Source organism: Phalacrocorax aristotelis, chromosome 5 (genome assembly GCF_949628215.1).
Source record: "Phalacrocorax aristotelis chromosome 5, bGulAri2.1, whole genome shotgun sequence".
In the NCBI taxonomy this organism is placed as follows: domain Eukaryota; kingdom Metazoa; phylum Chordata; class Aves; order Suliformes; family Phalacrocoracidae; genus Phalacrocorax; species Phalacrocorax aristotelis.
The window spans coordinates 57,294,032-57,366,120 of record NC_134280.1 but is presented as its reverse complement, the minus strand read 5'-3'; the positions used below and the strand labels follow the sequence as shown (position 1 = coordinate 57,366,120).

Genomic DNA, 72,089 nt, shown 5'->3' with positions numbered 1-72,089 from the left:
CAAGCAGGCTGTGGTGGACAAATCCAACACAGGCAAAGCTGTGATTAAAGATCCTGAGGCCATCCTCCAAACCTTCTCAGCTTGGACTGCACAAGTCAGACGTATCATTGAAACATCCAGGCCACCGCTTTCCACAGGTTCCCTATCTGCCAAGGCACACTCTCCCAGCCAGTGCCTGTCCCCAGAGCAGCTGTGACTACTTAACCCACAAGGGCTACCACTCAGTTGTCAGTAAACCTCAGAGGACCCACAAACACAGATTTACAGACACCCTGGCAGGCTTCACTAGGAAGTCTCATGATATCTGTTTTCCTCTCCTCCAGCATCAGGTTTAAAGGGGATGCTGAAACTTCTTTCCAAGCAGGATCATTCACACCATATAGTGGAAGAGGCTGAAACCCCTCTGTGCTGTTGGGTGATGAAGCCATACCCACACAACAGTGGAGAACAGGGCCAGTTTAACCACATGCTATGAAATGCTATGAATAAGTGGAATGTGCTTTTTTCTTTGACTACAATATGGCAGGGCCTGATTGATAGACTAGACACAAACGTGCAAACTGCACAAGCTGCAGAAATCAGTGCAGCCCTGATGGCTGCTGTGTCCTACACAGCTTCTGCAGGGAATTGGCTGATCCTCTCCATCTGTACCAGGAGAACAATTTCTTCAGCAGCTTTATGCCCATCTTCTGTAGTCTGTGAGTAGCTGGAGAAACCAAATGACCCCCTGTGTCTGACCATGTCTCCATTAACGGGGTGAACTGAGCAGGTTAGGGTGGAGACCAATTAACCATACACTACTTTTCTATCCCATTCTGTTTCTTAGAGGAGGGGTTCAGGTTTGCTGCTCTACCCACTCACTCCCCAGGAGACCTCAATCTACACTTCTGGGCAAGCATGGTTACTCTGACTGTGTCTGTCCTGGCCCTCTATGCCTTTTTTGACCTTTTGAGCATTCTGGCACGTGGCTGTGACTGCTGCCTCCACAACCTTCAGGAAACATCATAGGATGAGGACTACGTGTTTTGCTGGAAAAAAACATGCGGCTGACAAGTGGCTGTGCCATGCAGTTCAGGAAAGGGGGCAGGGTGAGGAGAGATTTGCTTGCTGTCTGCTTCTTGGGAGGCAGTGGAGAGTGTGGCAGAGGAATAAGGCTGTGTAAGCAGCTCGTATGGGTGGGGGAGTAAGACTTGGCAAGGGCTAGAAAGGCAGGGGGTGGAACCAGCTGGCTGGATCCTGTAGAACAAAAAAAGCACCCTTTCACCAAGGAAACCTCTTTCCCCCTGTCCACAGTGACACAAGACCTTCTTTCCTGTCCTGTTCTCTCCTTTTTGTCTCTAGAGAAATTGGCCATTTCCCCATTTACCTAGGCTTTTGGCCAACCACTCTATTCCTGGAGTGGCCATGCTTTCCGAACCTCACGAAAGGCCACTTGCACCCTTGATGTTATTAAGCTGTCTGTTTTGTGGAGAAGAGATGCCCCAATGGTCACCATGTGGTATGGAGGCTATTGCCATTTTGCAACCTTTCAGCCTACACCCTTTAGGTCTCTGAAGAGAAGGGGACAGAGCAGATGTTACTTTTCCGTGTGCTCCATTAACTGGCCTACCTAGCACTTATTGCGAGCATAATTCTGTGGCTCTAGAGGGAGCCAGAAACTCTCCTGGCAGAAGCTGCAACTTGTACACCCCACCCCACCCTCCACCCCCCAGTTGCTCAAAAAAAGAAAAAGAAATTCATAGAAAAGAAGCCCACTTAACTCAGGCTGGAACAAGAAGTATTAGCACAGGGGATCGCTGATGCAGGCTGGGGCTAGAAGTGGGCTGAAGAGGTTTCCTGGTTTGTCTTCTCTGGGGGAATCTGTGGGGTCTAGAAATGGGATCCAAGGCATACCTTCTTGTGACTCTCCTGCATGGTCTGTCCAGAGCATGGATATCCAAAGGATTGTCTGATTTGGCAGTGTACTCTCACTGGAAGGTGTGTTCAAGGTGTCTATACGACATCATAACATGCAGAACAGCAGCCATGCCAGTTCTTTCCTCAGGTCTTCAAGGACATGGACACCTTGAACTTGTTCTCATTATCAGCTGGCAACCTCCTGATAGTCCTGCAATGCCATTTCCCTCAAGTTCTAGGTTGTTCTGCACTGGCTTTCCTGGAAGAAGAAAAGGATTGATGTTAACAAACAAACAAACAAAAAAGCCCAACAAAAAGAAAAAAAGAGAGATAAAAGAGGTGCTTCAGCAAAGGGGAAGAGAAACACAAGGTACAGCAAGAAAAGCAAGGAAAAGTTTAACCAGGGCAAGTCTTAGAGAAGGTGGAGTGAGCTGCACAGGTTAGAGAGCTAACAGTCTAACAGTCAGCTGGAAACATGAGGGGCCTGACATATTTGGAGCCTTTGTACATCCAGAAAAGCACCTCAGAGTGTCACAGGATCTCCAAGAGAACTTCAGTCTGCACTGGAGGATTTTGTGATGGTGTGGCCCACTTGCTTTGAACTTTAGGAGCAGGCACACAGTAAGTACCCACCTGAAAGTGGTTTTGTTTCTTCTAGAAAAGATGGAGTCTGCATGCACCAAAACTGCTTTGTGGTCCAAACCAACAGGCAGCACATGGGGACAACTGGGGGCATTTGCTCCAGAGCCACACCAGCACTCCAAGCCAAACTGCATATTTATCTGCAGCTGATGGCTGGCATGGCGCAAAACACAAACATAGCTGCTGCTGTAAGGAAATTACAAACCAAGGACAAGACAGTGATACAGCCCCGAGATCAGACAGAACAAGCAGACTCCTCATTACAGCTTGGCACCAGATCAGATCGCAAACACAGTCAAACCAAGTATTGCCAGGAGTGTTAGCCATCCCCAAAGGGTCTGGGAGCAGGCAAGTCTGTGGCTTCAGCCACAGCCCGCAGCAGTAAGGATTGCTGGCTGGCTGTGGCCAAGGAGCCTCCTCCACAGCAGCACTGTGCCCAAGGCAGGAGGAAGCAAGCTTGCTGCTCAAGAGGAACATGAGAATCACATCCCCAGAAGATATTAGATGATGCAGCCAAAAGGTGTGGTTTGTTCATTTTGTTTGGTCTTACCTGATGTTATTGAAATAAGAGAGATTCACATTAGTGCTAGCATTAAGCTTGTTACGCTTAGGCCCAAAATGATAGAGAGACTTTGGCTTCCAAATACTTTCATCAAGCTATGCCTTCACATTTGCTGAAAATGCTTCTTAGTTTGTTGAAAGCAAGATTTCACACTACGTGTTTGACCAAACTCCTTCATAATTCCTGCTCTCAGAAAAGTAAAGTAATTTCTGATTTCATTGTAGGAAGTCATAAAAACAAACCTGTCATTCATTCATGCCCTACAGGCTTTTTAGACTCTTCTGGCACTTGTCTTACTATTGGAGAACCTTTCTAGATAATTGGGCAATGAAGTGTTAATGCTTGCCCGGGCGGGGAGTGAGGAACAGACTTTTTTCCAGAATGAAACAGAACAATGCCTAATGTAGGCAAAACTTTGGTTTTGCTTTGTTGGTCTTTTAATGTGGCATATATCTGAGCAGATATTCATCCTCACCACTTCTTTCTTTCGTGTCAGTCTGGATTTAATAACGTGAGAGGCATAGTGCAAAGGCCATCTTTTCTCGCCATTTGGGAATGGATCGAACACAGTTGTAGTCATTACGTCCACAAGCAGCACGATTGTATTATTTCTGTGTTTCAGTATATAAAAAAAGCTGCCCTAGGGATAACAGGCAGGTCTAAGTAACATACACAAAACATATGGGCTCCTGATGCACATTTTTGACACTCCTTAACAGTGAGAATTAAGATCTATGGCTCTTTTCTTTTAGCTGATAACATAAAGACAGGCTGCAGTGACTACACAGAGCCTTCCTGAAACCAAATTGGTCTTTGAGCAAACACAGCAGTTCCTGTGAGAACTACTAAATAAGAACAATTTAGAATTGCAGCTTAAACTGCAGCATGTACAGAAACAAGCACTATTTATTGCAGTGATGAAGGTGAAGCTGATAGTTGTCTCTGACTTGGTTCTGTGATAAAGGGTCATGCTTTTATTAGAGATATGGACAGAAACTACCAACAGCAGCTCATAGCTATGCAAAGAGGTAATCTCGGGCGGAAAAAACCCCCAACCGTCACCAAATAATTAATCTTGCATTCCATTTGCAATCTCTCCCACACAAATGGGGGAAGGTGTGTCATGATACAGATCACTGCCAAAATAGCAGAGTGTGGCATTTCTTAGTTTAATTGTTTCAACAGACCATTTATTTTTTCTGTAAGAATGAGTTTGATTTGAGTTCTCGTCCTTGAAATACCAGGGTGAACTTCATTAAATGCAGTTTACTTTCACTGAAAGACTAATAAGACCCCAGTGCCAGAGGAAGTACAGCGGACTGCGCACTCTCCAGGCAGCTAAGCCAACACCATGCATTTCCAGGCACAGCCATGCCCTCCCATGTCTTTCAGCACGTGTTCGATATAGGACAGCAATGGTCTGTAGCAAGAAGTCTGTTAGCAAGACCCCTGAGAAGGCTAGATTTTGAGGGAGAAAGCCCAGCGAAACAGGGTGACCCCACTACTGGGAATCTGAATCAGACAGATTTCTACCATCTGCTTTTTAATCATGAGCCTTAAGAGACTGCCCTAGGAGTCTCATAAGAACATTGGCATGCAGCATTGAGAAGAAGCCCTTGCTTGCCTGCCACATGCTTTACTCACAAGCATAATCTACTAATTTCTTCAGTCAATGCTATTTTTTCCCTTAGAAATGTCAGGAGTGGCTTCTTATATTAGTAGTTTCGACTCAGCACTTACATAATAGGGACATAGTAAGTATTTTAAAATAGGTTCATAATAAGTTCATAAAGCCTTTGTAAAATCTCAATGCATTCAACATGTACTTGTCTTTTGTATGTCAGTCCGGCTTTCTCAACAGTAAAAATGAAGACAACGAATCCCATGTTAGACAATTACCTGCTTAAAACACTGGATACACATCCAAGGCCCTGAAGTGCTTTTTAGAGAAATACACGAGTGCACGCATGCGACTACTAACAAGCTATTGGGTTTTCTAACCATGCAATTACCATATTAAAAGAAAAATACATAGCAATACAAAGTCAGTTGTAGAAACAAATCTGAGTAATGGGCTACGGTTTTCCAGATTTTTCCCTACTGAATGATAAACATGTATTTATACCACTTACTGATACACTACACTGAGATTAAGATGAATTTCATTTGATCTCAATACTGGGTTCCGGAGCTCAGAGTATCCACAGCAAGCACAGTGAATGAGGAAGTTGGAAACCACAGTAAGGTATGCAAAGTACTCAGCAATTCACCCCAGTAGTGCCGTCTTATCTATTCCTTGTTAAGGGCTTAATGCAACACTGATTGAGGTTGGTGAGGATTTTACTGCAGAGTTAGTAAGAATTATGAGCTATAAATTAAGACAGAAAAAAGAGGTCCTACAGTCACTACGGAGGGCAGGTGAAGAAATAGGAAATAAATTTACTTTTCAAGTGTCCTAGTGTTTATCTGAAAGTAATCTGTAAGTTCACACAGAGTGCAATATTTGTCTCTAACTGATGAACAGAGATAATTCCCTTTCACCTTTACACCGAGATAGCCTTCCTCTGCACTTCAGTAGGGCAAACCACAGTTCACATGCAAAAGATTATTTCTTCAAGGCAAGTAATAATAATAAAATAACATAATAAATACAGGTACCCAAGACAGAAGGTATTCTGTGGTCCAGCAACCAATATCTATATTTATTTAACATTTTTAAAGGCCAAGCCTAGGACAAATGAAGCACAAGGACTGAGATTCAATCCATACATCCTTACAGGGCAAAGCCTCCTGAGTCTTTCAGTTCCAGACAGCACCTACTCAGAAAGTAGCTTATGCCAGTTACTAGTGATCCTGGACTTTGCCCTTCCTTAAATAACACTTATAACAAACATCAGCAACACAAATAACAACACCCTCCACCCCACCCCGCAGCAGCTGCTGGAACGGAAATCAGTAGAATGAGAAAAGCAAAGAATAAATCCACAGCACATGTGACAACACTGAACAAATGTGACAGCAGAACTGCAGTCTGGTTTGCAGTAGCCCTTCGCCTCCACTTGAAATCATGGAACAGACAGCCATGACTTAGCTAATATACATGTTAGGGATAAAGAATGGATTCACTTACACACTATTTGCAGTGACAGTAATTTATTCAATAAAAAGCAGCCCATGCCCACCCTGTCACAAATCTCTAGTAACTAGGTTCTATTTATCTCTCCACCTATTTCGTATTCCTGTCTTCCTTGCCACTCATTACGCTCTCCACAGTCAAGAGTCACAGCATCTGATGCATTGCACTCATTTCTTTGGTTAAAATCTCACCCAAGACATCCCTCACTGCAAAAGCTCAATCACCACTCAAGAGGATTATTGCTGACCTCCCTCCATGGGCCTCCAAATGCCTCACAGCTCTTCCTTACTTCACCCTAGGCTGCCCACAGCAGAGCTGTAATAGCAAGTCATCTTCCCCTTCACACTGTCTTGGAGTCTACTTTCAAGGAACTCCTTTGCTGGCCTCCTGCTGCCTTTGTGTTCATGTTTACCAGCTTCAGTGACTGATACAATCTCACTTCCACCATTGCTGCCATTTGTCCCTTTCTTTCCTTAAAGCTTTCCTAAGCATCTCTTCTTCTGAAACCCTGCGTCTTTGCCATCATCTCCTTTCCTCAGCTGCAACTTGCTAAAAATGAGATTTTGTTCAAGCACTTTGACGACAGAATTACAGTTAATGGAAGTTTTTTTAAGATCATAAATGTCTAAAATCAGAGACCATATATCAGTCTAATACAGTGTCTATTAAAATGTGTCCTCAAGCTATGTTTGATGCATCTGTAAAAAAGGAAATAGCAACAACACTAAGGAAAGGGGTAATTGCTGAGAACTTCCAAGAGCTGTAGCACAAGCCAGGGATAAAGGACAGAGATGACAGTAATCAAGGTTAGACTCGTCTGCCTGCCCCTTATAGTGAGAGTTTGCACTGAGCTCTCATGATGCTCCTCACCACCAAGACAACAGAATGGGAACCCATTATCCTGTAAGTTAAAGTGAATAGCTAGTAGGTGTGCTGGGAACATCATTTGCAGCTTGTAGTAGCTCATTTTGCCTAAGCAAAGAGGAAAAAATATATTGTACATCAGAAAAGTAAGAAAGTATCCTCAGGCTTCTCCTTGCACACTGTTATTCATGCACAGTCTGTACCCCAGGGTTCTTCTTTGGGCATTATCAAACCTAGAGAGGGAACAAGATTTAAAAGTTCAGGATGTCACTAAAAGCATGGGTAGGGGAGCAATGAAGGAGAGGACTGGAAGGTAGAAAACAGTGTCACAGGTTTAAGTCATTTTAAGTAAAAAAAACCAAACAACAAAAAACAGGGAGTGGGAAGCTAGTGAACGTGGATAAAAATAGAGTTGAAATGTAAAAAAATTAACCACGAACATCAAAATATTCCAATAACTAATATATGATCATTCCTATAACATACATACTGGGAACAAAGGAAAGACAGCGAAAGAAATAAAAGAGTGTAAAGGAGGCAAGAAAGTCTAAATAAAGTGTCCATTTCAATATCGAACCATTTCACAATTTTCCCGGTTTCACTGAAACAGGTCATTACAAGCAAGTAGCGTTTTGCAGAGGGAAGCTGGTTAATTTTTTTTTTTTTTTTTAAAAGAGTATTATCAGCTCTTGCTATAAACAATACTTGTCTCTGTGCCCAGATATTTTGCTTTTGGGAGCAAAGCAGGTTTTCTCCCCCCATCTGCTGTTCTTGGAGAGATTTTACAGTATTCCCTCATGGTGCCTCCCCACAGCTCCAGTGAAGAAGTTGGTGCAGTCTGGGACTATGGATATATCATGATCAATTTTATAGAGTGGAAAAAAAGATGACGAATCTGGTTCTAGAAAGTTAACTTTCAAGGTTATCTCCTGACAGGTTCCATACTATACTACTGCCAGATTACTGTTTTAATTAAGGTACTGCCTAGGAATATCAGACGGAAATTAGGAGTCTATTTCTGAACACAACATAGAGATAAATAACACAAATTTCACCACTTCTAATAAGAGAACAACAACAAAAAAATGCTAGCCAAATCCTGTGCCCAGCTCAGATAGTTTCATTGTGGAAGCTCATGTTCCAGGAGTCAGTTCTGAGGCAGTGGAGACACCAAAGAGAAAAGGACAAAAGGGGCAGGCAAGAAAACAGACAACAAAAAAGTGGATTAAATCTAACAGGAAACCAGGACTTGGAGGACACAGCTCCGTATTTGCTCATCCTCTGTCTTCTAAAAACTGTGATAATGGTCCCCACAGTACAGTTTGCCATAGGGCCTTTTCATTATTTCTGTCTGGTTTTATTCAGGGGGATTCACTCAAGAGTTAGATAATGGAAAGTAATATTAAAGGTTATGAAAAAAACTTGACAGAGTTCAAATTTTAAACAGATTTGCAAATGAGCCTTGCCCTTACCTCTCCACTGGAGGAGAAAGGTGGAAACTTGTATTGTACACCGCTCATAAATACTCACCTGATGTGATAAGACCTGTGCTAAATAAACTCTCAAGTCAACCACATTTAAGTAGTTCACTGGATTTTTCTGCTTTTCTGTTGAAGGGTCTTCTAACTAACTATTGCAGTTCATTCAGTATGAGGCCCTATAGATCTACAGGTATTACATAATCTTCCCTAATTACTATCAACCATTACTGCTTCACCATTCATCATTTTTTCATACTCTGGTAGATTGCTTGTCCTAATTTTAATCAGTCAACCCATCCCACGAGTCAGAATCTCTATAAATGTCAAGTCAATACTTAATTCTGTTAAGGTTGAAATTGAAAACCTTATCTCATAAACCAAACTACATTTTGCAGTCTGGGCTCTGAGTCAAAGTCAGGTGACATGAGGGAAAGCTCAGAGAATCAGAAGAAATTCCTGGAACATTTTGTGAGTGAGTGACAATAAATTGCGCATCCCCCAAATTCCACCTCAGGTAGATCCCTGCCACCCTTCACTAGAGCATACTGTCAAAGGCTTACCATTTCCAGTAAAAATTATTGTGTTTTAGTAGGGACTTAAGGGATATTCTGCATCCATTAGTGGCCTGCTTAGTGCTGAAAGACTTAATGAATTGCTTGAGATACCTAGAATAGTATATTATCACTCACTTACTGAAAAAGTACTAGGCAGATTATGACTTTTTTTTTAAAAAAAATTAGTAACTAAGGAGACACTGCTTTTAACTGCAGGAAATTTCAGAAATCATTAAATACATAGAGATCCCAAGCCATAGAGAAATTAAAAAGAAACATATGAAGGTGCCTTCAGACAATAGTAGGTCCTGAATCCACAAAGATTTTCTAATTTCAAAGCTTCAAGAGGACACCCTTTTTGTGATTTGACAGGAAGAGAAGACTGAAGACTTGCATTCCTGCTTAGACATTTGCTGGGAACTCAGTCTCCCAGCATGGTGACTTTTTTCTTGATGGTTTAGATAGATGTAAGATTGAATTTACAGCTAAATTAGCTTCATTATATTAGTAAATGAGACTGCTCTGCTCTATATTTATAGTCTTTTTGGAAATGTGAGATTTGTCTGACCTTTCTGAAACAGACATCAATGAACAGACTAAGAACTCCAAGCCAAACTTTTTCCAGAAAAAATAATTTTATCTCTTTTTTTAGGTTCATATTATTTTACTTGTTTTAAATCAAGTAGAGACACTAAAAACATGGGGGTTTGAGCTGCCAAGTACCCTGCATTTTCTGTTAAAGATATACTTAAATAAACCAGGCAACATGCATCCCTGGATGGGACCTGTTTAGCCTCCAAGAAGTAAGGAACATTTTATGACCTCTCACTACTCCCTAGGACTGCTCTACAGACACTAGTAAGGAAAATGCAAATAAACCAAGCCAAAACAAAAAAAAAAAGCTGAGCTAGGAAACATAATAATTTTGCATTTGAACAGCTCCTACAGCAGAACAAGTGCAACCTTTAGAAATGTCACCTCTCTGGAAAGTGTCCCTTCTTCTGGTGACTGCTGGGCCCCATAACTACTAACTCAGGTCATCAATATCTGAAAGGGGAAAGATTGCCATTTTAAAAAAATTGCTTGTTTTAAACTAAAAACTAAAATCTTAAGACAGATTCATAAACTTATAAAAACCATAAAAAATATTTCTCAGAAACAGGTCTTCAGGTTTTAGCATGGACTTCAATAACTGAATTCCCAAGTAGTCTTGAGGCAGGACCAGAACGACTTTGGCAAGATCTCCTGTCCTGAGCAATTGGGCATGAGTTTTTACTCCCTCAAACATCATTTTTGACTATTGACTAAAACCAAAACCAACTCCTCCCTCGTTTTTTTACACATCACTTACTCAGAGAAATAGGGTGGGGTTAAAGTGTCCTTGCAGTAAGGGAAGGGGGATGCAGAGCTACAACAGAAAGGGGACCAAAGTCATTATTTTGTTATCCTCCATGCTGGCAACCACTCCCCTGTTGCCCGCTATTCTGCCTTCAAACCCACATCCCGCTGTGGCGCTGCAGAGAACACCTCCAGCTCAGACCAACTTGTGCTGGGGGACTACAAGCACTCCTCTCGATCAGAGCATCATTAGACTATTTTTGGGTTTGGGAGAGGGCAGAGACTGTTTGAAATCACAGCTGTCACTCCTGAGCAGTGAGATTCAGAAGGGATTTTTTCCCCCTTAGTAGGGCACTTTATGAGGATTTATAAGACCTGTTTAGGAAAATGAAGAAGAGTCCTCACTGTTGTCCTTTATGTCTTGCTATCCAGCAAATGAAGTACAAATTAACCTTAATCTGTAGCTTCCAATTTACACCTGTTTCTTTGATGCGCTTCTCACTGAGGAAGATTAAGTCCAGGCCACCACCATGCTACAGCCAGTGAGAAGGTCAGACATGGAGCTCTTGCAAACCTGCGCTGCCATTCTGCCTGCTGCAAACCAGCCAGAGAACTTGGAGTTGCTGAGGGTTAAAGCACGCTCCTGGACACAGGCTCGGCTAACTGCTGCTATCCAAACAAGTTAGCAGCGACTCCCTTTTCCACTGAAAAGAAAGGCTCCTGTGTTAGGTTTGATAACTTCACCTTCCATTTAATATGTCTCCCAAGTATGAAATGAACTGAAATGAGAATCCTACATTATAGACTTAAAGCCACGCCACCAGCTTTTTCACTGATTTCAATGTTTTTTAAATTATACAACAGCGTAACTGGAAAGCACTGGGGTGCAGTACATTAGGCCTTAGGCAGCACCTGAGAGAGATGGGTTTTTAGTCAGGCTCTCATCTTAATATTCTTCCTGCTTTCAAGCTGCTACATTCACTGTCTCGGTTTTGTTTAGCCTTTGTTGTAGTGTCTCCTCAAACGGTGAATTCATCCACGCAGGCGTTGTCTCCCATGTGTATGTTCAGAAGCCAGGAAGATAAAGTTTCATCCAGGCCTTGCTGAAATACAAGTAATCGGCTAGTTTGATTGTAGCTGGGGATATACCTCACTAAAACAATGGGATATAAACTCTGAACTGAACACGTTTAAAATGACTTAAAGAAATAAGTAAATTCCTCTTTGAGAGCTGATACTTGAAATAATAATCTCCAAAATATAGCATGGAAACCCAAGTAGAAATGCAAGCCTAGCTAGAAACCTGAGTGGGGCAGGAGGTATTTGTCCGAGTCCTGCCTCGGGTAGGGTGGCGCGTCCCTGGGCACTCATGCACACATACGGAATGCAAAAGAGGGGCACAGAGCAATGAAAGAAGGAAGCTCACCCTGAACAAGCATGGCAGCGTAATCATTAAAAACACCCCAGTGAGAGAAGGAGGGTGTTGGCTGTAAGAGACTGACAGTTTCTGCTCCAGTGGTTCTCCTGTGCTCAAGGAAGGATGGCCGGCTTCTCAAATAAACAAGGTCTGTTTCTAGCAGTACCTCTCTCTTTCATCAGTTTCTCTTAAGGGAGACAATCAACAAGATCGTGATTTTTTGGCTAGACATGCACATCAAAGAAGTATCAATATTAACGATGCTTTTTACTGTAGCAGAAAAAGAAATGTCAGGACAAATAAGCCGGGAAAGATACACATGTGCCGCGTTTGTCCCTGAGTGACAGCAAAAAGCGGGTGGCACAAATTCCAAAACCTCACTATTTAAAAATTTTTTCTCCCTTGATTATCTGCTGTGCTGTGACTTTTATTCTGCCTTTGCTGCATCAACTCACACGTGATCAGTCAAAAAGAAACAATACTGATTTTCTGAATCTATAAACACCAAAAGCTCTCCATGAGTGCAAAGGACCAAAGAGCCATGAGTTCATGCAGCAATCCAGACCTGCAGAGACACCGTGTAATTCTGCTTCCTTTTCTCTCTTAGCAGAACAAAAACTAGACTTACATCCTGAAAGGAAGAGTCACCAAAGGGCGTGCTAGGTGACCTAACAGACCTTTTCCTTCTCTAACATCTGATTCAGTGCAAAGAATGCAGACCTGTGAATCATGACACTGAGCTGAACAACTAGTGATGCAGCTGGAGCCAAAAGATCTCCCAGCATTTCCACTCTACCCAATGCCTTATCATAAGCATATAATGAACAGAAAAGGATGATGTGTTTGAGACAGAAACACAAACCAGAAGGCCGTGTGCCAGCCTGATCCCTCCAGTGGCATGTTTCCCTACAGAGGATGCAGTCTGCTAAAGACTGCGTGGGCAGGGGATGCAAAAGAATCCCAAACTCGGTACCTCGCAGGTAGGCGGAGGATCTGATTCATGTTGTAATCATTTGTAATAGCCTGCAGCTATAAGGCCAAATACTTTCATCTCCTCAGATCTCATAAGCTAAGCAGCGTTAGCTGGATCAATATTTGCAGTGGAAGGTCTCCAAGTGGCACCAACGTAGGCAGGAAGCAATGCTGATGAGAGCTGGGCTTGAGCTGAGCCAGAACTGCAGGATGAGGTTTGGAAGGATTTACTCTGGCAGCATTGCCACTTCTTACACAGGGCTGTAAAGGGCAGCCCTGGTGATGCATGGTCAATAAAAGCACCAGGACACTTTCTCTCTGAATAGGGTTTCCTGATACCCCAGACAAAGTCTAGCCTATGCAATTACATCCTAACCCCTTGCCACAGCTGCAGACAACATGGACTCTCCCTGCTAGCAGACCCCACATGGGTCCCTGAGCTTTCTTTATGTGTTGATCTAATGCAGTCCAGAACCACAGTGATCCACAGTTCTATTTAACTTTACAAATTTAACAGGCTAAGGCTGCTAAACTTGGTCTGAAATCTCAGACTCATTTCAGTAAAACCTAAGGATGTGATTAAGGAATGCATTGGTTTTCTTGAGCTGTTGTCTCCAGTTAAAAATAATGTGCCAACTGATAATGCTAAGTTTGAAATGAGGATCTTTGCATATGCTTCAGCCCATTTCGTCTATTTTGGGAATGGCCAAAGAATTCAAGACTGAAAAAATAAGTACGAGCAAAATACAGTTGTCTCCTTGTTACTGAAACAAACACTAAGTCATATATTATCATTGTCATAAAAAAGACTTCATTGGGACAAAGAGACTCAATGCTACAGCCTGCAGCAAAGATAGCATTAATAAAATAAATCACATCATTCACAACTACAAGTGCTTCACTTTAAAGGAAAAAAATAGGGAGAATAGGACTGTGTGTACTTGTATGAAACAGTACAATCTGTATCAGTGTACTGCAGACGTCAACACTGCTCATACAATGAATAAAGAGGAAATGCAACACAGTCAAATAACTTTATTAATCTTCTGCACAATGACCTTCTACTAAACTCGTATAACCAAAGGTCTATATGCTATATAAGCTATCAGATTGCTCCCCCATGAATAAATAAAATTCCACAGAAAAGAATGAGAATGAAAGCTCAATTATTGGTACCTTTTAAGGCTTGTGCAAATATTTCAATAAAATATAAGATTATTTGAGGCGAAATAGGAGCATACTGAAGTTTTTCAGCATAAGAAGCAAACTGATACCCCTCCTGTTAATACTAATTTCAGCTAAATTTCACATACTACTTGAGATTTTTTTTTTTTCTTCATGCAAATTAGCAGGATGGAGATGCCCAAGCAAGTAGTCACATAGAAAGGAAAAATGAATTGAATACGACAAAGGAGCAGCCAGCTGACTAACAAGCGCATCAGTACTGATCTGTCAGTCAGACCAGCCATAACTCTAAATCAGCCAAAATTATGCTGCTTGTCCAAAGAAATACAGAAAGGGAACTAGAAAGTCTTATAAAAGCAGAAGGAAAAGCACAGTGGATATGAACAGGTGATGGAGATATAGAACACAAATACATAGGAAAGCTACATTAGTTCTGCTGTGAAGAGAAAACTTGCTTTTCTCAAGGATTTAATGGTTATGCTTCTCAAATAAGAAACCAACAGGCCAAATCCTTCTTCCTGCTAAGGAAATTTAGTGGCAATATAAAGTGCAGTTTTAAATGAGACAGAAGTTCTAGCATAGAGTGTCCAGTGTGCAAAGACACTTTTTGGTGCCAGCTATCCTACAGTCCCCTCAGAGGAGGAACACACAATGTGACAGGAGCAGGGCTGATCTGAAATGCACCACATCCAGTCTTCCTTTAACACAAGCAACTTCAGGTATGCCTGAGGTTGATTTTCTTTTTTTTGGACAGCAATGGTTCTGAATTGGAAAGGTGCAATAATCCCTCTCCATTAGTTCTGAGATACGGCCTGGGACTTACCAACATTGATTTGGTTGTTTACACATGAACTCTGTGAACATGAAATGTGTAAATAAATACTTTTTAAGTACTAACCAAACTCCCAGGCACACTCAGAAGCAGTCAGGAAATATTAAAAAATTCCAGAAGAGTTGCTGATAAAGTGGGGTCAAATTGTTAAAACATGAATTTGCTGGAAAAGAAAGCTCCGCATGAAGCCTTGAAGGCATAAGTAAAAGCTGAGGGCACACTATGGTCAGCAAAACATGCCATCAATTAATTCTCTAAAAGAGGAAGGCTTCTAAACTTTTCTAGATGAGCCCCATCAGAAGAGAGAACAGGGTAAACACACCCTATCTTAACTGCCTTGCAGGGGTATAGGGAAGGAGACAGCCATTCAAGTATCTTGGGTGTGGGGCACTACAAGCACACAGGCACGCTTACTCTGTGTCCCTGGCAGCAGAGGAAAGGGCACACGTGTGCACACGCCCGTGTGCATACGTGTGTGACTTACACCACCAGAATGGCTCTGCTCTTCACCTGGCCACTCAGGTCCTGACGGAGACCCTTTGCAGGAGTGTAAAGAGCCCCCACTCTAAAGCAAAAACAACACCCCAAACCTCATAACCTCTCCAAACTAAGACAAATACGTTTTAGCTGCATTAGCTCCAGATGTATTAGAAAAATAAGGACTGATTAAAACAGACTTTAAATCAGTAAAGCAAAGAGCTATCATTACATTAATATATATGGACAACAGATCTTCTCCAAAAGGGCCTGATTCGAAGTCCATAAGGAAAGCTGTTTCAAATAGCATTCTTCACAGCAACATTCCCTTTTATAGCACAGAAGAGATGTGTGGCTGTATTTAGGATATCCAAGCAGAAAGCCCAGAAAGAGAGTAAGAACCAAAGAGTTTTTATGTCAACAGAAAGGTGTATGTTCTTCTCTCCTTTCTTCTTCTTTACACAAACACATTATGCAGTGCCAAAAAAAAAAAAAAAAAAAAAAAAAAAAAAAGCGAGAAGGAAATGAAAAGAAAATGGATCAGTTGAAGCCTCCAGGAAAGATAACCTTCAAAGGAAATTTAGCGGAAAATTGAAGAAAATAGAAGCTGAGATTTCTCTTGTACCTCACGGCTACAGAAATAGATAAGTAGGAAAAAACGCTGGAAGCAGCATTGCTCCTTTTTGTGACAAGAGAGAAAGCCCCAGATATATTCAACCAATTCCAAAGGGAGAAAGATAATGAGAAATTAGAAATACCCATGAATAGGTTTGAAGTCTACTGCTTCTGGACACATATCATTGACAAGAACATGCAATTTCAACACAGTCAAGAAGAGAGAGGGATCAAATGATCCATACATGACACACTTAAAAACTTACAGAAACACCCAAGCAAACTTTTAGAAGTTACCAGTGTTATCAAACCTCCTTTAGGCTTTCAGAAACTTTTCCCTATTATTACAGATATATTTGTGAATAAGTAAAAAACCTACTACTTCACCTACAACCCAACATTCCTGAGATTTTGGCATCCGAGTATAACTACACTAGTGACCAAAAATTAACACTTCTTTCCATCAACTTGTTGTTGTCTGTATGGGGGATGGAGAATCTGGAAAAGCAAAAAGCTTATGGGAAAAAAAACTGAGACAGAAACATTTAACGTTAATATCCTGATTTGAAATTTGCAGCAATTCCAAGAGACAGGGGTTGTTTTGTTTTGGGTGTGTTTTGGTTTTAGCTTGTTCGGGGTTTTTTCAGCAGAATACAGGCTAATCACTGGGTCAGCAGACGGGTTGGGGCAAGAACTCTGGTGTTCCCTTGGCTATATCATCTTGAATTGGTGGCAGGGAGAAAGATCGGCATTTTCTTTACAGTTTCTGGGTTTAATTAATTTGCCTGTTATGGCAGTGTGTCCCCGAAATGGGGGAAGTCTGCTGGAGGGTGAAGCAAGCAGAGGAAGAAATGTCAGATTGCCTTCTTTAAAATGAGGAAGGAGGAGGAGGGATTAAGCAGAGCCCAAAAAAAAGGAGCTGCTGGTTTGTGCAGGGCAATACCCTGTCCCCACCCCCTGCCTGAGACCAAACAGTCCCACCTCTGGGGCATCCTCTGGTACTCACAGAATTAAAGTTGATCCCAACAGCAGGAATCTTAACAAAGGGTAGCCATGGAAACAAGGCACTCCTACAAGAGAAAAAAGGCTTTTCTGCAACATCAAGGGACTTGCTGGTTACACCTCATTTTCTCTCATGCATTTCCTCTGTAAATAAGAAAAATTAAGCATCTTCAGTTTTAAGATGACATTTGCAAATGTCTTGAATCCTTCAAAGCAGTCTCATCACAGATAAGGCACACAGCTGGAGGAATAGTGGACACTCTTCCAGTTGTCCAGCTTCCTTCCTTGGATGCTGGCCTGTGATCAGCATTGGCAGTAGCCTTGCAAAACAAATAAATCTTTAAACAATAAGCTACAGATTAAAAGCCTGAGAGGCTCCCCTGTGACCCATGCAGAAATAAGAACATTATGGAGAGGGCTGGAGACTGGTGGTGCAGAAAGTTAATTCACTGGAGACATGAGTTCATTTTTGATGCATGGGTAGAGGTGAAACGGGCGTACAGCCCTCAGACACTTCAGGGATTTGTTCTTACTGCAGCACTTGTGCCATAGTCGTTTCCTGATGATCAGAGTCTAAGGACTGGAATAATGGATGCGCTGTAGGCAGAAACAACGGAGGTTCAACAGCAGTGCTTTGTGGAAATCTGTACTCAGTACCTGCTTTGTCCGTTGTCAAAAGTACCGTGAAGTACCTGCCATCTTTGGGTTTAAACGCCAACTACACTAGTGAGATTAGTGTAATACTCAGCCTAGAGTGGATCATTTCTGCCACTGACCAGTGAAAGATGTGTATTTGCCCGTCTTATCTGCCTCAGAATCAGATAAAGTGTCTGCATCTGCTGGTTACCATCCCTCTCAAGAGCACAACTATGTATTCCTAGGAACATCCAGAGGAATATAAGCAGCATGTGCTGTAACGGACAGTGTGTACGCAAAGGTGTGCTGCCCCTGACTTTGCAAAATTAGAAAGGGAAAACATGGGCAGTCCACTCTTAGCTGTCGTTGATGGGAAACCAATTCAATGCCAGTGTGATTAGAAAAGAAGCATCTGTTCTAAAAAATAGAGGAGTTAGTTGTCATCTCCATGAAGCTGTTGTTTCTACTGACAGCGCACACAGCAAAAGAGAGAAACACAAGTCATTTTTGGCAGCGGCCAGCCCTATGCCATGAGCTGGCTCAGCTCAAAGCACAGGAGAGGAAAAACCCAAAGAGAGCTAGAGCCCTCGAGCAGCAGCGTTTTCAGTTTCTTTCAGGCACGCAGACAGTACCATTGCACACAGCGCAGTCCTCAAGGGAATTGACCATTGCGTTCACTGACTCCAGAGCTGCCACTGCTCAGGACCTCAGGTGCATTTGCCTGGTGAAATAAGAATAATTTAATTTAAAACATACTAATATCTCAAATCCAACTGGCTATGAAAAAGGAACACTGCCACAGGACTGCTATCTTGTATGAGGCACTAGATAAGTAAAACCAGGTCCCTTTCTATTAAAAACAAAGCAAAAAATAAAGGCAACAGTGTGGGCACATAAATGGATTTTCCCCTTCAGCTGGCACTGCATCTAAATTAAACTAAATTGTTTCCATAATTTGCAACTTCTGGTTTCTCCTTAATTACAATGCTGTGAAGTGAGCAGGAACAGTTAGTATATACCCACAGGGAACAACTAGATTTAGTGACCCTATAATGATCCAGGATGAAGAAGATGCAATAAAGGAACCCAAAGTATTCATTAATAAATAAGATCAGTAAGAAAGGAGGAAGCTAGAGTTAATAAGTGTATATAGGATTTAGATGTAGAAGCTGCAGACAGAAGTAGCCAACGGTTTTATGCCAGCAATGGTCTCAGCCATAAAACATATCATCTTCTGAAAAGTCCCCAAGCTCTCTCCATCTGCAGAATGCTGGACAAAAAACTATTTTAAAAATACTTTGCCTTTAAAATACAATGTAAGGAGATGTTATTAGCTAGCACACATTAAACATTCTGCTAAAAACTAACCTTAACCTCATCTGATTTTAGAGTTGCTGCTTCCATCTGGTTTTCCCTGGCACTGCTGAACTGTCTTTCTGTTGACCATCAAAATTAAAACAATCTCGCAGTGATACTGTGTTCTCCTTTATTCATCTGCTATTAATTTGGGCCTGTTAAGTGTTTATTTTAAAAAAGTATAAGCAAAGCACTAAGACAGGTGACTACAGAAAATTACAGAATTACAGAATGTTAGAAGGAATTTCCCTTCCTACACACAATCTTCCCTTGTTTCTTTCTCACAACCCTTTGCTCCTTGGACAATGGGAACATACATAACACTAGGTAAAGGGAAGGCAAAACTCATTTGAAGCTTATGGTATCACTCAGGTAACCCAGTCGTAACTGATGGCACAACGTGTCATGGTCCAAACATGCCTAGCACATGTTACATGCATACCATCCCTGTCTCCACAAAGCTTATCTGACAATCTAGGTAAGATCAAAACACAATTTTATGGTGGGAAGAGCTCATCTAGTTAACACTGTGTTCTGGCTAAAGCACAATTTGAGGGGTACCTTTTGGGAAAGGTAAGTTTCCCTTTGCTGACATAGTTTGCCCTGATTAAACTGCGGTTGCATATTTGCACCTGTGACTGATCTGTACCAACAAAGATTTTGATTCGTGTTCACGCTTTGACTTGCAGACACAAAAGCAGAGAATAATCTTTAGCATGTTCCAGCATCATTAAAGAATGCCATATTCCATACGTGCGAACGCTATCCTGCCTACTTAACACTCCTACCTTACAGGATTAAATATACGCTCGCTTCTAGTGAATAATTACATCTGGTATCAAAATTTGACGGTGTGCTCCAACTGCCTGATAAAGCATGAGAGAAGGATAAGCATCATAGCTGCCATTTTCTTCAAAGTCCATCACTAAGCAACTACATGAGAAACCTGTCCCTTAGTCTCAGGAGCTAGGCATTCACCAGTGTTCTGAGCTGTTAGAAAAGATCAATTACTCAGGAAAGAGTATTCCAAAGAATTTTCAAAAACTTATTATTAGAAAATAATTCTTATAAAATTTGAATTCTTTATTAAAAATAATATTCTGTCATTACAAAGAGTATTATAACCAGCAAACAACTGGATGATTCACATTTTCATCATGCATTAAAAACTCGTCACTGATAACTAAAGAGGTTAAGGCTTCCATTAGAAAAGTTTAAAGCACATGCTTTTCTTATATTCAGAGCTACCAACAGAAGTTAATAGGTATCTCAGACTCATTTCATCTCTCAGCAATCTGCCAGATGAAGAATTGTGAAGCTATTTATTTTGCAAAATCCCATTAGTTTTTGATAAATTCTTTCAGATGAACTGTAATTTTGAATGATTCACCTGAACAAAATAACGCACCCACACTTTCCAAATGCCATTGAGGTGAGGTCAGGCAGAGAATGAGTCTGCCAGTGTAAATGACTGCATTTGTCTCCTGTCAGAGTCCTTCACTTTGGGCACAAAAAGTACTTCCATAAGATTACTGGCTTGACAGAGATCGAGAAAACTGATTGATTTTTAATTTTCATGAAGTTTTCAAGGAATTTAGAATAATAGATCCTTTCAAAAAGCTTCAGATGCTCTGAGAGTATGTGGGCCTGTGTGTGCATGGGGAAGTGCACCTCCCTGTGGGTTTTACTGATGTAGGAGAATCAAGCACCACCCTTCTTTCAGTTATATATTGCTACGTTATGTACAGTTGTGAACATTTGTAGAAGCAAACATACAGTACCTGGGATTTAAAATGGAACACAGTCCTGGGCAGAGGCCCCTAATGCCCTTGGATGAGGGCTGCAATGCTTTTATCTAAAAACAGGCTTTCCAGACCGAACCAAGCACTATACCCTCCTGAAACACACTCCTAAACCAAGCCAAATGTATTCATTTAAAATTCAACCCTGCATTAACCCTCTTTAGCAAATTTGCAAGTGGTACAAAAGGTTTGTTGTAAGGATATCAGCTAAGGCCCTGGCACAAATACAGCCAGTAATAACTGCTATTACAGCCACGGGTAGTACATGGTCTGTAGATATTATAATGAATGCATGAGAGGGAAAACCATTTATGACCCTCCCATTGCCCTCAGACCCATTCCTCTTTGTCTTTCTTGTGTGGGGAGCAACAGCTCAGCCCCAGCCAGCCCTGAGCCTCTCGTGCTCCAGGTTTCAAGACATCTTGCTTATGTTTCTAAGAAGCTCTAAGCTGGCTCCGTCTGGGACACTGGCCACCTTCCTTGCCACTTCAGGTCAAACGCCTAGCAAATGACAACCTTCTTTGTCTGCCTTATCAACGATCTGATGTACTAGTCCCACATCTAGCACTGATGAAACTTGAATTAACACTCAGTTACCGCATTGCTGACATTGCAGTGTAGCTGTGCGTGAGGTTTTATTTCCTTTGATCCAAACTGCAGGGCAGGGATGATCATCAGTCAGTTATTCTCAAGATCAGATCCTGCTTTCATCCCATACCTCAAATTCTTCAAGGAAAGAACTAACACAAGACCCATTTCTCTAAGTAGCTTCTCAACTTCTGAAGGCTGAGGTTTAGTGGAACTTCAAGAGACAGGTATCTTTTGCTCAATCATAAGCACCAGAATTAATTTCAGTCACAGAAACATAACATATATACTTCATTCAAACAAGAATGCATTGGATTTCCATTGGGCAACCTACGTGATCCAGCTGGATTTTGAAATGATTACACAGTGTTCATCTTTGTGAATGGCATCAGTTCAACATACTTTTCAGATGACTGAACTTTATATGATAATCTATAATGTTAGAGCTATATCACATTTAAGACTGCCATCAAAAAACATAAACAGACAAGTGCTTGTAATACCTGCATCACTTACATCACCCAGGAAAACTTTTATCATATGATACAGACCCACTGCACAACATAACTCTTTTGTTATTAATAATTATGTGAAAATATTAAATTATGTGACTTGAAAATGACTATACTATCAATATATAAAATAACACATTAATATTATAACTATATATTATTTAATATATAATATGTAGTTACAATTAGTGTCTACTAAGACACAGTAACTGTAGTAGTGTCTTAGGACACTTAGGACAGAAGCATTTGTGAATAAGCACTACCAGGAGTTTAGTATACAGCATCATTTCTTTCGATGTCATTGCATCTCCGAGCTCCCAAATAGTTAAATACAATTTCAGGTTACTTTAAAATCTATCGTATACTACAAAAGTTGTATACTATGAAGTTAAAAGCCACACCTGGAACCCAAGTGACTGCAGTGATCAGACACTACATATTCTGCTGGCAAAGTACATATTCCCTTGTTTTGGTAAGCTTCAGACACTTCAGTGGCGGGCAACTGTGCCACTAAAGGATTCCTTAACAATTCAGGGATGCTGACCTTTTTGACAAAGATAGTTATAAGGTAGCATCTCACAAAAACAAAGACATTAACTTCCCCCAAAAGCTTATTATAATCTAATCAAGCAGGATCAGCTAAAGCTTTCAAGAGGCGTTTAAGAGCTCTTTGGCGAAAGAGTCAAATCCATTGCTCTTCCCTTTTTCAATGATGACAAAGCCCTCCTCTCTTTCTTTGGGCAAAGTATATGTCAATTTGCAAATTCTCCTTAAAATAGCACAATCTGGATGTCCAGACTTCTCTAAATCAGCTTGGTTTTTTGCAACCAGAAGCAGCGGAAGCTTGATGCACTATACCGAAGCATAGAATCATAGAACGGTTTGGGTTGGAAGGGACCTTTAGAGGTGATCTAGCCCAACCCCCCTGCAGTGAGTAGGGACATCTTCAACTAGAACAGGTCGCCCAGAGCCCCGTCCAACCTGGCCTGGAATGTTTCCAGGGATGGGGCACCTACCACCTCTCTGGGCAACCTGGTCCAGTGTTTCACCACACTCATAGTAAAATATTTCTTCCCTACATCTAGTCTGAATCTACCCTCTTTCAGTTTAAAACCATTACCCTCTGTCCTATCGCTACAGGCCCTACTAAAAAGTCTGTCCCCACCTTTCTTATAAGCCCCCTTTAAGCACTGAAAAGCTGCAAGAGGGTCTCCCTGGAGCCTTCTCTTCTCCAGGCTGAACAAGCCCAACTCTCTCAGCCTGTCCTCAAAGGAGACAGGTCTCTGATCATTCTTGTGGCCCTCCTCTGGACTTGCTCCAACAGGTCCATGTCTTTCCTGTGCTGAGGACTCCAGAGCTGGAAGCAGCACCCCAACAAAAAACGTGTTGCACAATTGTTTTCACTAAAGGCTGCATGGGATCAGCAGGAGAAGCCTGCTGGATAAATCCAGTTATTTATCAATTCCCTGTCCTTGGCTCATTGGAAATGTCATCTGAAATACACTAGGCTGTCCCTCTTGCAGATTGGTCCTGCTACTGCTAAACAACACTTCAGGTACCCAACTGTTTATTAGCTTTTGTGCATGTTAAAATTGACTCTTGATTTGCTGAGAGCTTACTGTCTTCATTAAACTGTGGCAATGTGTAAATCATAGGACAGAGCCAGCAAAGTCTCTGTTCTGGTGACAGCTAGCTGCTTACCAGCACTCCTTTGCAACATGCGCACGGCCGCTCAGTTCCCAGTTCTGTCTTGCTGCACTCCTCCAAAGCTTTCTCTGAAATCTGACTCAGCTCAGGTACCTCCCCATTTATTGACTAGGAAGAAGGTGTGGACCGTGGACTAGGTTTTCCGAAGCAGAACAGCAACTGAGCTTTGGTACACAACTTTTCACCAAGAGATCTCAGAATGCTTCACAAAGGTGGCAGCACCACTTCAGAGCTATAAAGACCTTAAGGTGATTTCCTCAGCATGTGAGAAAAATTGTGGAAATCTGTTCATCCTCAAGACCTATTCCCATGTATCATCCATTAAACACTGCTATAAAAATCAGTTACAAGCTTTAGAAAATACAGTTGCCCCAATTACAAACCCCCATAATTTCCAAGAAAACTGGTAATGCAAAAATACATTGGTAACAAAAAAGCAATGGTTAAACAAGATCTGTAGCTTCATTATTTATGTATTGTAATATATATAACTTGGGAAGTTAGGGACCAATTTATGCTTGCAGAAATATAAGTGTATATTTGTTAGGGCTTGTGCCTTCATGCTCTACAGTAACACATGAGGAATTAGCTGGAACACACACAATTCCTGATTTTTCACTTAACAAATGCATTCCATAGTCTCACATGATTTGTATTTTCCATAAATAATAAGATTAACTGATAAACGTCTTCATCTGCTTTTAGCGAGATTTAGCATCTGCATGCTGCGAGAACAGGTTTCTTTGGCATTCCATACCTCCCTCAAAGTGACAGTGTTTCTACAGCAACATTCACATTTATTAAGGCTGGATATAGTATCACCGCTGAACTTGTGCGCCTGAACTGTAAGTGAGAACAGGCGTAGGAAAAAAACACCTGTTCTTACTTACAGAGTAGGCATACAAACCCTGGAATAATTATATCTCTTGTTAAAGATGCATTAACATAGTGCTACATGCTTTAAAATACAAGCACTAAAGTATTGACAGGTCTAACACCTTAAGGTTTTAATAGCTCATTTTCTTGCACCTTTATAAAAGAACGTTTGATATGGCATTAAAAAAAAAAGTCACATAGAAATCCAAGGCAATTCCTGCTAATCTGAGTAAAAGGTGAATCTGTTTTCCAAGATGGAAAAAGATATATCATATAGGTAAACTATAAGAAACAAAATTTCACTCTTTTCAATCACCTTATTGGTCAGAAAGTAAGGAGAGCTATAGCCACTTGTATCATGGGATGGTACAGCATGGCACAAGGAGCCAGCTACCACGGTTAGGGTGAAATTGCTCCTCTGAGACAACCTCTACCACATCTATATCGGATGAAGTGGAAAAGCAGAATGCTTCTACAATAATGCTTTTACTGGCAGGTAGGTGTTATCTGCACAGGTAAACACCAGTCTGAATGCAACCTAGTAAACTGGGGAAGACTGGATTTATGGAAACAGGGGGTTTAGGAGTAGGTACAGTCAGCAGCGCTGTCCCTGGGCACATATACAGGACCTAGCAGACAGTCTGAATCAGCCAGCGATATGTGCTTTGCTGCTTGTGCCACCAGTTACAGATTGAAGGGGTCCTTTCTTCTTCTGCACCTAGCTCAGGTATGGATGAAGGGTGAGCTACAGGATCTAATTGTAAGGAGCCAGTGAATGCCATTGCTTTCTACGTGGTGACAACATCAGCTGTACCAAACAAATAAACACTCGCCTTCCAGGCTGGTATCAGATCTGTGCAAAACACACAATAAATTAAGTGGAACGTTTCAAGTTGCAGTTTTCAGATATTAGAATATTGTAAACAAGCAGAGATGTTGCTTAAGAGCTAATAGATCGAAGCCTGGAGCATAACTCCCATCTGGTACCAAGAACTGTATATTAGGTCTTTGTGACAAGATGTCTCATCCTGTAGCATGGCCTCCTACTGATGGGCACAGGAACACCCTGAAAGATCTCAGAGCAGGGGATAATGCCCAGAACTGGCAGCTGCTTCTCTGCCAGCAGCCACTGAATTAAGTAGGAATGACACAGGTAAGTTAATGGTTGAAGTGAGGCTCGGACACCAACTTGGAGATCAGCTTTGATTTGGTCTGACCTGATGGCACCCTGGTACCACATGTCCAGGCTCAGTCTTAGCTAGGAATGAAGCTGGCACCAGGTCCTGGGCCCAGGTGCACATCACATACACATACAGACCTAACTGCTGGAGGTCCTTGCAACCACGTTGCAAGTGAGGCACTGTGATAGCGCTCTAGTTCACATCTTTTGCCCAAGTCCCACCAGGAGAAAGACAGCTTTAAGCTCAAGGGCATACGACAAGGCTACAGCTACAGTTGCAAAGCAGATTCACAACTAAAACCATACACTACATCATTAAAACAGATCATTGTGTCCACAAGTCCCACATTCTTCTCTTTTACAGGTAGAAAAGGGAATACCCTACAACAAGCTGGGATGCCTCTGAAGTGACAATGATACCCTCCAGAGTTTGAAGGTGGCCTGCACCATTCATTCACCATTCCTGGCCTCAAAAAAGAATTTACTGCTAAGTGTTATGTGCTTCTGCATATGAACAACCCTTTCAGGTGTTTCAGTCGGCATAGCTCAAAGAGAACATCAGCCCACTAGCACCACTGAATTCAGTGGATATTGGAAATAATGACAGAATTTAATTTGAAAAACAATTAAAAGCAGGGATGCCTATGCAACACGCCATGTTAGTTTTCCACAGTACCTAAGATCTAGAGTTGTCAGTAACAAATTATTTGAGATAAAAAATGAAAAGAGTAAAGGTCATGGGGAATCTCATATAGAGTGAAATTTCTGCACATTAATAAAATATTTATGTATTCTCATATAACGTGTAGCTTAAGGACAACTCAGTGGAAATAATTCTTTAGTCTTGTGTCTGAATGTGAGTGGCAGCAGTTATTCTAAAAGATCAGATTGAAACCCCATTGCTGCCTTTTGAAATTCAAATTATCATTTCTGCAGAAGAAAATAGTTTCCTAACCTTTCTAAATATGGAAGTTGGATGTCATTTCCAGACCTTGGAAGTAATTAAAATTAGATCAAATGACCAAATTCTTACAACTCTTTATGGTATTATAAGACCTTAGAAAAAGAAGTGACCACATTTTAAATTAAAAGATGCTAGTGTGACCACCTGTGTAAAAGGATAGACCTTTGATCAGATATTACAGGGAAAACATGAAACCTGAAAACACCATGAATAAGATGTAGGAACAGCAAGATCCACTAACTCTGCTCTTGTGTTGGGGCCAGGATAAAAACAGGCTTAGTTTCTTCTGCTTCCACTAAATGAAATTCCAGTGAAAGAAAGAGCAATACAGGGACTTGCAAGCCACAAAAATGGCAGATTTTATACCTATGTAAAATAACTGTTTTTGACAACATCCAAATTCATATAACTCAATCATATCTACAATCTATAGCTATAAGAATTATGCTGATCTTTCAAAACAAAAGAAATCACATTTTTGCTAGCAACTCCATTAGATTCTTGGCAATTGTGGATCATTCTGATGAAGTATAGTGCACTGATGCAATAAAAAAAAAAGATACACAGAATTTGGAACAGGTTAAAATGACAAGCTAGAGAACACACAAAAAAATCAGGAGAAATACCTAGTGAAGTAAGGTGGATATTTATGGCTTTGCTCAAACAAAAAATTGCCTAGATTAATATTACAAATGTACAGGCAAAGTCACAGAATTTCCTGTATTTCACCTATATCCCTCTCTTAATAACTCATTATCATGTCTTTCAAACAGGAGATCCTCCCTAGGCCAGCTGTATACAGCCAAATCTATCTCATTATGTTTTAGAAAAATAAAATCCCTAGAGAAAAGGCAGTGTTCAAACAGATGTACTGAATTAGTAATCTGAGCTGTCAGCAGCGCTGTGCACCGGTTATACATAGCTAGGCAACCTCAAAATACACAAAAAACAACGGAAGGTGACCCCAAGAGTGGGCCAAAATTACCCTGTATCGCTTTTATGATGAAATCTGCAGCCCATCTTTTACTTTCTTCCTAACGCTAAAAAAACCCAAAAACTCTATCAAAATTTCTTCTCCGTTATAAGATAGCACCCCCTAGTGTTGCAGCACATGAAAACGTTATAAACTTTATAAAGTACCTTAATCTGTGACAGGGTGCAGCTAACCAATAGGTATTGCTATGGAGATTACCCAAGATGGGGATTAACTGGCTGGCTCGTTCCTCAACACTCCAGCTGCAGCTCTATGCCAAAAGCAGATGATACAGAGCAAACGCCCCTCAAACAAGGCACCACATTTCTGGGAGTCGTATAAAGCTCTCTCTACAGAAACCACTTGCAAAACTTTTTAAAGCTCAATATATGAACTATTTTCCCCTGTGACCTGATTTATTTTTGTTTCATATTACCTACCTTCGTGTTTTCTTGGGATGACCCCCTCCTCTCCTAGATAACTGAGAGTTGCCTTTATCACGGCTGTCATCAGATAAACATTCCTGCTTCTCATGTATCATCTAAATAGGACAGAAATATAAATCCTCATTGGTCCCTGAATAAAGAAATTTGCCCCTGACTTGCTCTATGTTAGGAGCAGGGACATCAGAGAAACCAGCTTCCTGCTATGCCAGCACTGCATCATGCAACGACTTTCAAAAACTTTTAATGGAAAAGCAACAAGTTTTCTTGCTCCATTTACTCCTGCTGGGAATTTATTCCTATTCTTATCCAAGTTTCTGAAATCAGAGTTGTAGAAAAACGCTACCTTACCCAAGCATAGGGTACGCAATACATACTGACTGCTGCTCAGAAAATAGGTTAGTAACCTCCTTGTACAGTGCTTTGAACAATACAGCACAGGCACAGCTATACACTTTTACTAAGCAGTTATACAGCCTTTAACTTACTTACAGTTTTATGACTGTAACTTTACAGTTATACAGCTTTTACTAAGTTTTGCTGCAATGAAAAAGCTGTAAGTGGATTCTAAAGTAGGATGGTCTGTGCAAGATATTCCTTTGTATATGCAGAACAGGTCTCTACCATCTAGGAATGTTTTGCACCCTATTAATGTTGATCAAGCACTTCAACAGCAATTATTTAAGAGTTCCTGTTCTCCTCAGAGCAGCAATTCTTGAAGTGATCAGTGGTGAATCTGTGGTTCTCAGGTCTCCTATTTGCTCACCCTTATGGAAACCACGACGATCATACATCAACATTCCTCCTATTTCCTCTCCCTGTAAGTGGTTGTGGTAGTTGTCACAAGTACAGGGTTTTTTAAGCAGTGACAAGGGAACTGACTACACGGGCCTGCCCAGGAGCAGCTGAAGACCAGTGGACCACCACTCTCAAACAATGCAGCTTGAGAAGCCTGTCTGTGTACACAGGCAGACACAGGAAACCTCTCAGTCAGTCTTTCTTTAGGGCAAAAAGCTCTTTCAGAAAAAGGTGCTCTAAACCAAAAATCAGTCTATTATCTGAGCTACTGAGCAAAAGCTTAGCCAAAATACAATAGGATATATAAAAGAATTTAATCTCTGAAATATAGACATGAAACATGCACCTAACTTTTTTTTCATGTTCAGGCTACTGAAAAAATGCGTGCCACCAATAAAAACCTCGACCAGTTCTGCAGGAGAGCCTACTGAAAAGCATGACAGGTGGAAAATGAATCCTAAAGTCATGGCAGCTTCTGCTGAACAGGTGTTTTCATGTCCTTGCATAAAGTTCTGACAGCAATAGATATCCTAAACAAAGTTAAATTATGTGCCCTCCCAGCTGACTAAGACACATGAAATATGGATATCTGACATGCCAGGATGTTTTTCTATTTTCCCATGAGGATAGCAGATTGTGACTGAAACAGGGCTTCAATAGCAGATACAGGAAGTCATTCTCCTTCTCCAAAAACATCCTTTCCTTGGCTGCGGTCAGCAAATCCATCTCATTCACACCAGTCAGTATGCACACAGCTATGACTCAATCTCTTTAGTGTCCTGCTAATCACAATGTCTTTGCAGGGGTGAAACCGTTCACTGGAGTCCTCCAATTTTCTTCTCTCTTGTTTGGCTCAAAGTGATTGGAGAATAAAATCCCTGCTACGCACCCCCAGGCAGCATACCAATAATCCACGGAATTTCACAGGAGGGCGAGTACATGCAACATAGTTCTATGCTTTTCTCCCATTACCCCCCTCCCGCCCCAGAGATTTGCAATTAAGAACACATTCTGCTTATCTCTACCAGATCACTATGAATCTGGCACAAGTTCACAGATTGCAATACAACTGCTGTGAGATTCATGTAGAGACATAACTTCATTATCAAGGCAGACCTGCATATCCAGAGCTTCAGCTCCTGCCAGTATCATGTGATGCATGAGTCGGAGCTTTCATTAGAAAGCAAAATAGCGGCAGAACCAAAATGGGATTTCAAAACATGCAAAACAGGTCCCTCAGCAACATTTGCACTATCTGTCTTACTGATTTACTGTCTCTACATCTACTGGTGTGCAAGAGCTGGATACCCCCCACTATAGCAGGTAAAGGTTTTAAAAACCCCATTGTCATAATAGTGTCCACAGTATCTACTATTTATACCTGAAACATACATTACTCTGACCTGTACGTTTCATGACCATAATCAATGCTCACAGAAGTCCAGAAGGTAATCAGTGCCTTCAGAAGCTACTTTCAAGGTTTTCTCTCTGCTCAGACGAAATCATGGCAACAGCCTTGCTTATCTAAGACCCCTTCCTTTTTCTTATTATATGTAGTAAGCATGAGGTGTGTGCCTATGAGAAAATAATAAAATAAACACATCATAGCTTTGGAAGTCACATATTTCAAATCTAGAATATTTAACAGAAGACATAGCCTTAGCAGGTGTACAGGCTTGTCTGTAACAGACTTGTGCACATTGGAGTACAGTAACACAGACTTTGGTAGTGTTAGATACAACGTTCCTTTGATGGCTAATGGCTTAGAAGGTAACTACTGCCAGCAGACTTCTACTGATTTTATGATTTTTATGTAATAAAAATTCAGAACTGTACAGCTGTATCAGTGCAAACCTTTAGCTGTTGACAGATCTGCCCCATTTTTTACTATGGGCAAGCTATTTTCTTTTAGCACCTACGCTTAAGTACAGGATTGGAATGAAAAGTGAACCTAACGCTTATAAGAACAGACCAAAGCTAGCTGGCAAGAAGTAGTATTGCGAGGAACAGATAATGAAGTATTTATATAAATGTCACTTATTAGCTCAGTTTTTACATTGTACTTCTAGGGCTATCCTTTAGCCAGATAAAATAGCGCAGCCTAGACCTCTTTCATTTCAGAATTCACATGTGTGCTCCTTTCTGTGCTTATTCAGAGTGGAAAACAGGTGGGGCCTCACTGAGGCCTTAAATGTTTTGGGATTCAGCTACTTAGGATACTAACTCCATTCTCTTCTGTCCTAGTAGAGCAGGACACAGCTGTTGAACTTCAGCAGCAGGACTTTCTGCCAGCTGAAGAGTAGCATTGACTCTGGGGACTCTTCTGTAGAATTAATGGCTTGCAACAATTTAAGTTTAGAATTAATGCTTAACAGATTCAGCTAAAAGTATTTTCAATCTAATGGTTATATTTTTTAACCTACTGCTAATTTGCATAACATTTAGTAGGCAAATGGTGTTAACTCACTTCCACATCCTGACCTGACCTTCACTCACAACTCTTCCCTTTCCGCAATTCCTCAGCTTGATTCAATTCACTACAAGATCATAATCAGTCTGAATCCTTCCTTCCTGAGCTTAGAGATGTGGCTAATGGCTGCATTCACTGAAAATACTGCTTACACTGCTACAGTTTTAATATTGCACTTGGCTGTCTTTTCTGTAGTAACTAAAAAATAAGAACACCACGAACAATGTTATGTTACTCATGGTAACGCTATTAGGAAAGCATTTCAGAAACAAAGTTTAAGGTTCTACTCCTTGCTGGAAAGAGCTGAATTTTGACAATCTCTTTTCTGATATTACAAGCTTGGCTGTGTCAAGTGATGATATTACTAAGCTAACCATTTAGAACATACAGCCTCTGATTTAGTTGGCAAATATATATATATTCTCCTAGGTATACCAGAGTATTTTAAGAGTCATGATCACACATTAACACAATTCAGGCCTAGTCACTATTGTAAACACACTCCCACTTAAGAGTATCATAATATCCCTACCAGATATTCAATACTGATCAAATAACAGAGCTTATAATTTACAGACACAGCAGTACTGGCATAATCTGTTTATTGTACTGTGAACATCAGTATATATTAGAGACAAAGAAAACATGACTTCCAGGACAAAGAAAAAAAGCCTGGAGATTTAAAATTTTGCTCAGTATCAATCATGGAGAACCTATAAATTCTCTGCTGGAATGCTTTCAGCTCAAAAGCTTGGCTTCTACAATTACAGAACAGTGAAGAGTATAAGATGTTCTGGATCCCAAAAGCCACATACCTAAGGTTAAATTGTAAAAGACCTGAAAAGACATTAGGTAAAATTTATAAACTTGTTTTCTTCTGAGAGAGATTGATCTTATCTCCAAGACTCAGGGCCATTCCCTGTAAAGAAAAGAAGAGAGACATTCATGACACAGATACCTCAAAATAACTTTATCTATGTTAAAATGGAAGTTCTATATACAGAAACCTATGAAGTTAGTGGCATGGAAATTAAAGTATTTCTAACTGTTCATTTATTTATATTCATTATAGCGCACACCTTCTTAACACTAGATAAAGGCTACATCTACATATATTATTGAAATAAGGAAACAAATTTGAGCTAGCAACTGCTAAATCTGTTACCAATACAAAAGGCAGAAAAGTAAAAAAATCCTTTGACCTCCCACCAGTTGAAAGTATGCTGCCACTGAAGAATTACAACTGTCAGTCCAGTTACTGAAATTCAGCTGTTGAAAGTCCAAGTGCTGATACTAGCACTCAGTGCACTAAAGCTATAGAAAATAATTTAATCAAACAACTATATTAATATTGCACAGAAACTGAAGAAATCTCAAAAGAAACTGCACAAATAAATCCACCTAATCAACAACAGAATTATCTCAAGATGAAGCTAAGCTGGCATATACAATTAAATGCAGTCTTAGGTAAAAACCTGCCACTGTAAACATATCAGAAACCTTAAAATAAACCACTCTGAAATCTTTACAATGACTTCTCATAAACTAAATGGTTTTATGTGACAAATGTGAAATTCGCACGCAGCCCTTTAATGTACGACGTTTAAAAATGCTTCTATTGGTATACTAGCTGTTTTGTTACTATACAGTTCCAAATTTTGTACTTTTTTTTTAGTCAGGTGGTAAAAGTTCTAAAAGCCAAAGCAAATTCATAGAGGTACCTTTAGAAAATAACTCTACTGAAAGACTTTGGGTTTTGTTTAGCTGTTTTTAAAAAGAACCAGCAAACAGCAATTATATGCATAAGATTTCCTTGTTATATGAAATTAAAAGACATCATGGAACCTCAGGGAGCATTTGCTCCTTATTTAAACGAGCAAATCAAGTGTACTACCCTAATTGCAGTACTATGGATAAAATAAGAAAAAACTTGGCCCAAAGGTCTATTTTATGATAATGCTCTAGGAGAGAAGATGTACAATGTGGTTTTAGGGTATGCTTACGCCTAACTAAAAAGGCATTCTTTCCTCACAAAACGTGTATTAGATAGGTTTTTTTAAACTAAGGCTGAAGTTTCTATAGTCATCTTCCCTAAAACTTTTCCCATTTACCTAATACTAGAAACTAACAAACATCCAAGAATTTGCAAGTTTTTTATAGAGTGCTCAGTACATTTTCTTAAAAATGTCAAACAGTGCCCTGAATGGAAGCCATGTTACCTGACTCTTTGCACGGATTCGTATGTGGCCAGTGACAGGTGCCTCTGGTCCAAGATGAATTGGCTTTTCAATGCTGACATTTGCAAGTGCATCTTCTCCAAATATGGAACGTGCATAAAGATTGGCTGCCATAAAGCCACAGTAACCAGAAAGTGCCTAAAAAAATCATATTTGAGCTCTTTAGAAAGGCAAACATCCTTTAAATACATTTTGATTCATCCTATGCGTAACTAGGCAGATATCAGTATTTAAACTTCTTTCTCTGCATACAACATCTTTTAAAATGAGAATCACGCAGTGGGAAACAGTGGTGGCCTTTTCCTAAAATTAATATTGAAAGATATGCAATCTACAATACTCATCAAAACAAGGTAGGATGGCATTTTATGATCTGATTTAAAGAACATCAAAATGATAAAGAAGCTAAATTGTAGCAATAGCTGCTATACCTATTTTGGCTACTATACGCATATTAGCTAATAACTATTATATATATGTTATATCTTAAAAACAAATAGCTATTGTATATATTTATTTTTTGCTTTACAACAAAAAGGCTGAATTGGCAAAAGGTAAACTTTGACAGAGAAGGAAAGAACTTGGAGCTACCAAAAAAACCAACCTATATAAAAACATGGTTCCATCAAATCTATACTGTATCTTAGCTACTACAAATGAAAACAGACATTCTGATTTTCTAGCTGGGCAAGAAATAGCTGAAGTGATTAAGTGACACAGAATTTTGATAACATTAACTTGCTTTTACTGATTTCAGAGCACTCATTTAAAAACTTTGATGTACTATTTCATATTGTAAATAAGCATCTTGAATAATATTTATAAAAATACTAAACAAATTAAACAAAGCATGCACACTAAAAAGGGTGTCTAAAAGTCTTCAAGCAAATAGCTTACCTTCTCTGGAGTCAGGCATTTCATATTGGTTGACTTCAGTATGTGCTGTAAGTATTCATTTAGATCAATGATATTAGTATTCACTGTAACCTTCAAGAAGGAAAAAAAGGGCAATTACGTTAATTAGCATCTCAGTAATTTCTGAAACCATCTCTTCTTCAGGGTTCTACACATGTAGACCCTCCACAGCAAACAGTATACTTCTTGTCTGAACATAGTTTACACATTGCCAGCACAAGAAAAAGTGGTATCTAGTCCAAAAGCTTGCTTTCAACCGATGATAAAAATTACTTTCATATTGCCCTTCCAGCAGCAAAGCTCTCTGGGCTCTGCTGGCTTCCTCACATTGACTACTGTGTGTCTTGTTTAAACTGCTTTTAAACACATCTTATATGAGTAGTTTACAAATTGCTAAGGCTGCACATATTATGGATTGAAATTTATTGTTCACAAGTTCCCTTTGAGGGAACTTAAATCCATGCAGCAAACAAGGCTACAGTTTGCGTAACCCATTCTATCTTAATGTTTCTAGTCTATTCTTAAATTATGTTGCTCTGTTGTGTGAGATTATCTCCCTTAAGCCCTTTTTTAACAGGTCTGTAACTAACAGTTTGGGCACCTTTTAACATTAAGTGTACCTACCATTTTGTTGGTCTTATGTAGCACTGATAACCACTCTGTATGCTACAGATGTATTGCAAAGTAATAAACTGAAAGATGTCCCTTTCCACGGCAGGGGCTTTGGACTAAATCATCTTTAAAAGGTCTCTTACAACACAAAACATTCTATGATTAAAAAAAAAAAACACCACCACAACAAAAATAACCAACGTAGTTCAGAACTGGAGAGGCTAAGCAGTCTCTGGAGAGGCCAATTCTGCAGTCTCAGCATAAACTTATATTTGTTGCAATCTCACCTTTGAGCTGAAATACACAGCAATCACCAGGCAATTTGGACACCTTCCCTACAGGAGGTAAGGCTCGATGCACACAACTCTTTTGTAAGGAAAAACTAGATAGTGCATCACTAAGCTTGTGAAACAGATAAGATAACAATAAAAGAATGAGTTACTTGAGGCCAACATCCAATATGGATGTTGAATGAGGTTTATATCACAAGAGATAATGTTGATGTAATGAGCTGATGTAGAACCAAGAAACAGAATTATACCTCATCAACAAAAACCCCAAATAACACACAAAGAATAAAACTTACTTTGTTTTCCCACTCAAATTCTGCCCACATCTGTCTGAACTCCGCATCCGTACAAGAAGCAGGCTGAATGTAATCCATGATGTCAATGTGAATATCACTGAGAACGACACAGTTTCTGTCGCTGGCTGCTCCAGAGACATCATACACTGCAATATAGAACACAAACCACCCTTAATGTTTAAAAAAGTGAATTTGCAGTGAATAAGAGTGCTCAGTTACCACCTGCCAGTTAACAACGGTTAACGCTCAATCTCATTGCTGACCTCTGTCCTCTTCAAGTGCTTTACCCAGTTGCCACAGAACTTTGAGTTATCTGTATTGGTCTTTCAGGCAAAGCTGCCTAGCTCATTTCAAATTCATAGATATGCTATTAAGTGATATAAACTTTTTAAAAAAAATCACAAAATATTAATATGTTGTAGACTAACTTCCTCTTCCAGTATGAAGTGTTTTAATTATTTTTAAGCTCATTAAGTGGTTAAGAAATGCTACACATTAATGTTAATTTTGCACATTGAATTGTTTACTTACCAATATTACCAAAAATTATTCCATTTTCTGTTGAAGCGACTTTGACATTAGCTTTAATGTTTGCAAAATCATGTGGAGCAAGTGTCAGAGGAGATGGTTTTTCCACAAGTTTCAAGTCACCTGTGTAAGAAATTGGGAGGTAGGGATCAGGCAACATTACCAGTACACAAGGAGTTTAGGTGTTGGCACAAAATTTTTTATTTTTTCTTGTAATTCAATTCTAATGTCTACAGAGTTGCACTAAACACTACCATAAATATATTAGTTGATTTGGATTTTTTTTTTTTTACAGTTTGCTACCTGCGAAACAAAATAATTTACATTACATTAAAAATTTTGTTTAAAATATTAGTGTATTCACCCAAAATCCAATGAAAACAAATTTAAATACTAACTTAAACGGGCTTTAGATTGAGTCTAGTATTAAATTTTTAACAGTCAGGAAATGGTTAACTCTACTTTGTGTTTTAATCACTGACAACATAATATCTAATCCTACAGTCAAGTGTCTCAAAACCAAAGTTCAACAGCCGGTATTACATGCACTTAGCTATTCATAAACAGGTCAAAGTATCACCTTGATTTTGAACGTAATTGCTCCCAGGAAACAGTAAGAGATGTATTTTTCCTAATCCGTTAGCAAGCTATCGTAAAAGACTCCTTAGTTCTATCAAACTGTGCAATTTGAGAACACAGCATGAACAGCATCAGCTCTACACACGAGTGATGCATCAAGTCAGTTTTTTGCAGTATATTTGAAGATACCAGCTGGGAAATACAGAATTCCACTTTACTGAGCTGATAAATAGAAAATTACAACCCATTAAGAAGTATATTCATTTTAGATATCTCCATCATTAGGCTGATCAAATGATTTACCAAAGATTAGGAGGAAGGCTATGCCACTCCAGTCATACTTACATCAATTAAAAGTATATAACGTGTTCTCCTAGTATGTCATGAACATATTTCAACTCCTGACTGCCAAAACAGAAGATAACTAGTAGGAAATTGGTTGCTCTTCTTGGATTATCTGCACCAGTCCCTCCCCTAAAACAAGTTAATGAAGCCTCAGTGCTGTTCAAGCAAGCCTCTGGTACAGCTGAGTAAACGCAGTATTTAAGTACTTCAGGGTGAGTGCAAGAACCACCGAGGGCAGATTGCTTTCTGTTGCCTGACATTTGCTCCATACCAATTTGGATTTTGTCCTCTTGCTCTATGGTAACAGCACAATGGGGAATAAGTATATCTAAAAACCTGTCCATATTTAAAAAAAAGGGAGAAGGGGAAATGGAATATGTTCTTTCTTGTGAAAAAAGCATGAAAAAGTTCCATATCTGACTATGGTTTACATCATCAGATAGTATTGTCAGTGCCAATAGATACAAGTCTTCCACCTTTTGGAATAAAACTATATTTTTAAAGGCATTCAGAAACATCTTTTCAAAACAGCAACTAGGTGGCCTAAATCTGTAAGTATTTAGAAGCGTTTCAGAAACCCCTTACAACTAGGTGCCAATGCCAGTACCTCACTGCTGCCCAACGGTTGCTTTGTTTCCACCAGTTCTCCTTACCTAGTGTAGCTAGCTCTAGTGTGCAGTTCTGCAGAGTATCACTGGTCTGGTTGACCACGAGCACGTCCAGCACAATGTCATACTGATTGACATGGACATATGCTTCTGCATAGACGGGGTCCGAGAAACCTGTCAGTTGAGTAACCTGTGAGAGAAAAGAGTTTAAGGTATTTTTTCGTCTCATAAACCAGTTTACAACATGGAATCATGTCAGACAATGACAAAAAATAAAAACAAAGTTCAATTAAATCCGCTACTCTAAAATGAGCCTCCAAATCAAGCAGGTGTGCAAAGAGCTTTTAATTTCATAGAACTAACTTACCGGTAAGAAAAAAGGGAAAAGAAAAGAAATAAAAAAGGAAAAAACACTGCCAACAATCACCACAAGTTTCATCCAGAAAACAGTATTTCAGGAAGTTGTGAGAAGAGATTTCTTCTCGTTGAACCTTCTCTGCAGGTCCTGCTAACCAGCAACAAAGAAATGTATGACGAATGAAACAAGGATGCGCTGCATACAGCAGCCAAAGGAAGGGGTTCTTAATCACTTGTGACATCCCTGCTCTCCCCGCTGTGAACCTGACTATACTCTTCAGACGGGCAAACAATCTTAATTTCTTCTCCACATCCCACCAGCTCAGCACTCTCCAAAACTCTCCCTTATACTTCCCCTCCCATGTGAAGAAGGTAACAACTTTAAGCACAAGGGCTTTTTTCTTTCTCCTGATCCTAACCAGAAAATACCGAGTCTTTCCAATCAACCAGCATAGCCTGGTTCATCAGTTCCAACCTGCAATTCCCAAAGCTGACCCAGTGCATAAGCAGCACAAAGTGCACATAATTAAAACATTGACTTTCACTTTACTTTATTAAGTTTGGATGCAAGAGGATCAGCAGCCTCTTTCCTCTGTGTGTTTCCCATTGCTGCAAGAAGGCTAAGCTGGAACTGGTCTTCTTTTGAGCTCATTTCATTTTTAGCAGTAAGCTGCATGAAGGAAATGGGATCGTCTGGCTGAACCGTCACATTCCTCTTCTCAGATTCTTTCTGCAGGAAAAGAAAGAGTCAAGAATTCACAACGGACTCCATTCCTTAGCGCAAAGACACAAATAATGGCTACCTTACACGCAGTCAAATGGTGACATTTCTGGGGACCTGCTTGGATGTGAACATCTGTAAAAAATCCCCAGTGTTTATGGTTACACACTTATAGTAGCTCACCTTCTGGGAAAGTTTCTCCTCTTCTAGCTTGGCTGACAGCATATGAGAGAGGGACTGCCTGCATTCTTTGTTGAAAATATCATTCATGAGAGGAGAACATTCTGACAAAACTTTCAGACACAGTGAAATACGATCCACATCATCATCTGTAATTGGTTTCTTAGGAAGAGAGGACTTTCCCAAATGAAGAATAGTGGCCATCAGCAGCATAGCTTCTGCAATAAAGGACTGAGATGGACAAAGGAAAGAGAATAGGAGGAGGTTATTGCGTATTACATAGCTTTACAGAAGTGTTTATTTCTGACTTATTTACAAAAACGTGCACATTAATCAAATCATACAATCTCTGAACTTATTTTTTCTAGTACTTGTTACCTAGAAACCAAGCAGTATGATTTAGACTACCTGGATAGAATGGCTGGGAAGCGGTTGGCCCTGTTTGTGACCCAAATAATCATTATTATCCAATTATGTAACTGTCACTTCACTTTGGACTTAACCCATTTTGCATCTGTTTAAAACAAAAAAGGCAACAACCAGCTCTTCTTTGCAACTACAGTGAAAACACAATGGATGACTTACATTCTGTTTCTTCTTTTCCTGAACTAGTGACACATATCGTAAAGCAATCTTAGTTAAAGTTGTAGCAAGGGAAGCTGCAACAAAGAAATCACCATCAAGTAGGAATCCTCGTAATGGAGGTCTGCAAAGACAAATGATAATCAGAAAACTAGTTTTGGATGACACTCGTTAGACAACTACTCTTCATACCTTAACATCCATACTGCACCAACAAAACAAGCTGGTTTTTTTCCTCTAGAATTTTCCAGATATAGACACATTCACAAGCCACACAGCCATTTCCATGCAGAACAGGGAGTGAAAAGTGTGATGTATAATAATTTCATTGTAGCTCTGATATGATAATAACTAGTCAAGATGAAGCAGCCCACCTGCAGTAATTAAGGAAATATGGCAATTGTTCTGGTTTACTTCATTGGTAGCTATAGCAGGTATTAAATAGTGCAAGGTGATACTAAGAAAATAAATGTTTTAATCTAACGGCAACATCTCTATCCAATTCAAATTGTGAGGGGACTTTATGTAAAAATTATAAAGAATCAGCTAGAATTTGGGATACCATAATTAATAATGTCCTTTCTGATAAGGATTAAGTTAGCTTTGATTACAAATCCTAAGCAATTAGGCAATTTCCTACCAGATATCACCTACTTGGCATAATACCTTAAAACAGGAAATTACCTGAACCACTAAACTCTGCGTGAGAGACAACACAACTTAAAAAAAAAAAATTAACCAAGTCACTCCTGGCCTAGAATTAAATCTTAAATACCTGTCTTCTTCCTTTTTGGCAGGTCGGGAACTACTGAGAGCACTCTGTGTTGCATAAGTGCCCATCTCTGTCACCAATTTTTGGGCCGGACCCACAGGTACCTCTTCTTCAGGTTTTAGCTCACCAGCTTCTTTCTTGATTTCAGATTCTACTATTGGGATCTAGAAACAAAGCGGAAACACCTGTCACAATTAATATAAAAAAATATATTTTTTTCTGCAGAAGTTTTTAATAAAAATTATCTGCATTGATAAGGTTTTTATAAGTAAAAGGCCAGTTACAATGCAACAGTTTTGGAAGAATTTGAGGAGATAGGCAGATGTTGAAATATATACAGAAGCCTCCTCTACCCATGCATAAAGCTCGCATTGCACAGATTGTCTTAGATCCCCCTCAGAACAATCCAGACTTAAAACACTCGTCCTTTGTTAGAGGGTATAATTATATCACATTTTAAAGCTGCCATAATTTTCTGAAATAAGGAATTTCTCATCTCGCCTCTTAACAGATATAATTTCTTCTCAGTATATGCTAGCTTCAGGTATGCTACTTAATAATAAAATTAAAAAAAAAAAAATGAATGCCGTTACATACCACAAGTGCTCCAAACCCTGTTGCACCTTACCTGATTTTATAACATTACCTTTTTCTTAGAAAACACACTGCATAATAGTAAGTAAAACCACGAAGAGCTAGCCTAACGAAATAAACGCACCTCTCCAAGTGATCTGCGGACTTCTGTCATTACACTTTGTATGTCTTCCTTTGTGCTGCAATATTCTCCAAGGATCCATAAAGCTCCTCGATAAATCCTAAGACAAGAACAGTAACTTAAGTCATGCTTTCACAATAAACTAGCATCAAGAGAATTGATTTAAGGTCAGGTGGCAAAGGCCAGCCTTGACAAATTCAAGATGACATGACTGACAGAAAGCGAGTTTGATCAAGAACAATCATCCTGTCAGCGTTAGTAAACTAATGAACAAGTATATAAAATGAGATATATTCTTTGATACAAATTTGTTCCCCTGTATTAATCCTGATATTCACAAAATTAAATTCCATTATGATCATAATGAAATAACTCTGCTGTACGCGAATAATGTCAGCTGTAATTTCTCCAGTTAACTGAGACAAACTAACCTTTCATTTTCTCCAGCATGAAGGAAAAACAAGAACATGAATGAAGATTAGGGAAAAAATAGCAAAGCTTCAGAGATTCTTTTTCCCCACTTGATGAGATGACAATAAAGATAGGATTTAGAATTTCTCGTGTATTGAAAGAATGGCAGGAGTGGTGTCTTGATACACACAAGTTCTCCTACGACTTAACTTTTGCGGATCCATCAGGGAACCCAGTTTTCAGAGCTCTCAAAGATAATAAAGCAGATTTGCAGATTGTAAAGCCCAGTCTATGTTTTCTAATAAATGTACAGTAAGCATTTCCAGTTGCCTACAAGCGCAAATTCCTGCTGCAATAATCCCTTAGTAGCTCTGTTTTAACAAATATATCACTTTAGAGTTGGCCTTCATCAACAATGCTACCCTCTAGCAACTGGAAATACAATCATCAATTCCATCATAAAGAAGGAATTTGAATTTATTCATTCATTGCAACAAGCACCCAATATATCTGTTGTACAAGTAGGCAAGAGGGAAGCTGTACCTTGAAATCATCTACCCCTGAAATACCTCAACTTCAGTTATTCTTTTGCATGGGTTGCGAGGATTTTGGTACATATTTAATGACAATACACATTCAACGCAAGTGAGCCACAGGGTGCTCCAATGTCTGTTTGATATCATAGTTTGGACTCACTTGACAGATTTAATAGCGTGAAAGACCTCAAGCATCTTCTCAACAATAAGAGGTCTGAGGTTATCAAATCGCTGGATCGCTTCCCGTACAAACTCCAAGACATCAGCAGCAGCCGCTTCATTGTTATCACTAAGGAACTCCATCAGCTAGCACAAAAGAGTGAACGTGAGCACAAACAGCAGCACAGCTAAATTTGTACAACAGTATTTTCCTTCTACATTCAGAAAAATAAAACATGTATCTCGTCTTAAACAAAGCTGAACTCAAACAACCTTAAGTACATTCCAAACAATTACCAATTATCATAATCCTAAAATTGTCCTTCTAATGATACAGATTATCGCACTTTTAAGTAAAGGTACTCTTCAGCTCATGGTCTTCAAAAAACATTTAAAAGACAAATAACTACAGCATAAGAGTCCTGTATTGCTTTAGGGATTAAAAATAGTACTGCTTTGTGTGAGGCCACTATTAGAAACAGCTCAGCTTCAGTTATTCTCCAGGTTTTGGGTATAGCTAGAACATATTTAATGACAATATAATTAAACATTTGCATACCACTGGAATAACATTTGCAGCCATATCTGGAAACCGAACACTGCAGGAATGCAATGTACGAACAAGCAGCTGTCTATACTTGTCTGTATCTTCATGCTCTGTCACATTATTAGTTTTAATCACTTCCTTCTTCAGAACAATCACAAGCTGCAGAAAAGATCAAATAAAAATGAAGTCCCATATTTTTCCAAAGAATAAAAAACAGTGTAATGAAACAAAAGTAATATATATTTTTACCTCCTCCACATTTCTTGAAGAGACAAGCTCCAGAGACAGTTGAAGGGTTTTTTTGCGCACTTCTAGATCTGGGGTACTCAACACTCTGAGGATGTCCATAACTAGATCCTGAAACAGTAACAAAATTATAACTACTTTCCTGCTTTAAATTACTTCCTTTTCATACAACTCTAATTTTCAGTCCTCAATGATTTTCGAAGACTTTCTGGATAAATAATATATAATCTACTGACAATCAAGCAGACATCCCAGGTATTAGAAGCTTCGCAGTGTTAATTTCATACATTCTACACATACATAAAAGTCTACCATGCAAGCTACATCATTACGTCTTACAATCAAGACAGCATTTGCCGTTGTTAATTCTTATGCAGACAATAAAAGAAGCAAGTCAGAAACATAAAAGCCCATCCAATATGTTTTTATAAACATCAACAGATAAGCTTCAGAAGTACATTTTTCCATATGTCTCAACACCCAGAAGTTTCTTTTAGGAAAGAAAAGCCTTCAATAAGCTTGCAGGAAAAGAGGCAGCTCGCATACCTGTAACACTCGTTCGTGGGAGGGATGCTCCTTTAATTCAATCAACCGATCCAAAACAATCAGTTTCACATTATTATCACTTTCTTTAATAATTAAATCTATGTAGCATTGGGCAGCTGCCTAAAATTAAAGGGATCAAAAGTATTTTTTAAATAATGAAGAGGAGAAACCAGCAGTTCCACCACCACATGACTAAAATTACACAGGAAGGCTCACAATGGCATCAGCTTACAATACACGACTTAATATCAAATTGGAAGAAAGTCACAAAGAGATAATTTTCCTGGCATGCCTTGGGTCAGCTCTTACGTATATAACGGAGAATAAAACAGTTGCCAGCATTAGCCTATTTAGATACGGTTTTAACAGCTTCTACGTACAATATTCCTACTCAACAAACACGACTATGCTAAAGCAAGAATAAGGGAATTAATACTCCTCCTGATCTTTTAAAACTAGTATTTACAGTGCTTTTACTCTAAATCTAGACTTGCATATTCTATTTATGAAGTTCCCATACAAATTCAAAATTTCTGTGTGATCTCAAATAATCAGCTGTACAAACATAAATCTAGGAACCCAAAGTCAGTCAGTAATCAATGTAAATCTTCACTGCTTTATATTTCTACCCAGGTCCGAAAAGAGTAACATTTATGAGTAACAAAAGTCATTCAACCTCTGCAAATCTTCAGCTTTAGTCTGCTTTGCTAAGTATGCCAGGAAAATTGCAGGCTAGTACCAACTATCGTACAACAGTTTGCAACAGTATTCAAGCTTGTCCCCTACCAAAGTGACGTGAAGTCCACTAGCCACAGGTCTGCAAAATACAGTCTCAGTCTTTTTTTGTGACCAATTTTAAGAGATATTTTAAGACAGCATTTCGCATGTAAAGAGTTAAATACCTCATATTGCTAAAGCCTTCACTCTTCCAAAGTATCAACGACAGCATACAGTATTCATTCCAGTGCGCTAAAAGCTACTGAAACATCTGAAAATATCACTTTTATACCTTGATTGCTGTTGGTGCACTGGAGAGTGTAACTAGAGTGCCTGCAGCTTCATACTTCACTGCAGGACTCGATGACTGCAGTAAGTTGTAGATGCAGCGAATAAACCGAGCTCTCTCTGATGGATTTGCATGACAGACCTAGTTAAGAACAATGCATGATTGGTGCATAAAGAAAAAAGAAAGTAGCAGTCGCATAGCTTGACTGCCCCATCATCTTACAACAAGGACAAAATTAAGCAAAAGGTGACAACCTCTTCTGGAGATAAGAAGTGTCATTCACTAGCTGTAAAAATCTAATTAAAAAAGCTATTAGAAAGTTATTATTGACAATTCTATACAATGCTACAAGGTCTTAAAATCTCAGACCAAAAGGAAGGGCATAGCCTCTACTAGCTTCTGTAACAGATGCCCTGCTCATGTCCATGAAGAACAGTCTGATAATATACAGTCCACATGACAGCAAATCAGGTGAGACATATTGCTCTATACCGTGCACACTGGAGCAGTTTGTTGTTTCAGGAGACAAATCTTATTCAGTTCTACTAACAAGGACATATTCCTGACATGGATGAAATGCTAGCTATAATGCGTTTGCTAGCAACATTCTATCCCTTTTAAAAAGCAGTCTAATATAATCTAACATGAACATTTCTTTTATATGTGCCACAACATTTTCCGTTTACCTTATAAATTAGTTCAACGATAACCAGCTGCAGTATGTCACCAAATGTCTGGACTTGATCAATACAGGTACTCAAATAATCCAAAGCTCGATCCTATACAAATAAAAGATGAATTATTCTAAATTATTCTGAGTTTGCTCACTCAGCTACATTTTAAATTGAAACACAATTTAAAAAGTCAAAACACAAACCAGCATATATTCAACCCTTCAACTTGAAATTTAAAACAATTTACTAAATCATTGTAAACCTGAAGAGCAAATTAATCCAAATGGCAACAAGTGAGACAAAACTAATGGTAATCAGGCACAAAAGTCTGTAGAACAAATAATCCAAAACGCTAAACAGAAATTGCCATTACTTTCTCACGCAACAACAAAAGCTATAAAACAGTAGGTAAGGTAGGTTCTCAGTCTGGTTCAGCTCATTTGACAAAACTAATTACACTTTTCAGTACCGACCTACGCCTTCACCAAATACAGCAATTCTCCGTTAAAATTAAGACAACACTAAAGACCTGCTTTAACTTTTTCAGTACCAAATATTCCACAAATGGGTTAATTCTACCATATATGGGGTTTTTATGAATATAAATAGTTTATACTACCAACAAACTGCTAGATAGTTACCTAGCACATTTTGAAGTATTTAAACCAAACAAGTTTGAGGACAAGTATCCTTACCTGATCTGCATGAATGAGCATCATAAATGCATTTCTTTTGCAGCTTGCATCTTTCTCATTCACCAAGAAATCATGGATCAATTCAGGAGCATCAGGTATAAGATGTTCAAAATTTCTTAAAAAAAAAAATCATAATTAAAACAACTACTGGTAAGTAGAACCTAAGGCTTAAGTGCATATCCTCAAGACAAGTGTTTACAAAAATTTAAAAAACATAAAGTGGTGATACATAACTTTTGCGTAGCTATTTGAAACTGTGAACAGACTCAAGGAGCTTTAAAAATTATTTGTTATCATGACAGCTAAGACATTACCCCATCACTAATTTCTGTGTAATAGTAACATTCAGCCACACTGTTCAGGTAACAACTGCAATAATGTTTTGTATATAACTGCAGTACATGAAGAACATCTTGCCTCAAAAAAATTTATATATGCATATTCCTGAAAGGATTCTTCTGTATTTATGGTTGTGGACAATGATTACCATTAATAACATTTAGATCATTAAGAAAGGCATCTGCCCATACAAATTAACCTGCAATCTAAAGACCTCAGTCATACTCAAGAACGCAACAGCAGTACATTTTGCTTTTCCAAAAAAGTCCATTAGATAGAGGAGAAAAAGCAAACAAAAAAAACCCCAAACACCACACCAGTGACTGATAAACGTTTATGAGATCTCAAAACCTATCCAGATCACTAAAGCTAGCCTTGGTCTTCTGCATCTATGACTTCAAATAGTTTCTGACATTTACCTATAAATCGTGTAAATTGCAAGAACCGCATTTCTGCGCACATAGCTGTGACGATGTTCTAGACATGCACGAATGGCTGGCATCAGAGGCTCCAAGAGTTCTGCTTCTTTCAGCTTACAAAGAAAACGGAGAGTAGAGCCTCGGATGAATTCATTTGGGTGCTGAAGATCCTAAAATCAATAAGAAACATATTTGAAATGCCAGACTCTTCAGCCTAATTATTAAGCTAAGATGAATGCATTTGCTAGTCTTCTCTCAGACTAAGCTTTCCCACGGTGCAACTTCCCAACATCCACAATGACACCTTATTGTCTTCTCAAGAAACACCTACTTAAAACACTGCTGTTCCACAATATTTAAAAACGCCTTTTTCTGTGTAGCAACACTTAGGAAGCCTGATTATTTCTTTCTGCATTGTATGTGTTTTCCCTGATTACTAGGGCTGTGAAAGCTCACCCTGCAGGCATTCCTGCACACTGGATTCTAACCTCTAGTGTAAGTTAGTTCATCTGCTTCCAACCCATTCCCAAATAAGTTGAAGGACCTTATCTTTGTGAAGGAGCATCCCAAATACACTACGAAGAAGTTATTCCAAAAATAGCGTCCTTCTATGTACCATGGCTTGTCCCAAGACACTATGAAGATGGTAATTAGGTTACCTCTCATAGCTGAGGTTCACCGACTTGGAAATGAAAAGCACTAAACTTTTGTTAAGTCATAACAGTAAAAAAAACATATAAAAATTCCTTGGTAGGAGGTCTGCTGGTTATCTACAATAACCAGAGTTGGTTATCCAGCTCTGAAGCACTGAGACAAAACAGTTAGGAAGGAAATGCTGAGCATAAGCCATTTTCAAATATATTAAATAACAGAAAATGATACACTTTCTATAAAGATCCAGTATATGAACATATGCAATCAGATAAATAATAGGCTACCTTTCTGTATGCATCACATACGAGGATCATTTCTTGCAAAAGCCTGCCATCCGGAGTGGTCTTTGGCACTATCTCCCAAAAGACAAGCAGCAGTTTTTTGATGGTATGATCTTGGAGAGGCAGAACAAAACGTATAATGGTCATCAGAAGCCCAGGTAGTTTTTCACCATTCAGAATCATAATGATTACTTTCTTCAAGGCCTCTGTCTTCAATTTGACGTCTCCTTTTTCTAGAGGAGGAAGAAATTAAATCAGGAAGGCTAACAAGTCCCAGACAGTTTAAGAGGAATATTGGTCTTCGGTGGCAGAAGATACAAACCCTCTCTGAAGGAGTGCAATACAGCATATCAACAAAATTCATGCCCTTACTGCTACTAAAAGGATACAGAGGAAGCGAGAGATATTTAGAGAATAAGCATGGAGTTTGGACCTAATTCTAGGATCAACATATTGGAATTAATAGAGTTCAACAATTTCCCGACTGTTTCAAAGCTTAAGTTTAAACAGCCTTTTATACCAGGATACTACAATGCACTCTGATGTTATAGGTACACTAAACACTGCCATTTCCACCAGCAAGATACAGCAGTGCACTGAACAAGTGACAAGACAATTTCTTGCTTATAATTTCATTACTTAAATCTGCCTGAGCCCAAACAGGTATTACTTCAAACAGAAAGACAGAGAAAGACTTCAAATTTTTGCACAGACTTAGGGGGATAAAAAGCCCAAAACCAAAACGCGTAAGATAAATATGATGAAGTTTCTCAAAACACAGCAAACAGAGTAATGTACACACTTCAAAAATCAACAGAACAAAATAAATATCAAAATGACTTGTCTTGAGTTTATAAAACATGAAAGATATTCTAGGAAGGCACAACGAGAGAATACAAGAATAACTCAGGTAGGATGGAGTATCCCTGAAATCACCGTCTGTTACTTGCCTAGGTCATTTTTTAAGCTGATTTCAGAAGGTGGTTCTGAATCCATCGGAACATTGATTAACGTGTAGCACACGTTCTCTGCAGCTGTCATGGTTCTTGGTTACAAAAGTTTTCTCAGTGGAAGAATTATTTTGACACAAATATCAGACAACCTAAAAAACAAGCAAACAAAGCCATCCCAAAGTTAATGGATTTTATTAGCAAGCAACATAAAAATGTTTCCTAAACTGACTTAATGATTTGAAGGGATTGCTGGGTTTCTTGAGAAGCTACATTCAAAAGCCTTCTCAATTTTCTGTTACACTAAAATATGCCTGTTAGTACCAAAATTGAAGAGCAGGAAATTTCCAAAAGACACACACCACCAACAACAAGTAAACAAAAGAAACCTTTCCAATACTCAGGCACAGTCAGAGATAACAGAAATGTACAGGCACCTGACAGCAGCTGAACGGAAGCAGCAGCTTTTCCCTCATCTACTCACCCCCCCAATCTTGGCTATATACTCCCACTACCTTCCCTGCAGTCCTGTGCTCCTCCAGGTGAACTGCCCCAGGCTGCAAAATCAGCTGGAAAACATCACAGAAAAACAAAAGGGAAAAGTTTTAGACTTGTTTAACAAGTTGAATCAGCTTATGAAGGAAGCTTTGAAGATGAGCACGAGATCCAACAGAGCAGAAACCAAGGATGGGAGAAAAGACAACATGGTGGAGAGGGAAGCAGGACTGCCCTTTTACTTGCCAAGGATCCTCAGACCAGCTCAACTCTACTGTCTAACTGCTCCGCCAGACACTGATGCAGAAATGAAGTATTTTTATAGTAAAAAGTACAAGAAAGTTACAGATCTATCAAAGATGCTGTGTGGCTGACAGTTCAGATAACAACCCGCATTCTCATGTTTGTTTCTTCCTTATATAATAGACATTTAGGATCAAATAAAACTTTTTATTCCTTTTCTTAAGTAATGTAAAAACTTAAGCTTTTTTACTGCTCAGTTGACACTATGATACCATACTGACGAGCACAGTAAAGAAAATTGTCACTTTTTATTACATGAGCAATTTTGTATTTTCTACAGAAAATGCATCAAAAACATTTCAGCAAAATTACCTTCTCTGTGCTTCTATTGCTATTAATTTTCTGGACGTCTTAGACTGAGTTTAACAAATCATTAAAACAAGGAAGATGCCTTTTTACTTTAAATTACAATATTGTGCAAAAGCACAGTTGCTTTATGTATTTATTATTACTAATAATAGAACCAACAGAATTGAACAAAATTATCCCCATCAAAGGTCATGATTCACATAAAGACAAAAACAAAACTCTCCAACTCAAGGCTGTGCTTTCACTGCAGATCACTCTTCCTCTTAAGTTCATACCTCCATATCTCCAAGATATAAGGCTTTCAGTAACATGCCAATTTAAGAAGTTATTGTCCAGGGACCAGCTCCTACCCCACATGACATCTTTTATCTGTGCAGACAATCTTTGAGATGCAAACCCTGTAAACTCTCCACTCCTACCTTATTTTTGAAGGGCTAAGAAAAACAAACAAAATCCAATAGACCAACAAACACCCATTCCCAGCCCGGCTCACGAATAGTTCTGAGGAAGGAGCCGGGAAGGTGGGACATGGAGTCGCAGCATTTGAATGAACGGCTGTGATCCTACACAAGCTGGTGCTGGGTCCAAGGTCTCTCTTCTCACCCAGCGGGTACCTAGAGAACCTCAGGCTGAACAGTGAGCAGGTAAGTTGTGCTGCAGCCTCTTTCTACACAAGAAAACACCACAATTCAAACAGTACCACAACTACCACAATAACAACAAAAAAGAATTTCAATACCATTTTTTTAAAAAATGCCTCTGTTATGAATTCTATATTTTTAAGGATTAGATCCTTCAAATTCATTCTTTACAAATATCTGCCTAAACAACTCCACTCACTTTCAGAAATATTACTGTTTTCTCACCTCAGCAGCAGCTTTGTGTATACTTTTCCCATAGTCTTACCCAGAACACCTGCCTCAAAGCCCTGCAACTAGCACCTTCATCTCCAATAAGTGCTCAAACAGACCATGAAGTAGATTTGTGGGAAAAGTAGATCAGGTCTCTTTACTCATACAAAGATCTCAACTGCAGAAACTCTCTCAAATATCACCACCGATCAGGTCTCTGAAGTATGAAAACATGTAGCGTATTTTAGGCTCTGAAAAGTAGCAGTGGAAAACAACTTTTCAAAAATGCAGAGCTGGGAGACTTGGCAGGGACAACCACCACCAAGCCTTCCTCGCTGTAAAGCAACAGGCCTTCAAATCACAGTTTGATCATACCGAGCATCCCACAGACACGGAAGTAGGTGCTACGCTACTCCTTCAGCAATAAAATTTCCGTGTACTTGTGTAAGAAAATTGAAAGTTACACAGTTTATACAAGACAGAGCCACTCCTGCTCTCCAGCTACATCCTTGGGAAGCCTTATGAACTTAGAAACATCGAATCACAGAATCATTTAGGTTGGAAAAGACCCTTATCAAGATCATCAAGTCCAACTGTTAACCCAACACTGCCAAGTCCACCACTAAACCATGCCGCTAAGCACCACACCTACATGTCTTTTAAATACCTCCAGGGGTGGTGACTCAACCAATTCCCTGGGCAGCCTGTCACAGTGCTTGACAACGCTTTCGGTGAAGAAATTTTTCCTAATATCCAATCTAAACCTCCCCTGGCGCAACTTGAGGCCATTTCCTCTCGTCCTATTGCTTGTTACTTGGGAGAAGAGACTGACTCCCATCTCGCTACAACCTCCTTTCAAGTAGTTCTGGAGAGCAATAAGGTCTCCCCTCAGCCTCCTCTTCTCCACACTAAACAACCCCAGTTCCCTCAGCCCCCCTCATCAGACTTGCTCTCCAGACCCTTCACCTGCTTCGCTGCCTTTGTTTGGACACGCTCCAGCACCTCGATGTCCTTCTTTTACTGAGGGACCCAACGCTGAACACAATATTCAAGGTGCGGCCTCACCAGTGCCGAGTACAGGGGCACGATCACCTCCCTGCTCCTGCTGGCCACACTGTTCCTGACACAAGCCAGGATGCCATTGGCCTTCTTGGCCACCTGGGCACACTGCTGGCTCATGTTCAGGTGGCTCTCAACCAACACCCCCAGGTCCTTCGCCGCCGCACAGCTTTCCAGCCACTCTTCCCCAAGCCTGTAGCGTTGCATGGGGTTTCTGTGACCAAACTGCAGGAGCCGACACTTGGCCTTCTTGAACGCCATACAGTTGGCCTCAGCCCATCAATCCAGCCTGTCCAGAGCCCTCTGTGGAGCCTTCCTACCCTCAACTTGGCTACCTTAGGAAACATAATTGTATTGATGTGAAACCTAGAATATATAATGTAAAAATGCTTACTTAAAAATCCCGAGTGCTTATAACCAGTTTAGGAAGGTTTTCCTCTTGATTTTCCAGATGATTTTTTGCTCAAAACGCCTGGCACATTCATCCATGATTTAAAACCCCAAAAATTCAGATGCCGCCGGTCGCCTACCCTTCCTCTCAACGAATTCAGAGCCCCACGAGTCCGGAACACCGCAGCACCCCTCCGCGAGGCCGCACCACGAAGGCACCCGAACACGCGAGGTGGTCCGAAGCCCCGGCGCCACTGGGGCGCCGCCGGGGGCTCCCCTGAGGGAACCACCCGGAAGACACCGGCGGGGCTGTGAGGCCTCGGGCCTGCGGGCCCCGCCGGACCGGCGGCACTGCCCCAGCCCCCACCGCCCCGCGCCTCCAGCCCCGGCGGCGAGGCCGCTGCTCCCCAGGCGCGAAGCCCCGTACCCGGCGAGCGCGGCGGCCCGTTCCGGTCGAGTCGGGCCCGGTGCGGAGCTCGGCCCGCCACGATCCCGCTCCAGCGATGGCTGACGTGGAGCCGCTCCCTCCCCAGGCCACATCGATCGTACGGCGGCCCTAGCGGGACACGCCTCTCGCCAGCACGGCAACGCGAAAGGGGCGGGGCCGCCGCCAGAGGTCCCGCCCCTTTCGCGTTGCCGTGCGGGCGGGGAAAAAGTGAGCGCCACGAAGGCGGGAGGAGGGGCTTCCGCCTCTGACGTCACGGCCACGTAGGAGGCAACGTCAGCGCCGCGGCGGGGCGTTTCTCCCGCACAGGCAGGACCGTGGGCTCAAGCGCCCCCGGGACCCCTTCAGCGAAAAATAGTAACAGGAAGAAAAAAAAAACAAAAACAAAAAATAGGAAAAAAGAAAAACAAATAGAAAACTAATAGGGAAAAATAATAATAGAAAAAATTAAAAGTAGTTTTGCCTGCTGAAAACAGCACCCTGCTTTATTAATAAAAGACGATTCCACTTTTTAGTCTTTTAAAGTCCATTGAGCAGGATATCAAGCCCCTACAGGCATTCACTCCCAAAACTTGTTTCTTATCCTTTTCAATGTATTGGTTAGTGAGAATAATTATACTGGAATGATCCCACACGGCAAATGAAGGAAAAAAAACCAAACCAAACAAAAAACCCAAAAACCCCAAAACCCAAACCCCAAAAAACCAATGCTGAACTCTTTTTGCTTAAAATACAGCGTCACACCCATTTTGCACGTAGGAAGCATCAACTCACTGGGCCTCCATCAGATGACCCTAACAAAGCCGCTGTTAGTCCTAAATTTTGTGGCATTCAGCCTGACTCCAAACGGATGCGAGGTGGCCCTCCGTCAGACCATCAGAGCGAGCTGAAGGGACAGAACCCTGGCGAGCCTGGTTATTCAGCAGCGATGCTGAGAGACTATAGCTCAGCACACCGGTAATGGGAATTTTATGTGCTTCCCTTGTTACTCTAATTCAGGCCATTAGCTAAGAGCCCTTCCCAACCCCATGGCTGGCTGATGGCTCTGAGGAAATAAAGCGATACAATTCAGTTCCAAACGAGCTAGGGTTTACCAAAGCAGAGAACTCAAAAAAGCAAAACACAAGCTGTTTGGCAGCTTCATGCTTATTCAGCCTACAGTGTTTCTGGTGAACACTCATGACCGGAGCTGTCTTTTCAAGTTGGATTTGAGGCAGTGACGAGACAATGCAGGGAAACACGCTGCATCCTAATTGTTCCACAACTGTCTTGTAGTTTTGTGGGCGTTTTAAAGTCCTCTATGTTCAAGTTCCCCAGAGCACCACATTTCTATACAGTAAGTAAACACTGATTCTGACAAATAGTCAAATACATGATGGCATCTTGGTATGACAGAAATATTTGAATCATTGTTTCTTCAAAAAACAAACCCACAGCAGATTCCAAGAAAGTGTTTTATTTCCACTTGTCCTTACAAGTTAAAGACAGTATGCTTTTCATTAAAAAACAGTATCATGTACTATTTAGAAAATGATCACACCTCTCTTGTCAAAGAAAGCACACCCAATTATGACCTCCTGTCTACCTTTTAAGGATAGGTGGGTTGGTTTCCTTCTTTCTTTAAGAGTAATCCTCAGAATGTATTGGCAGAAAATGCAAATAGGTGAGGATAAAGTTACCAGCAAATGGATAAGCATTCCTGCATAATTAGACCTATGTTAACACAGAGGAACTCATCCACCAACTAGTGCTCCATCGGCTCCTCTGCCTTTTCTGCAGGTTCATCAGCAGGCGGAGCAGGCTTAAAGAGAGGAAAAAAAAAAAAATTTTACAGGAAGGCAGAAAACAACATTTGACAAATCAGCTTTATCCTGGATTAAGCATCACAACACGTAAACGCAGCTCACATCAGCAAATAGCTTACGAAGTAGCGTTACCCAAATTAAGCACGGAACAGGACCGAGTTGATAATTAGGAGACTAAGGATGCATCTTGCAACAGGCATGAGAAACATGTAGCCACTTCTGTTGCAAAAAGTGAACACCAGGACTCGATCAAAGACGAGGAGAGAAGATGACACTGGAACAGCCTGGTGCCAGTTCAGCGTTGATTGATTTAATAAGCATCTTAGTCTCCAGTTAAGATTATATGGCTTTCATATAGTAACTTCAATTTTTAAAAACCACATTCCTAAAAATGTGCTGGAGTAGTAGAGTGTTAAATGTCATAAACATAAATGTGATAGGTCAGGCATCACAAAATGCTGGCTTTCAACAAAGCCTACTGATTTATATCTAAACCACACACCTTTCTCTGTGGTCTCTCCTCGAGACCTTCTAGGAATGGTGCTACGTCATCGTCGTCATAGATGGTGAACTCCATGTCTTTGCCAACAATTCCAATGGAAACATTCTGTTAAGCAAAGTTTTAAAAGAAGTGAGAAGCATTTTTCTGCAAACGACTCTGTGGCTTTACAGCTTTCACGTGTGAAACAGATGAAAGTTTCCTCTTGCGATAAAGAGACTCATTGTGCTGGTGGTGTCTATTTAAGGAAAAAAGGAAATTTTGAGACTCGCTCTTTGGTAGACTGTACTAAAAAAGGAAATGGAGGCAGATCTATACCCTACAAAAGCTAGCATATTTCAACATCTTGTCAGTAAAATCACTTCTGAAGGGTTTAAATTTCTTTCAACTTTTTGTTTACTTTTTAATAACACATGATTTTTCAAAACCATTTATTTTAATCTTATTTTCCATTTTTATTATTTTAAAAGTTCTAAAATCAAGGTGGGCTAAGAATAAAAAAAAATTTAACACGGAAAAGGCCAGATCAGCCACAAGCAGAACACCAACCAGTGGGTAGCCTTAGAGCTTTCCTGTTCAACAGTTCCTCAATTCACTGTCAGAAGTTTCTGCAACTGTTTGATGCTGGATACTCAAATCAACTATTTGTGCATTACCTTCCCTCACCTCCCAGGTGAATTACTGACCGTGCTTACAATGCAAGGCTGTGATTCTAGTGGCATGTAATGTATCTAAAACATTGATCGAAGTTTAAAATAGAACTAAGCAACCGGGGAAAAAAGTCTTATTAAGAAGGTAATAAATTGAAATTTATTTATTAATAAATTAATATATATATTAGCTAAATAAATTTTTTAAGTACTTTCTACTTAAGGAAGTATTTTTGTAAAGAAAAGTAAATCTGAGATAATTAAGGAAACTGTAGATAAACTAGTGACATGAAACAAAGATTATCTGCCAGTATTCAGCTTCCAAACCTTCAGTACCAGCCATACTTTACATGAATTTTGTCACAGTAATTTCTAGTTAACAGTAGCAGTAAAATTTCTTCTTAAGAAAATCTAGTGTTTACCTTGGTGGTCAGATCCTGTTCAGCAGGAAGAGTCTCTCTCAGGGCACGCAGTCCATGTTTAACCAGCTCATTTAGATTACCTTAAAATGAAATCAGAAAGACATTAACTAACTATATGGTATTATCTCTAGACACTCATTTCCCCTTCCTCCCATCCCTAGTTGGCAACTAGAAAATCAGCTTCGCTAACTTGACCTCCAGAGCTCCCTTCCTTTCAGGCACTGAACACAGAGGTGGTTATAAAAGTATCCCTTGGGAAACCAGCCCTTCCCTACATTTGAAGTCAAATACATATAGTTTTGGCACCTGCCTTGCCTCCAGCAGAGAGATAGTGGAGCTTTATTTTTTTTTTTCCCCAAGCAGCTATCCAATAGCCTCCTCATCACCATTTCACACAAAAATAAATTCAACTTTTTTAATGCACCACCCCAACACTTGCCCTGACATACTATCCCTGCTCTGATCGGGAAAGAATTGTACTTCTCCTGGGTTAAACAAGGCAAAGGCTTTTTACTCTTTTCTCTGCTTTTATGAGCACAACTTCTCCTTTCATTATATGTAATAAGCATCCAGATGTAAAGACAGGAAAATGTCACATTTTCTCTACAATTTTGTCTTCATGCAGATTTACACTTATGCCAAATGCAGCTCCCAAAATTTATATTCCTAGCTTACTAAATGCAAAAAGACAGAGCAGTATCAGAAAATAAACTGTGTACCTGATGAATACCATTAGCTAGGCAGGGTTTCATTACTCACAGTCAGTAAATTCAGTCATGTGTCTCTCCAAGTAAGTTCGTGCTGACTGTGAACGAGCACCAATGGACATTGCTTTGCAGTCAAAATAGTTTGCAGAGGGACAAGTCTGGAAGATGTGAGGACCCATATCCTACAAAGAGAGGAAAAAAAAAAAAAACCCACAGAACATAAAACAAATGTGTAAATTCACACCAAGTCTGCTGCTGGAACACATGATATTTTCTAAAACAGTTTTGCTTCACAGTACATTGCATAGCTTGGATGTATGCACATAAATATATTTTATATTGCTTATCACTGTTCTTACACAATTCTTTCAAAGCTACTAAAAGAAAAGCAATAATCTAAGAAAAAAAATTTTCTTTACACTTTGTTCATCAAAATGCAGTTTTCATGCGGGCAGGATAGCTGGCATCAAAAATGTTTCTCTCTCTGTTCCATAAACTCTACTGTGCTTTCTACTTCATGGCTTACAATAGATGTTTTACACACATTCCGTCTCATCTGTACAGAGTAAAAACCTGCTGTAGACTTAACCATGCCAGGCCAGATTTTGGCAAGATGACAACTTCCTTCAACCCTCCTCATGTGAAAATCTTGAGGGCAGAGATTCTGTGTGTGCTGCATTAAGCAAACTGCTGTTGCTAAACAAGTAAGAGAGGCCAGTGATGATTTCCACATCTATTTTTTTATAAAAGTATTTAAACTAATAGTTTGTAAAGGTCCATAATCAACAGTAAAATAATTACTGTCATTGTCGGATCAACATTTCGATCCCTTAAAACAAAAATAAATCTGATTTTTGCCGTATCTCATTTTGCACCTTAAAATAATTAGCTTTTCATTTTGGCAAGCATACACCTCATAAGTGTAGGTAGGATTAGCTATTAATTAACATTTTTAAAAGTTATGTTTTAGGGTAAGACAAAGAACATTATTTTCTTATTCAGAGAATTTTGATGAGTCTGCCTCTTCCATCTTCCCCTCTTAACATCTGCTTGTTGAATTAAATTGCATTAAGCACATTTTCTTTTACGTCAGTAGTAACTAGCACAGCTTACTTACATCATAACCTGCAATGAGCAGTCCTACACCATATGGTCTTCTGCCGTACCGCTGTGTTGGTATCTGGGTTTCTTAAGTAAGCTAAGGAAACAATCTCAAAATAACATATTAATTACCCAAAACATTTTCCTAAGCCAAGCAGAGATGCACCAAATTGCTATATAGTCTTCGCAAACCTTTCTGCAAGAGTGAAGACTACGTTCAAAAGAAACAGATCTCAAAACTTATTTGGAATACCAGATTCTTTTTCACCAGAACAAAATTTAGCAATTAGCTTTCCCGAAATAACTCAGTGGTGCATTCAACCAAGTATTAGAAACAGTTCACCTAACGCTGCACAGCTTCATTTAATTTCTTACCCTTTGAACACTTTCTAGGCATCTGGTAACAGAATATAAGGCCTCTGCTGTGTTCTGTGCAGAGACAGAAGTTGCCACAGAAAAAAAACCATCTGAGTGAGCAGCTGCAATCCAGTAAACAATTGTACGTTGAACAGTGGAGTCATCTTTCCTCCCCCACCTCCAAAGGCACGGGGCTGTGTAACAGAAACACAGTGCTATGTTAAATGGCGCATAGCACTTGACTGCTTCTCTGCCAGTTCAGCGCACAGCATAGGACATTCTCTGAAGGAATACACAAGCAATGTGAATAAAGAAAAATTAACTTTGAATTAACTTTTCCAATTTAATATGACTTTAAAGCTGTGATATATGAAAATCATTTTATGAACAAGTATGAACAAGTAATAAGCTATAAAGGTGTTACAAGCATTAATAAAAATAAGGATACTGCTTCCAATTAGTGACACTAGGCGGGAAACTGGAAGAGGTCTATCAAACACAAATCTAGAATCCAGACACTCCTGACGCATGAAATTGCTATGAGGAAAAAACAGAAAAAGGAAAAAAAATAATCAAACCAATGCATAGATGAAAGTCACAGGGATTATTTTTGTCACAATGCTTGGCTGTTAAGGTAAGAGTATTTTTGTTTCAGCTCTGCTCGTTGAGAAAAAGGGTCAAAGACATTACGTAATTTCATTTCATCACGACCTATAATTGTTATTTAGAAAGTTGACCAGAGGTTTGAAAGAGTATTATAGTATTTCAGCCATACAAATGCAAAGAAGGTAGAACTCCGTGCAGGCAACAGACAGATCATCTGGAAAAGACACCATTAAATGGTAACATTTCTTTGTAACATTGCAGCAGTTTAAATCTAGTTTAGAAGTTCTTCCTATGCTGCCTTTGTCCTTTCCGATCAAATTGAGGAACACTCCTCCTTCCATGTACATTTACCTCATCTGATGAAACTGTGTGGCCAGCAGATAGAAGGGAAAGCCCTCTGAAGCCAACACTCACAGCAGAGTATGTTTTTAAAAACTCTCTTAAATGTGTGTACACAGAAGCAGTTGCTAGAGGGAAATAAGTGATGCACTTTCTCATATTGCTTGGAAACCCCATCACAGTGAAGAAACCAGACAGGACTCTATTCCTAGTAACAAAACCAAAGAGCAAAATTTTGGGCCAAACAAATGAGATTTCTGCCAACTAGTTAAAAATCTGCCAGAATTTCATACTGATGTCTTTGGCATAGTGCAACAGAGCAGTAAATGAAGACCAGTCCTTAGCTGACCATAAAATTTCATTCGCAATAGTCTACAAATGAACTTTCACTCACTGTTGCAGAACTGCGTATGTCAACAACTAAAACACTCACCACAAGAGTCTTGCATCAGCAGTAAGTCCAGCAATTGAGATACCAATATGGTTGTCAACGTACAGGATTTTTTTCTGGTGAGCTGCCAGCTCAGACTGTGCTCTCTATGCATAAAATGAGAAAGCTATGTGTCAGACTGAACAGTTTGCCAAGCACTGTGGAGAAGTCTGCTAACATTTATAGCAAGAACTGATCATGAAACGATGAAAAAATAAATTTATAAACTTGCAACAGAAGACAAGAAAAACCAAAATCCACTTCAGTAGGAGACCGTCAGAAAGATGAACTAACACTCACTCAAGCTTTGGGAAAAGAAATATAGTTTTACTACTTAATAATGAATGGGGGGAAAAAAAAGGGGGGGAACACTTATCTTCTAAAGGGAAAAAAAGTCTTTCACTCATTTCCTTCACCGTTTTGTGAAAATCTTCTTTGCATAGGTACCGAAAATATTTATTGTTCTACACTGGTACTCAAGCAACAGGAAACTGGGATTGTACTTGCATTACACATAAAAGTTCAGACTGCGCAAAACTCATTTGCCAAACCAAAACTTTTCTACTAATTTATTGTCCCAAGGATACAGTTTTGAAGTTACCTTTAGAGCAACCAGAACAGCGTGCGTTTTCGATTTCAGTCCCACAGTGGCTGAGCCTTGTTTCACAGCTTCCATGGCATATTCTATTTGATGAATTCGGCCCTGCAGAATAAAGTCAAAGGTAATAATTCTAAAAGTAATTTTCTGTATCAATTTTCAACGTTCTTGATTTTCAGACCTTTGATTCCCCACCCCAACAGGTACACTGACTGCATAACACAGTTTAAATCTACAACCACCAGACTTCCTCAATTGTCTCCTGCAAATGCCTCACTATTAACCCACATAAATCTGGCCATCTCTGAGCCACTCACTACTGCATACAAAGAAACAGCAAAACTAAAAAGAAAGGATGAATAATCTTGACATTACTAGAATCACAAGAATTTTGTCACTGTCTTTAGAGGCATCAGTATTTGACCCAATGTGATTCAAAGACAGACCTTCCAGCTGGACGCTTAACATATAATCGAGCTTCCTGAAGAAATGAACCTTGCACAATTGTTCTGTCTCACCATCCATTCCCTAATAACTTCTGAACAAGTTATTAGCCAACTACAGTAAAGTCTCAAAGAGGAGTAGAGGTCTCAAAGACAATCATGTCCCCACAAGATCTGCAAAGGCAACCAGAAGCTTCGCAGGAAAATAAGACAACATCCTTTTAATGAAATCACTGAGGGCAAAGTAGCTAATTTTCTGCACTCTTGTTGGCCAGCCTATGTCAGATAGCCAGCATATTCACTGCTGCTGTGCAAGCCCTGCAATTACCAACTGCAGCACACAGTTGCATCCTACCAGTTTGGATGGAGTGGGACGTAGCAGCTGTTATAGTGAAACATACTGAGGATAATCTACAGAAAATCACCTTCTGTTAGGCTCTTGGGGTTTTTTTTGGTAACAGGTTTTTTATTTGATTTATCAAGAGAAACACAAAGTCCACTATATGCCTAAAATACCATCATATTCCATTCCATCCACTAAGTTATAAATGGAATTTTGATAACAGCGGATACTTCCTGCCCAAAACCAGTATGGACTCAGTGTCACCTGTCCAACACGTATTTAGCAGCTTTCATGAATGACATCAAAGGCTGTAAAAGTATGAAACCCCTTCTAGCCTTTAATCTCATATCTCCTTTTCTTTACATCAATATTTGGAAAAAAAAAAATTTTTCTTTGCTCGTGCATTAACACCACCAATAACTGTGACTGTATCATACCACTGTCTCACCTACAGGAATGTATTGAGTAGTAATTGCAGCAGAGCAGCAATTTTAAACGTCTTATAAAAAACATCAACACCATTTATATTTTCAAGGCAATTTGTGAAAATAGAAATTAGTGTTGTTAATGACTTCATTATATCTACGAGAAGTGTCAAGAAAATGTAACAGTTTTGAAAGTAATTTTTAAAGTAATGGATAGGTTAAAAAATTTAAAATTAAAGTTCTTGATACAGAATCTGCCAGAGAAGCACAAACATTAAGAAGGATGAAAACTGCTCAAAGCCATCTACAGCTACCATGGTATTGACTAAAGAACATACAAATAGTCAAGTTGTCTTCATATAGGATGGAAAGTATGAAACATGCTCCATTACAATGTGTGTTGAAAACATATTTTTCCAGCAATACTACAACATGATGATTTTCAGCAGTACTACAAACCCACAAACTTATGACATTTTAAAAATAGAATAACTTTCTATTAATACATGCACTATAATGAACTTCATATTAATACAATTCACTATTTGTATTTAAAATAAATCTTTAGGTTTGCTGCATCTCAAAATGAGTCAATTTTCAAGGCTCCCATTTTCCACAAGTATCCTATCTTAAAATGTACATAACAAGAAAAGGGGTGATATTAAACACATGAACTGACACTTGCTTTTAAAATTCTAGAATATTTATTTTGAAGTCAACACAAACTACGTAAGTTTCACAATGTGAAACTGATTCAGAGGTAACAGAATTTCAAATTCAAGTGCAAATCTCACTATAATCTTAAGTACAAAGATAGCATGAAGCCTCCCTAACATTCCACAACGTGGGAAACTATGGACACACAGCCTTCATAATTGAAGCACAACGCAAACGGCATTACAGAATCATGACATTTAGTCACTTGCTTGTTCTAGCTCTTGATGTTATAATTATACACTTTATACGTGGAATTTATTCAACAGGGATGTTTGTGACTATTTGAATTAAAAAAATTAAGATTTGTGAATTCATACTACAAAAATCAGTATCTCAGATTCCACGTTTCAGATTACCATAAGGGTACAGTCATTCAAATAGGAGCTTACAAGGCAGTAAAAATTGTCTGCACAAAAAGACAACAGGTGCTGTTACACCATACTTGAACAACTCGGCATATTCTCACTTAAGCACTAAATACTAACTTTTAATAATTTTATTTTGTTCTGAACAATTTGAATACAGTAAAGCTCTTAATAAAAAAATAGATAAGAAAGTTCTTCTCAATTGCAAACTAAATAGTTCCTTTCGAACATTAGCTAGTGATTACAAAGAGAGAATGACCTAGCAGTAGCCTAATATTTGGGAGAGATAAGCTCAGCTTCCTTCTTTTTGATACCTTATGATCCTGGTTTCAGCTAGAACAGCTAATTTTCTTTGTAGTAGCTGCTATAGTGCTGTATTTTGGATTTAGTAAGAGAATAATGTTGATAACACACTGACACTTTACTTTTTGCTAAGGAGTGCTCACACTAGTCAAGGACAATTCAGCTTCCCATGCTCTGCCAGGTGCACAGCGAGCTGGGAGGGGACACAGCCAGGACAGCTGACCCAAACTGCCCAAAGGGATATCCCACACCATATGACGTCATGCTCAGCATATAAAGCTGGGGGAAGAAGGAGGGGGGCATGTTCAGAGTAATGGTGTTTGTCTTCACAAGTAACCGTCACGCATGATGGAGCCCTGCTTTCCTGGAGATGGCTGAACACCTGCCTGCTGACAGGAAGTAGTGAATTAATGCCTTGTTTTGCTTTGCTTGCACGTGCGGCTTTTGCTTTACCTGTTAAACTGTCTTCATCATAACCCACAAGTTTTCTCGCTTTTACTCTTTAATTCTCTCCCCCATCTCACCAGTGGCGAGTGAGTGAGTGGCTGGGTGGTGCTCAGTTACTGGCTGGGGTTAAACCCTGACACTTACCAATTTTTTATTACAAGTCTGTGAATCAATCATAGAATGGTTTGTGTTGGAAGGGACCTTTAAAGATCATCTAGCCCAATCCCCAACGATGACCACATCTATTTGTTGTTCCGCCTGGAGAAGAAAAGACTGAGGAGGGATCTTACCAATCCTTATAAATATCTGAATGGTGGGTGTCAAGAGGATGAGATTGGACTCTTTTCAGTGGTGCCCAATGACAGGAGAAGGGGCAATGGGCACAAGTTGGAGCATAGGAAGTTCCACCTAAACATGAGGAAAAAATTCTTTCCTGCGAGGGTGACAGAGCAGTGGAACAGGCTGCCCAGGGAGGCTGCGGAGTCTCCTTCCCTGGAGACACACAAACCCACCTGGACGCATTCCTGTGCCCCCCATTCTAGGTGTCCCTGCTTCAGCAGGGGGGATGGACAAGATGATCTCCAGAGGTCCCTTCCAACCCCTGCCATTCTGAGATTTTGTACCTCACAGGTCGTTCAGAAAACAACTGCCTTATGTACTTTGAGGTAACAGGGCCCACCTAAGCATCATTCAGGCTCACACACCAGAAGCTCAGAGATGAGCTAATGGCTTTCTAGAAGCCTACAACATTCAAAACAAGAAGGGAGCAAACAGCAATAAGCTTTGGGCACCTGAATGCACTCTACGCTATTGTGGCACTATGGCTGCAAAGAGTGAAGCTTAGGAACGTTTTACCTGAGGGCTCCAAACCGTGACATCATTGTCATACTGGTTGCGAAACTAGAAAGAACAACACAGAATCCATTAGTATAGCTAACGAGCAGTCACAGAGAGCATTCCCGAGGGATGTTCTGGTCATTTACTTCGCAGGGCCTTTCACACGAACTATTTGTTCGCCGGCCTGAACGAGGGGGCCGTTCTCGGGCCAGGCTCCCGCTCAGGCCGGAGGAGGGGAGCACGCTTCGCGGGCAGCCCGAGCCCCGGGCGCAGAGCGCGGGCCCACTACCCCGGCCCCCGGCGCAGGTACGGGCGGCGCCAACGGCGCAAGCGGGGGATGCCGGTGCCGGTGCCCTCCCCGCTTGGGCCCCGCCGAGGGCAGCGCGGCCACCCCCTCCCCTGGGCAGGCCCGAGCCCGCCAGCGAGGCTCAGGTCCAGGCCCAAGCCCAGCCTTAGGCTCAGGCTGGGCCCGCGGCGAGCTCGGCCCCGCATGGCCCGGGAACTGCTTACTCACGGCCCCGCTCCCCGCCCTTCCTTGCCGCCCGCCGCTGGCTGGCCCCGCGGCCCGGGCAGGGGGCGCGGGGTGCCCGTCCCGTCCCGCCCCGGCTGCCCCTCACCATCCTCCTTCCCCCGACAGCGGCGTGGGCTCCGGGGCAGCGAAGGGGGGAACCGCTCCGGTAGCGATCGCTCCGGACTAGAAGCAAGCAAGCAGCGCTAGCCGCGCCTCGAGTCATCGATCGAGCGCGGGGCGACTCGCCCCGCCCCTGGAGCGGGCGCTGAGGGCGGGCCCCGCCCCGGCGGCGCAGGCGCGGCGGGGCGGGGCGGCCGCGCGCAGGGCTCCCCCTGCGCCCTCCGAGCGTGAGGCGTGCCCGCGTGCAGGACAAGCGTCTCGGCGCTTGAGGGGAACTCGCGTTGTGGAATTGGAAATACGTTTTCCTTTCTCACAGAAACCTGGTGTTTGTCATTTTATGGGTCTTGGAAAGCTGTAGCAATTTGAAAACTGCTGAAGATAAAGGCTCTGACGTATAATAGGACGCATGTGCTATTAACTGCCTTTTCTTTGTGCTTTGAGAAAGCTCACTCTGTTCTTCATATTCGAAGGATATGAAGAGAGCATGGGAACAAACGATGCCCAGCCAGTGTTACAAGTATGTTGTAGGTTATATGAGAACCGTAGCTACAGATAGGAGTCCATATGGATAAATTAAACCACAGTTACTCTCTTAAAATTGATTTTAAAAAACCCAAAACAACACTGTCAGCTTCATAAAAGCTACTTCTAAAACAGCTGTGGGAGCTTACTGAATGATGAGTTTGTTGTGCACAGGTGCACACAGGCACTCGGAAAGGTACTGTATAACCATCAATATTAGATATCTACTGTTTCCCTCCTCACTTTTTCCATTCTGAGGCAAAGCCCACTGCTGTTGAGAAAGGGGCATCTCTAGAGCGTACGTATGTCGCACCAATCCTGGGCAGACAGTGAGCATATGAACGGGACCTCTTCCTTCAGGAGGCTGGAGTCCAATCCTACCTGGTCTGAAACCACTCGAAGGTTTTAAAGCTGTGTTTCAGTTGTTGCCGTTTTATCACAAGCATGCGGTGTATGAAGTGGTGTCCCTCCCAAAGCTGCAGTTAAGTTTCCATACAGTGTCCAGGCTAACAAACGTTATGAGCTTAAGGAGTTCAGGGTAAAAAACCAAATGAGGACAGTTTTGTAGGAGTAAAAAACCAGCCACTGTTAATCAGATGTAGCAGACTGGAAATCCTCACGTATCTGTTCTGGGAAAAAAGGTACAGGAAGTCTCTGAAATTATATACAGCTAAATGAGAAGCACTATTATGAATTATATTAGAAAATTTTCCTATTACTTTCTTACTTGCAGCTAAGACGTGATTATAATTCTATATGGGTCTTTTTTCTCTCAGAATGAAGATAAACTACAAGTGCTTAACAAAAATTGCTTACTTGAGCTCTTATTTTGTACAATGTAAAATATTTTTATGTATTTGCAACTGAAAAGTGAGCTAAAAATTACTACGAGAACTCCTCTATCAGATTGCACGACTCAAGCATGAAGACGAAAGAGAATCAATTAATACTGTATTCATGTGTTTTGGCTTTTTTTAAATGAGTATCCAGCTGCTGAAATCACAGTCATTAAAGTCGAGCTAGTATGCTGTCACCTTTTGATTGCTGCAGGACCAATGACGCATTTCTCTTACCACTGGAGAATTTTCTCTTTTTCCCTGGAGAGGGCTACAGGGTTGTCTAGGGGAAAAAAAAAACCTAAACAGACTGATTTAAGTTATCTAACCTGTTTTGTTGTTTTTAAGCTTTCTGCTTCACACAAATTCATTTGATCTGAAATAACTTCCTTTCTCCAACATTGTTTCGTTTACACTGAAACAGGATATATAAACATTTTATTAAGTAAACTGAACAGCTTTCAAGTTTCACTGATCTGTCAGTAAATATTCCCGCAGTCTCTGGTATAATGCCATTCTGTAATAACTTCCTACAGCAATAAGGGACTCCCTAAAGGTCCGTTTACTCCACCTACAGTAACAGAACAATAGACAGACATTTCCTCTCTTTTGGCAAGAGTGTGTTAGTTTGGATAAAACGCGAAACTATGCCAAGACTCTCTGTTGTTTTGTATACATACAGCAACTAACGTTACGAACCATTATTTTAGTGATAAAAAGGCAAGATTTGTAAAACTGCACAGAAAATTGGTAAAAGCTGTATAAATGAAGAACTATTGTATAGGCTTATTAAATAACAACTTAACTATTGTCCTGAGTAATCTTTTTTCCTTTATTACATGGATAAAAAAATATATTCAAACCCCAACTAACCAGATGTCCAGCTATTAAAAATTTATTCAAAAGCAAACCAATTCAGGTCATGCGACAGCAGGAAGGGTAAAGGGTGGCATGGACAGGAGTTCCACCTGCTCTCCAGTGCTTTGGGCAGCACAACTGTTACCATATTCCCAAGACAGCAGCACAAGGGGATGTCAGAGGCAGGAATAATCTCTGGAAAGGGGAAACGCTTTCTGTGGAAGGAAGTAATTCACTTCCTTGTGAATGCTCCCCCTTGCCCTTTAGGCTCAGTACGAGCCCTCTATAGGCCAGCGGGTTTGTCATGTATTTCTGATTACATCTCAGTGCCTTGGTGCTAAGAAGCACCCAACCTATTCCCTACTAATGTATTTGAACCAAGAGTATAATATTTAAATACAAAATGAGAGAAAGGCTCGAACAAGGCAAAATCAAATAGCTCTTTTTCAGATTAAAAAAGCATCAGGTCAGACAGGAAGCGTTTTACATGTATTTTGCCTACATATGGAAATATGGCAAACAGTTACTGAAATTAGTGAAGTCAGTGGTTCATCAGTCACCCAAACCTGTTAGAAAATTTGAATGAAGGCCTTGAATGAAAGTCTCAGTAAAATGTAAGTGACGCATTAAGTGTTGTGTTGACCTCTGCACCTGAGAAAATGTCACCCTTGCTATATTCAATGGTGGTACAGTGGCCTGAATGAAATGATCTGACAGTTTTAGACAGCTTCACCGGAGATAAAAATCCACATGACAAAAGGCTACAGTAACACAGACACAGTAGATAGACACAGCAGAAAAAAAGAGTGCTGATTGACCAAGATGGTTAAACTGCTGTTTTCTCCAAGCCAGGTTATAAGGCACATCGATGGCGCAACGTGGGACACAATTTCACACTGGTTTTGCCACTGCTGTGCCTGATCCATGATTAAATATGTACAAAACTATCCCCATTATCCATATCACAGGTATTAAATTCATAATACTAAAAGCTACAGGAAAGTGCATGTAACGTTTTATTTGGTAACAGTCCTAACACCAGAATTAAGATATGCTTGCATAGTTCTATAAAAGGTTGAATTAACAGGAAAAGAGGATTAAAGAAATAGAAATTTAATTGTAGAGAAAACATGAATGACAAGCAGCAATCAACATATTACATCAAGAAATCACAATATAAAAGACTACAGGACTGAAAAGTAAAACTAAAACTATCCTCACATTTTAATAATCTACTTTAAAACATCTATGTTAGGAGAAAATAAATTTTCTCACTTTGTTTCACAGTGGGCAACCTGATGATCAGGATCACTTCAGAGAAATGAATACACTATGAAAACATGTTCAGTGCTCAGTAACAGCCAAATTAAATGTTTGGAATTATTAGGAAGGAGAACAAAATGTAAAGCATTACTGTACCAGTGTATACAACCATACTGCATCTGACACCATTCAGACTTGAATACTGGCTATGATTCTTGTTTCCCACTTTAAAACGATGTGACAGTACTGAAGGCACTGGGAACAGTGGAAAGAATGCTTCAAATTATGGAATAGCTTCACATAAAAATGACAGTAAAGAGTAGAAGTCTTCAGTCTAAATGACAGATAAACAAGGAAGGGTGATGAACGGTCATCAAATCAGCTGGCACAGAGATGCTGAACAGATACAATGTTTGCTCAGTCCCCCAACACTGGTACTGGGTGTCCCTAAAAGCAGCAGGTTCAAGCACAGACAAGGCGGTACTTCCTGAGACATGTCATACCTGTGCTGTGACAACCTTTGCACCTGAACAAATCATGATCTTTTGGTCTTGTATTGAGAGAGCAACTGGACAAATTCACAGGCAAAACAACTTTTCAAGCCACCTTACAATACTGGTGACAACGTTTGAACTAAGTGCAGCAGTGAAAAAATAGCTAACCTAAAACATAGACAGTCTCAAGAGATATTAATACTATTTTGTTCTATGTTATGTTTCCAGCATAGTTATAAACAGCATCTGACATCTGAGCGATGGCAGGCATTGCTCTGGAGATTAATATACAGGAGCTAAAAGGCAAAGCCATTAGGCCTCCTCTTCTGCTGATTCACTAGAGGAGACAGCGTTCACCAAGTCCCCTTCTGGGATACCACTCACTGTCAATCTACATTAACCACTGTGGTGCTGGGTACTGTACTCCTGTAGTTGTACAGAGTTTTTTGGGTAAAAGATTGGCTCCATGGGATCAGTGGTAACACTCCCAGGGACTACATGTTTTGTGCGACCTAGGCACAGCTGATGGCAAAAGAAGAAGAAAGGAAACTGTTGTGCTGGAGTAAGAGACAGACTGAGTGAAGGCAGCGTCTCTGTCCTCTTGGAGAAGGGGATGGGCAGGTCCCAGGGAGACCTCAGTGGCCCTCCTGACAGATGGACCAGTGGTTGCTTGCAAATAGCACTGCTGTTACCATTGAGCAAGTGGGAATGGGCAAATCACTAACATTCAAATATTCTAATGTCTTTGGCTGTATCTCATGACTCATGCAGTATAGCTTCCTTCACTAAGTAGCTGTTTATGTATAAAAGTGTTATCAATTAATCTCATTTCTCCTCAATAAAAAAATCCATTGCTTAATATTCAGCAACTGTTAGGAGTCTGACTATTAATACTGGGGGAAAGAAGTGGTCAGTATAAGCCTTGGGACACTTGAAGGTACTATTTGTGCTAAAGAGGAAGGATGAAGTAAAGCTCAGCAGCCAAGCAAAAGTCAGACTGCTCTGGGAATAAGTGGCATGGGCAAGAACATGTGGTAACAAAGCGAGCTGCATAGGCAAGTAACTCTCAAAGGTTTTATAACAATGCTATCCCTATTTAAATGAAATGTGGGACATTAAGAAACTTAGGACAGCAAAATGCTGAGACAGAAAGAGTTTAATTTGTACAGTTAGCTCCCTTTGTTGTATTGTGTGGTGAGTGTCCTTTTGATGATCAATCATCTAGGCCAACATGAGAGGGAGTGCATACTTTCTTCTGGAACAGAGTACAAGACTCTCTTAAAAAAGAAAACCAGAACGAACTACAGAAGTGAGACCTTGTAACAGTCTCTCTTCCCTTATTAAAAGAAAAAACCAAAGCAAACCAAAACAAAAACACTAAAAAATTATCTCCTTATTCACTGTAGTCTACAAATAGTGGAGGGTGGAAACGGCAGTCACATTTGTTCCAGAAGACCCTTCAATCTGCTATGCTGTATTTAGTTGGACTGCATTTACACCTAATTTAGTCTCAAGTCACCATGGTTGATAATTGCTTCACATTAAGTACCTCTTACACTTCTCAAGTCATTGATTTGTGTCTTGATTTTAATGCCACAAACCTGGACCTTAATCTCTAAAATGAAACTGGATTTAAATAATAGCCTGAACACCCTTATTCCAGACTGACATACATACAAACATTTCAGCTTCATGTACACAGGTTGGTTTCATCAAAATCAGATTACTTAAGATTAGATTAAATTGGATATTGTCACAATGCATTCAGCACTGAACATTTTGACTAAGTTTTTTTGAGAACTGCCTTACTGTCTCAACAATGTGAACAGTCCATATTTGGATTTGATGCAGGCAATAAATTTACTTAATAGATTTTTTTTATAAGGTGAAAGACTACTTAATTATAAGCATTCATGTACAACATTGGTCATATTCGATGACATTTTCATCGACTAGGTTAAGACTGAGGGCAAAAATTCAACAGCTGCTATAAACATACGCACTTGTCTTCAGAATCATTTAATCTCAGAACTGCTCACAAAGAAAAAATGTATCATTTTGTATTTAGTACTGTGAGTAGGAAAGTAATTTGTCTCTATAAATTACAGCAAATTCCTTTCCTATTCTTTTGCAAAGTCTCAGTAGAGGTGCAGACATTTCTTTATCTTTGACAGCCTTGAATTCATGTTGCCAAAGGCATTTTTTAACCTTTTTTAAACTACTGACCAGTTTAAATCACTGGAGTATTTAGCACGAAAAATGTGAACTACACTAATTTTTAAAGTCTACTCCTAATTTTTAAAAATCTATCATTTTCGTGAACTCTCATAATTTGCCCTTTTCAGGATAGGCCTCCTGGGCAACTAACCTTGTTTGGTCATCAAAGCTGGCTGGGAAAGACCAGGCAATGGCAAAAGCAGGCTAAAATAATCCAAACAGAAGGAGAAGGAACTGTCTGGTCCTGGAACAAACAAGGGGCACCAGGTTCAGCACAGTAGAGCTGTTGTAGCATATCCTGGTCAGGGAAATAGCTTTTATTTTTAAGTTCTTGTTTGAATAAAACAAAAATATATTGAGATAAATTCATGTGGATATTATTGCTGATTAATTCTTGGACCTGAAATTTTTTTCTTTGTTCTGAGTGAGGGTTTCTGCAAAATATATATTAATTGTACAAGAAAAATATATTTTGAGCTGTCAATTGCTTGCTAGCCTAGAGTTATGATTTAAACAGTGTACATAGCATTGTCCGACTCATCAAAAGATAACTGAAGAACTATTATCATGATTTATGGGAATATGAAGTATATTATAGGAGTTTTATGAAAAACAAAGCATCATCAAACATTCAGCACTGGACATACAACATTCTGAGACAGACATCTGTGAATGATGCACAAATTCATGAATATATACTATATCAGTTGTATTAGTGATGAAATTTTTCAAAATTTCTACTTATGAAAGAATTAAGGATAACTGTCAGCACAGATTGGAAACAGAGTGATACAGAAATAAAGCCTTTGTAATCCATGAGACCACTAATGGATCTCATTTCCTTACGACATACATTATTGTCATATTAAATTAATGACTAGACAAAGTATTACCTTCTTAGTTATGCATTTATATTCCATAAATATTTTACAATGAGTACTTATATGTAGATCACACAGTAAAATGTTCATAATGTTTTGCCACATCTATTATTGCCAAAAGTTTCTGCCTGAAGAATGGAAATACATTCACATACAGAAATAAATTTTCCAGAGGCTACTAAATTAAGTATTCAAAAAAAAAAAAAAAGAGAGAGAGAGAAGACCCTGGGAATGACTTACTATTCCTGGCAAGATATTAAGAATTTCTGCGACACTTCTCTTTACAGGCATTTTCAAGTTCTATTGGAGTGTTAAACTTACTGTAACAGTCAGTTACTACTTGGGCAACAATTCTGCTATTTGTGGACCACGCTTTTCAAAAAGTGACCCAGCCCATCCTTCGGATGGATTCAGTTTTTGATTAGGAAAGGCTACAATGAAGAATTAATATGTAGGGAAAAAAATAGATGTTTGAGTAAGCTTTAGCCTTAAAAAAGTCTTGCTGTCATAAACCAGGACTTTTTACTGTTTGCCAAGCTCTGAATTTTGCTACATGGATTTTCAGAGCTTTGCTGTCATGCATATCGCTGTTTCATAGTAGAAATTTTACTTGGCACTGCCATCTTTACTGCATATATTCTTAAACTAACAACAATGCAAGCA

The 72,089-nt window shown here is 39.9% G+C and overlaps 2 protein-coding genes across 3 annotated transcripts; both read right to left on the bottom strand.

Moving 5' to 3' along the window:
- Positions 1 to 31,863: 31,863 nt before the first annotated feature.
- On the bottom strand, positions 31,864 to 52,467 carry COPB1 (coat protein complex I subunit beta 1). Of its 2 annotated transcripts, none has more exons than XM_075094727.1 (22): positions 52,313 to 52,467; positions 48,479 to 48,630; positions 47,532 to 47,761; positions 46,594 to 46,763; positions 45,836 to 45,950; positions 45,153 to 45,245; positions 44,470 to 44,607; positions 43,461 to 43,580; positions 42,918 to 43,025; positions 42,681 to 42,827; positions 42,123 to 42,268; positions 41,019 to 41,115; positions 40,304 to 40,464; positions 39,532 to 39,652; positions 38,950 to 39,177; positions 38,596 to 38,775; positions 37,734 to 37,878; positions 36,160 to 36,279; positions 35,629 to 35,774; positions 34,413 to 34,502; positions 33,498 to 33,653; positions 31,864 to 32,197 (listed from the first exon to the last, which is right to left on the bottom strand). In XM_075094727.1, exons 2-22 carry the CDS (start codon positions 48,567 to 48,569, stop codon positions 32,138 to 32,140), a joined length of 2,862 nt encoding a protein of 953 aa, XP_074950828.1. In that variant the 5' UTR covers positions 48,570 to 48,630; positions 52,313 to 52,467; the 3' UTR covers positions 31,864 to 32,137. The 2 variants fall into 2 exon arrangements, with proteins under 2 accessions (XP_074950828.1, XP_074950829.1); XM_075094728.1 differs by lacking the exon at positions 52,313 to 52,467 and adding an exon at positions 51,890 to 52,206.
- A 1,303-nt stretch (positions 52,468 to 53,770) lies between these two features.
- Positions 53,771 to 64,494, bottom strand: PSMA1 (proteasome 20S subunit alpha 1). The gene is made up of 10 exons (XM_075094725.1): positions 64,342 to 64,494; positions 63,743 to 63,787; positions 59,848 to 59,949; positions 59,250 to 59,353; positions 58,320 to 58,408; positions 57,531 to 57,601; positions 56,466 to 56,595; positions 55,707 to 55,786; positions 54,638 to 54,742; positions 53,771 to 54,131 (listed from the first exon to the last, which is right to left on the bottom strand). Exons 1-10 carry the CDS (start codon positions 64,456 to 64,458, stop codon positions 54,075 to 54,077), a joined length of 900 nt encoding a protein of 299 aa, XP_074950826.1. The 5' UTR covers positions 64,459 to 64,494; the 3' UTR covers positions 53,771 to 54,074.
- Positions 64,495 to 72,089: the final 7,595 nt, after the last annotated feature.

Bases quoted from the DNA above. Each gene is read 5' to 3' on its own strand.
- PSMA1 (XM_075094725.1), bottom strand. From the start codon at position 64,458: ATGACTCGAGGCGCGGCTAGCGCTGCTTGCTTGCTTCTAGTCCGGAGC. The intron at 63,788-64,341 runs GTGAGGGGCAGC...TGTTCTTTCTAG, and splicing joins CTGTCGGGGGAAGGAGGATG to TTTCGCAACCAGTATGACAA. The intron at 55,787-56,465 runs GTGAGTAATGAA...TTTCATTTTAAG, and splicing joins CATGACTGAATTTACTGACT to GTAATCTAAATGAGCTGGTT.
- COPB1 (XM_075094727.1), bottom strand. From the start codon at position 48,569: ATGACAGCTGCAGAGAACGTGTGCTACACGTTAATCAATGTTCCGATG. The intron at 43,581-44,469 runs GTATAAAAGTGA...CTTTAATTTTAG, and splicing joins GTGCACCAACAGCAATCAAG to GCAGCTGCCCAATGCTACAT. The intron at 43,026-43,460 runs GTATGCGAGCTG...TTACTGTTTCAG, and splicing joins CCCACGAACGAGTGTTACAG to GATCTAGTTATGGACATCCT.